Genomic DNA, 72,089 nt, shown 5'->3' on the forward strand with positions numbered 1-72,089 from the left:
AACACAATCTTCACAATACAGAGTTCCACAATAAAATGATTGGCTGGGTGGTTCTCTTTGATTTATGACATAAAATGTATTTGTGTGTGTGCACATAAAATGCACATGCTTTTTGATCCAAAAGTGATACAGTAACAACTACAAGCAAAGAAATTAAAAAGCCATGACCTTAAATCTAAATAGATCCAGTGGCCCTCCTAAAAAAGTAAGTAAAATGACTTTACGATCTCAGCGGACTCCTGAGGTTCTAATACCAGCATGGTGTCCAGAGTGAGGGTGGGGCCACAGAAACCACCCCTGAGACAGCTGCAGCACCATGTTCTAGTACCGTGTACACATGCCACCTCAATATGGTGTTTGAAGGCAGATTCCCCACCCCTGGTTAGAGATGCGGCAGGAAGAAGTCATTGCAGTGAGCATGCGCAAAGATAGATTGAAAAACCGTCCTACCCGCTCCGGTCCCTGAGTGTAGGTAAGACCAGAGGACATTGCAGCACGTGTACCATAAAGATCAACATGGTGGAAGGGAGAGGTACTGACCTGTCTGTCTAGACTGGAAAAGGATGGGATTGGCTGGGGGTGCCGGACACTTCCTGAGCATGCAGAAATTTGGGCCAGGGGATTTAAACGGAGGGAAGGGAGAAATGCGCTCTCTCCTTCTGGGACCCACCTCAAGTACATATGGATCAGAGCATTTGCGGGATTGGCTAGGCCCTAGAATCTGCATGGAGATGGCAGCACCAGCTCCACATGCAGATCCGGGGAGGCAGCCTGAAGCCATAGAGTCTCCTGCTTAGCAGCCTTAGGCTCCAAAGGACAGACAAGGATGGAGGGGGAAATCTGGGCAATTTCTGGTTCTGTGGATGGTTGCGCTTTGTCTGGATTTGGGAGAAGAGATGAGCCCGGAGCCAGAGTATCTTTGTCTTCCCAAATTGTACAGCCATTTAATGCAGTTATCTTTCCTTCTACACAACTTTTGCCTCTAGGATTTGTCTGTGGGTGGCAGTGGGCAGCCAAATCCCACTCTTGTTTGGTAACAGTTCTGTAGCAACGGAAACATTTATCAGCCCTGATTGACAGAAATGGGCTCCCTTGACTGAGGAGATTGTTCAACACACTACCTTGCAATGTCCTTATTAATGCCTCCAAATATGGCAGGGTTCTTGCCAATAATGTCTTTTAAAAAGTATAAGCAATAATAGAGATTAATTTTTATTTGTTTGTTTCAAAGCACCATTTTCCATGCTCTCCCATAAATCCATTCAAGGTAAGAAAATAAAAAATAAACCTGTACCAGAAGCCTCATTTACAGAGAGGATAAATCTCAGTTACTCCAATAATATTGAATTGCTTTGATTGCAATTATTAAAACTTGGTTGACAATGCAGAATTCCAAATGAGATTTTTTAAAATATCTTTTGATTTAGATAGCATCACAATGAAGAGAACCTCTAACACTGTGAAGAAAATGGCAAAACTAGATCCTATATACTTATAAACCTGAAATTTATAAATTATTGTCCAATCAGATTTTGAATTATATTTAACCAGCCACCATCAAGCCATTGTCCTGAATTCAAGGGTAAATTAGTTTCCCAAGGCTGCCATACAAATGCCCACAAATCAGATGGCTTAGAATGACAGAAGCATTGTCTCAGAGTTCTTAAGGTTAGGCGTCTGAACTTAAGGTTGTGACCTCCCTGATGATTCTAAGGTGGGGGGAGACATTGCCTTTCCTCTTTCTAGTGTTTGGTAATTTCTTGCAATCCAAGGCATTTCTTGGCTTGCAGGTGCTTCACTCAAATCTCTGCCTCTGTCTTCATATGACATTTGGCTCTACGTCTTTACATTGTTTTCCCTCTGTTTATGTCTCTATGTTCAAATCTCCCTCTTTAGAAAGGGACCTGTTTCTTGAATTAGGATTGACTCTAATCCAGTAAAACCACATTTTAACCTGATTATATCTGCAAAGATCTTATTTCTGGAAAAGGTCACATTCTGAGGTCAGGATAAATGTGAGTTTTGGGGAGACACTCTTCAACCCAGGGCACAGGCTAGATAGGAAGACACAGTAGAGCTACTAGGAATTTATTTTGGTTCAAGTGGCTCATTGGGAATCCTGGCTTCCTTAAGGAATTAGGGCATAAAATGGTCACAATGAAGCAGTGGTATGATGTGGAAAGTTTCTATATTGTACTACAAATAACTTTATTTTCTTGGAGGCAATGCAAAGCTATTAATATCTAATCAGTGAAGAAAAAGTTTGATGCTTGTGATAAGACAAAATCTTGAGATGTTTCAAAATAATTAACAGATGCTGGAGAGTGAGAGAAAAACTGTTAGCTTGCTAATGGCTGCTGACCAGCTAACTAAAGACTTCTCCCATTTCTGTTTTGCCTGTTAGAATTTTGACTGATGGCTGTTTTGGTAGAATATTTTATTCAAACACCCTCTAACTCCAGGTACCCCCACTCCAACCATTTCTGCGAAGGCTTTCTGCTCTGCTGCCCCCAGGCAATCTGTAAGAGCAGATTTTTTAATGCAGACTCTGCCATCCCAGAGCTGGCCTCCTTCACTTCCCCTCACCCTTTACCTGTACCTCATGTAAATTCTTTTAGATAATCTCTTCTCTATTACCTAGGCTTGAGGTATAAAGTGCTTGCAAAACTCTGGGGTGGTGGACTTGGTGGTTTAAATTTCATGCCCTAAGATGGGTCTTTTGGCTACAAAAGGATTAGTTACAAAAAGACTTTTGGCCATGCAAGTTAAAAATTTTTATTTTAACACTTGTTTTAGCAAATTTATTCTCTTTTAGTACTAAGTAGAAGGTAAGGAAGCATGAAGAAAGCAATTTTAAAAACTTTAATGGCAGGCTTCATTCTGAGGGAAAGGAGAGAGAGCTGCTCCTCAAAGAAAATAGAACCTAAAGGGTAGATATTTTTAATAAGCAAGACAATTTAAATCTAGTATGTATCAGAGAGATAAAGCTGAAAATACTCAAGATGAAGTGCATAGCCAATGCCCTAGTCAGAGCATTTCAGAACAAGAATACACATGTTTGACTTAGGCTGAGATATAAAAAGGATAGTCTGTCTTTTTGAGAATGAAGAAAATGACAGAGGGTTACTGCAGAATTGAATTATTATAGGTAACAGCTGAAGAGATTGAAAAAATTGTGTCTTTATAAATTAGGAAACAAGGGTGAATGTTTAAAAATAGTCACGTTTGATGTAGCCAGAGGCAGATCAAAATGAACAAAATAGACATAGCTCTTGACATGTAAGTATTTACAACCTAGTGGCAGATATAATGATAACACAGGTGATCAAAAAAAAAAGTGGGGTATGCTACAGCAATACACAGAAGGAAGGTCAGATGAAGCGTTGCATATCCAAGTGTTTTGAGTTCCTGGACTCAATTTCAATATGTGGGCCTGGGAGGTTATCCCCTCACCTTCGTTAGTTCTCCTGAATCCAGATGCATGTACTCCATTTCTGACACTCTCTATTCTGAAATAACGTCTGATTCCACAGGTAAGGGGTCAGTCCTACAAGACTTCTCCCATGCCACTTCAAAGGTCCGTCAAGAGCCCAGGTGGTTATCTGTACTTCTGACCAACTGGCTATGAATCAGAAGTCCACACGCCCCTCTTCATTGGTTTAATTCATTTGTTAGAGTGGCTCTTAGAACTCAGAGAAATGTTTTATTTACTGGATCACTGGTTTATTATGAAAGGGTATAACTCAGTGAAAACCAGATAAAAGAGATACATAGGATAAAGGGCATAAAGCTTGCATACCATCTCTAAGCATGCCACTTTCTCAGTTTTTATCAACCTGGAAGCTCTGCAAACCAAGTCCCTTTGGGTTTTTATGTAGGCTTCATTGTGTAGGCATGATTGATTAAATTATTGGCTGTTGGTGGTTAATTTAATCTATTGCCCCTTTTCTATTCCCCAAGGTGGAAGGGAGGGAGGTGAGACGAAAGTTCAACCCCTCTATTTATGGTTTGTTTCCTTGGCAACCAACTCCCTTTCATAGGTTATCAAAGGTCTTTTCAAAAGTCTTATTACCATAACAAATGACATCTTTATCACTCTTAACACCAGCAGTATTTTGGAAACTGTGAGCCAAGAACCCTTGGGGATGCACAAATACATATGAGAAATTTATTTAGGTCATTTAATGACCAAGTACCTTTTTTATATATCACAATATTGCACAATGAAGTGATTTAAACTGAGATCTAAAGAATGAACATAAATAACTGTTGAAGCAGTGTATATAGAAAAGTGTATTATAAACATAAGAAACAGCATGCCAAAACCCAGGAGAAAGATTATACAACAATTTCAAGGGATTGAAAGAAATTCAGTGTGGCTGAATTGCTATCTATATGGAGTATGTTGAGTATTAAATAATGGTAAAGTAAAAATATAACAACTGATGGTCATAGCAACTATTTTAAGTTTAAACTTGGTTCTAAGGAGAGGTTATGAACCATTGAGATGTTTTAAGTAGGAGAGTGACATAGTGAAATTAATATATTAAATGGTAGCTATTGTTGCTTATAAAAAAAAGAATTATAGCTAACCAAAAATGAAGAAAGGAAAGAAGTATAATTTAAAGCCCTAGGAAGTCATCCATTTGAAAGATAATAGTAGATGTAACTAGAACTGCATAACTGAGGTTAAGGATTGATAAATTTTGGGTACATTTAAGAACAATTGATATGATGGTGTGCTAGATTAGATGAGTGAAAGAATAGAGTGGGAAATAACACATTTGAATCCTGACTTACACGTGTGAATTATTGGAGTTCTTGTTGGCTGAAATCCACAGGGTCATGAGGAAAACATTCAAAGGATCCACATATAGGAGATTGTGGTATGATAAAATGGTTTATTCACGTAGAAGTCTGCCCCTGGGTTTCCAATGTCCCATCTCTGTCTGTGCCATTGTGGGAAAAGTCCAATGTCTTCTCCTCATTTTGGACTATGTCTTTTAACATTCTTGTCAAATTTGTTATTTCTAGAATACAACAAGAATGCCAGCTATCCAACATCATCATACACTAGATATTACATATGTCACCTCCTAGGGACAGCAGATTGACCTGAACTTTACAAACTCCCTCTCCTTGTATAAAGGCTCTCCTTTCCTTTTGTTCATTTCTTTCTTTGGCTCATCAGAAAAACCTCTGGGCCTGGGAATAGACAGGACTAAATCCTTTCACAACAAGAAGCAGCTATGGTACGAGAAATACAGCAAGGTGACACCTTTCATCCACTTACCCTTGTAAGATTACAAGGTTTAAGGTCTTCAGGGGGGAATGTTACCATTAGTAGTTAGCTAGATATTAATAAAGGGACCAGAGGGAATTAGAAATTAAATTTAATTAACTAGGGAGCATAAGTTCGTTTACTTCACCAGGAAGCTACAGCTTCAAGCCCCAGGGGATCACGGCATTGCTCCGCCAAGGGAATAAGCACTCCTCCCTTCTGCTGCTGGAGTGGTACTGAGTTGTTGGCAAGCACAGGGGGAGATGTTTGACAATAGAGTTCTGTCAGTCTAACTAGAGGGTGGACTCATCACAAAACTAGTGAAAATTTGGGAAGTTGATTGGTCATTTTCAAAAAACTTCCAGTTATAATCCCAGGAGAACAAGAAGCTCTCTCTCTCTTTTCTGCCCACCTAACACTTACCCCACGTGTTTGTGTGTTTTGTCTGGCCCAGGAACAAGCAGCCATGAGGGTCGGGCAGCTACTGGGGCCTACCGCAGCCTACATGGGCTCTAAAGGACTAAGCTTTAGTGTGAAGCAGAAACTCTGGACACTGACTCTGTGGCTTTGCTGAAGACAAGGGTGGACTTTTTCCATGGTGGGTCAGAGGAAGTTGGGAAATTAGAAACCTGGGAGAGGAAGCTTTTATTTCCACCTTAAAAAATCTTGTCACATCACAACCTTCCATGCATGGATCCTTGGAATACTTTCCTCACGATCCCATGGAAGAGTATGATTTCAACTAACAACAGAGTCACACACTGCTCTATGAAATTGGGGAGATTATAAATTCTTTGTGTGAAATGTGGCATTTGGAATACATGAGGAATATACGAGTGGAGTCTTCATAAGTTTTAGGAGACCAGTGTAGACTGTTAGCATTTTGACAGTCATCTGTGTAAAGCTGAAAACTTATGCCATAGAAGGGCATGGGATGAGTTTGTAGAGTGATAAATAAAAGGGGCTAAGAGCTGAATATTAATAAGTTAAATATTTAAAACAGACTAGGGAAAGAGCAGGAAGCAAATAAATGAAGAAAGATAAGACAGGGGAGTAAAAAACATTTTGGTAGGTGCAGTTTGATAGAAATAAAAAATAAAGATGTCTTCATAAAAAAGTGGTTAGCTGAGAGGTGAAATAAAATATCATATTTTGCCATGTATAATATGCACTCATGTTTTTGGCCAAAACTTTCAGGAAAAAATATTTTGTTTTAATTTTTAATTCAATTTTTTATTTACTTATATTTAGATACTTGTACTTTGTATTATAAAGAAATTTTAGCATTTATTTTTGAACATATTATGATACAATAAATTTTATGTAACAAATAATTACAAAATACAAGAGATATAAGATATTTCTGGTACTACCCATGTATAATGTGCATCGTTATTTTTCCCTCAAAAATTTGGGCTAAAAAGTCCACATTATACACAGCAAAATACTGTAACCTTCAGTAATGTACTTTTGGATTTTGAAACAGAAGAGGAATTTGATATCAATGGATAGTGAAACAGATTGATACAAAATTTTGGAAAGCTCATATAGGCAACTCTTTCAAAAGTTTGACATGTAGTTTGCTCTTTTTTCCTGTAGATTTATATATTTATTTGTTTCGGGTGATATCTTTTTTATTATGTATGTTAACTAGATATGGCTGATATGAATGAGTGCAATTGAATTTGGTATATTTTCATTACTTTTGACTATTTTGTTAAACTAAGTTATGTCTTTATTTTTTCACTTTTTCAAGTAAATATAAAGTCATCTAAAACTAACAATTTTATGCTCTCTTTCACTTTAATATTTACTCTTCTTAGTTTCATTTTATAAAGTACTGCATTGGTTATGGTTCAAAAACAATATGAAATGAGAGTGAGAGATGGTTTCCCCAAGATGATTGGCTCACTGGCTAATTGATTGCCTAATAAAGAAGGGATATTATTGAACTTCCCAATTGTAGTCATAAGCCCTATAAGCCTTTGATAATATAGTTCTTCCCATTCAGGACACTGTCTGATTACCTGCTCACTACATTGAGAAGTCACTGACAACCTTTTCCTTCAGGGGACTTTAACCAAACATTTGGACACTTTCTTAAGATAACAATTTTCCGTTACTTATTGAACCATTCTTTTTATTGTTGATATATTCTTATTGAATTATTGGGATGTTATTGATTAATACAAGTGTATAGGTTTCAGGAGTACAACTCTATAATGCATCATCAATATATTGTACTGTGTATTCACCACCCCAAGTCAAGTCTCCTTCTAAACCATTCAATTATTTTTCTCTGTTGTTCATTTTTACAAATCAATTAATTTGTTTAAAATAATAGTACTACTGAAGAAATAATAAGAAGAAGTTGTTTCTTACTCTAAACATCTTCAACCCTAGACTTTCTATTTCTGCTAAGCATTTCTGCTTTTGTAATTTTGTGCATTGGTTCATGTCTCTAAAAATATGATTTCACCATTATTTTTGATTTCTGAGTTTTAGGCTTTAAATTCCTGATATAAAAACAAATGGAAGCACAAGTTCACTCAGACATTATCACCTCAAATCCCTTCATTCACTCTATGTACTTCTTGCTATATTTTATTTTTTGTTTTTTATTGCTTATCATATATTAATATAATATATTCAACTTCCTTTTCCTTCAACTACAATACAGCTTTCATTCATTTTCATGCTATGATACAAGTTTCTCAATTTGTCTACTCTTCACTAACTTCTCTCCACCACCAATTCTGCTGCTCACTTCTAAGAGTTGTACCTGTACTTTTTTATTGTCAACTTGTCACGTTTACATCTTATCTTTTTCTAGCTGTATTTAAATAATAGTGTTTATTATTTTTTTGCTTTGGGTTCATTCTAATAACTGAAAATCAATTCAAATTTATGCTATGATAATTATAGTTTACTGTGGAGTCAATTAGGTTTTAACAATTATGTTTTCTTCTTCATTATTTTAATGGCACGATACCTGTTTCTCTTGAATAAAAACATTACAGGCTAAATGAATTATTGTCACTTAAGTTCCATAATTTACTCAAAAGTCATGCTATTTTATTAGCTTCATACAGAGTCCTCAACAGTTTTATCCTAGAGTTTATAATTACCTTTCATTGTTTTTGAGGCAGCTAAAAGTAAATCCCTAATTTCTATTTTCTATTTGATTTATCTCTGTTCTAACCTTTTATTATTTCCTTCTTTCTACCAGCTGTGTATTTAGTTTGCTCTTTGTTCATTTGCGATCTTCTTTATTAATGTACTTTGTATTTATTTAAAGTAATGTATTTAGTAGTAACATAATAATGTATTTATTTAATAAAATAAGTGTTTATAGCTATAATTGTTCATTGAGCCCTACTTTCACTGCATCCCACAAATTTTAGATTGTGGTGTTTATATTCATCTCAAGGTTTTTAAAATTTACCTCACAATATCTTCCTTGACTTACTCTTTAAAGAGTTTATTATTTTACTTCCACATATTTTCAGTTTTCTTCTTTTAATTCATTACTAGCTTTATTCTGTCATTGTGAGAAAAGAGTCATTGTGTGATTTCAATATTTTTAAATTTATTATGACTGTTTTGTGCTCTGACATATGGTCTATTCTGAAGAATGCTCCATGAGCTCTTGAAAAGGATGTATATTGTGATGTTGTTAGGAAGAATATTCAGTTTATTTCTGTGAGGTTCAATTGATTTATAGTATTGCTTAAATCTATTTCCTTATTGATCTTTTGTCTGGTTGTCCTAGTCTATTAACAGTGGAGTATTAATATCTCCAACTTTCATTGTAGAACCATTTTTCTTTTCATACATTTTGAGGGCACTATCGTTAGGTATGAATCTGCGAATTTCTTTAAATGTAATCCATTAGGGGAGTCTGTCCTGAACAAACACCTATTCACTCTCTGTTTCCCTGCTACTCAAAATGCAGGGAGCAGTCTGCAACATAAGCATACCCTTGGAGATTATTAGAAATGGGATCTCATTTTTTCACTCTAAAACTATTAAGTCAGATTATGGACATTCATGTTGGAGTAGTATTCAATCATTTGACTGTTTTTTATTACTTTTAATTGTACTTATGATTTCTTAATGTATATTATGTAGTAATTTGTAATTTTGTATGTAAACTATCTTTCTCTGAAAGAACATTAGCTTAATGCAAGAAAATCTTTGTTTTTGTTAACTATCTTATCTCAGTATGTAGTACAGTCTTACTTATAATAGGAATTAAATAATCATTGAGTAACTGGAAGAAAGAAAACATGGATGAAAACAACTCTGAATAACAACTTCAAGTGACACTGATTGTCCTTACTCTGTAGATCATAATTTTTCTGTCGAGTTTTTCTATCATACTCCATTCTTTTCTTATTTCTTTTTTTTTTTTAACACATTGGACTTTTATGTTTCTTGAATATACTGTAATCTTGTTTTTCTAAGATCTTTTGGAGGCGCTGGTCCCTTTCCCTAGTGTGCTCACCTTTCCCCTCTTCACAAAGCTTATTCTTATCCATCTTTTATCTTCTGGCATCTTTCTTTTTTTTTTTTTTGGATTTTTTTTTATTTACTTTTTAAATACATTTGTCTCTGCCTCCCCCCCACCTCTTTCCCTTGCCCCCTCCCACCTTCCCTCCCTCAGCTCTTCCCCTTTGGTTTTGTCCATGAGTCCTTGCTATATGTTCCTTGACTTTCCCCTTCCCTTCCCTTTCCCTGCCCGCCCCCCTTCTCTCTTGTCTCTGTTGATTTCTTTTCCTTTCAGTGTTGCTGCTCATATTTTCCTTGCATCTTTGCATTGTTGGTTAGGTTCCGCTTATAGGTGAGATCATATGGTATTTGTCTTTCGCCCCCTGGCTTATTTCGCTTAGCATGATGCTCTCCAGTTCCATCCATGCTGTCGCAAAGTTTAGTACTTCTTTTTTTCTTTCTGCTGCGTAGTACTCCATTGTGTATATGTACCATCACTTTTTAATCCAATCATCTACTAATGGGCATTTAGGTTGCTTCCAACACATGGCTATTGTAAATTGTGCTGCTATGAACATTGGGGTGCATAGGTTCTTTTGTATTGGCGTCTGGATGTTCTCAGGGTATAGTCCCAGCAGTGGAATCGCTGGATCAAAAGGCAGTTCCATTTTCAGCTTTCTGAGGAAATTCCACACTGCTTTCCATAGTGGCTGCACCAGTCTGCATTCCCACCAACAGTGGACTAGGGTTCCCTTTTCTCCACAGCCTCGCCAGCACCTGTTGTTTGTGGATCTGTTTATGATGGCCATTCTGACCGGTGTGAGGTGGTACCTCATGGTGGTTTTGATCTGCATTTCTCTGATGGCTAGTGATGCTGAGCATCCTTTCAAATGCCTCTGGGCCCTCTGTATCTCCTCCTTAGAAAAGCATCTGCCCAGGTCCTTTGCCCATTTTTTGATTGGATCGTTTGTCTTCTTGGAGTCAAGTCGAGTGAGTTCTTTGTATATCTTGGAGATCAAACCTCTATCTGATGTATCATTAGCAAATATATTTTCCCATACGGTTGGCTCCCTTTTCATTTTGCTGATGTTTTCCTTACCCGTGCAGAAGCTTCTTATTTTGATGAGGTCCCACTTGTTTATTCTTTCCTTTATGTCCCTTGCTTTAGGAGACATATCAGTGAAAAAATTGCTGCGTGGGATATCTGAGAGTTTCCTGCCAATGTTCTCCTCTAGGACTTTGATGGTGTTGTGACTTATATTTAAGTCTTTTATCCATCTTGAGTTTATTTTTGTGTATGGTGTCAGCTGATGATCCAATTTCAATTTTTTGCATGTAGCCGTCCAGCTCTCCCAACACCATTTGTTGAAGAGGCTGTTATTGCTCCATTTTATGCTTCTGCCCCCTTTGTTGAATATTAGATGTCCATAGAGACCTGGGCTTATTTCTGGGCTTTCTGTTCTGTTCCATTGGTTTATGGGTCTGTTCTTGTGCCAGTACCAGATTGTTTTGAGTATGGTGGCTTTGTAGTAGAGTTTGATGTCCGGTATTGTGATCCCTCCTACTTTGTGTTTCTTTCTCAAAATTGCTGCAGCTATTCGGGGTCGTTTATGGTTCCATATAAATTTTTGAAATGTCTGTTCTATTTCTGTGAAATACGTCATTGGTATCTTAATAGGGATTGCGTTGAACCTATAAATTGCTTTGGGTAGTATGGACATTTTGAGGATATTAATTCTTCCAATCCATGAGCACGGTATATGCTTCCATTTATTTGTGTCTTCCTTAATTTCTTTTTTCAATGTTGTATAGTTTTCTGCATACAGGTCTTTTGTGTCTTTGGTTAAATTTATCCCTAGGTACTTTATCTTTTTTTGTGCTATATTGAATGGTATATTTTTTCTGATTTCTTCTTCTTCTATTGCATTGCTGGTGTACAAAAACGCCTTTGATTTCTGAATGTTGACTTTGTATCCTGCTGTTTTGCCAAATTCATTTATTAGGTTGAGTAGTTTTTTGGTAGAGTCTACAGGGTTCTCTATGTACACTATCATGTCATCTGCAAACAATGATAGTTTTACTTCCTCCTTTCCTATTTGGATGCCTTTTATCTCTTTCTCTTGTCTGACCGCTGTGGCTAGGACTTCCAATACGATGTTGAAAAGAAGCGGTGAGAGCGGACATCCTTGTCGTGTTCCCGATCTTAGTGGGAAAGCTTTCAGTTTTTGCCCGTTGAGTATGATATTAGCTGTAGGTTTTTCATATATGGCCTTTATTACGTTGAGGAATGCCCCATTGATTCCCATTTTGCTGAGTGTTTTGATCATAAATGGGTGCTGTACCTTGTCAAATGCTTTTTCTGCATCTATCGAGATGATCATGTGGTTTTTGTCTTTTCTTTGATTTATGTGGTGTATCACGTTTACTGATTTGCGTATATTGAACCATCCCTGCATCCCTGGGATGAATCCCACTTGATCGTGGTGGATAATCTTTTGAATGTATTGCTGGATGCGATTTGCCAATATTTTGTTGAGGATTTTAGCATCTATGTTCATCAGCGAAATTGGCCTGTAGTTTTCTTTCTTTGTAGTGTCTTTATCGGGTTTTGGGATCAGGGTGATGCTGGCCTCATAGAAGGAGTCTGGGAGTCTTCCCTCCTCTTGGATTTTTTGGAATAGTCTGAGAAGGACAGGGGTTAGCTCTTCCTTAAATGTTCTGTAAAATTCTCCTGGGAAACTGTCTGGCCCTGGGCTTTTGTGTGCTGGGAGTTTCTTGATGACTGCTTCAATTTCCCCAGCTGTTATCGGTATGTTCAAGCTTTCTGTTTCTTCCTCCTTCAGTGTTGGAAGATTATACTTTTCTAAAAATTTGTCCATTTCATCCAGATTTTCAAATTTCTTGGCATATAATTGTTCATAATAGTTTCTGATGATCTTTTGTATTTCTGTGGTATCAGTTGTTATTTCTCCTCTTTCATTTCTGATATTATTAATTTGGGTCCTCTCCTTTTTTTTCTTGATGAGTCTGCTTGAAGGCTTGTCAACTTTATGAATCTTTTCAAAGAACCAGCTTCTGGATTGGTTGATCCTCTGAATTGTTCTTTTTGTCTCTATGTCATTCAGTTCTGCTCTAATCTTGACTATTTCCTTCCTTCTACTTGCTCTGGGATTTATTTGTTGTTGTTTCTCCAGTTCTTCAAGTTGTAGTGTTAGGTCTTTTATTTGAAATGTTTCTATCTTTTTAAGGTAAGCCTGTATTGCTATGAACTTCCCTCTCAGGACCGCCTTTGCTGTGTCCCATAGGTTTTGGACAGTTGTCTGTTCATTTTCATTTGTTTCCAGAAATTTTTTGATTTCTTCTCTTATCTCATTATTGACCCATTCATTGTTTAATAGTGTACTGTTCAGTCTCCATGAGTTTCCAAGTTTTTGAAGTTTCTCTTTGAGGTTGATTTCGAGTTTCAAGGCCTTGTGGTCTGAGAAAAAGTTTGGTATTATTTCAATTTTCCTGAATTTGCTGAGGCTTGCTTTGTGTCCTAGCATGTGGTCTATCTTTGAAAAACTGCCATGAGCATTTGAAAAGAATGTGTATTTTTCTTCTTTGGGATGTAAGGTTCTATATATGTCAGTTAAGTCTCTTTGATTCAGTGTGTCATTCAGCGCCACGATATGTTTATTAATGTTTTGTTTGGAAGAGCTGTCCATTTTTGAGAGTGGGGTGTTGAAATCCCCTACTATCAGTGTGTTGCTGTCTATATCTTTTTTGAAGTCATCCAACAATTTCCTTATAAACTTGGGGGCTCCTATATTGGGAGCATATAAGTTTACAATGTTGATGTCTTCTTGATAGATTCTTCCTTTAAGTATGATAAAGTGCCCCTCTGGGTCTCTCTTTATGGCCTTTGCTTTGAAATCGACTTTGTCTGATACAAGTATGGCAACGCCAGCCTTTTTCTCACGTCCATTTGCTTGGAATATTGTTTTCCATCCCTTTACTTTCAATCTGTGTAGGTCTTTTGCTCTGAGGTGGGTCTCTTGTAGGCAGCATATGTGTGGGTCATGTTTTCTTATCCATTCAGCTACCCTGTGTCTTTTGATTGGGGCATTTAGTCCATTCACATTGAGAGATATTACTGATAGAAACTTACTCATCTTTTCTCTTTGTACTTGTGTTCCTCTCTCTCATTCTTTTCCTTCATCGGCTTAAACCAGTCCCCTTAGCATATCTTGGAGTGCTGGTTTGGTAGAGATGTATTCTTTTAGCTTACTTTTGTCTGGGAAACTCCGTATTTCTCCTTCTATTTTAATGGAGAGCCTAGCTGGGTAGAGCAGCCTTGGCTGTAGGCCCTTGCTTTTCATGGCTTGGAATATTTGTTGCCATTCCCTTCTGGCTTGTAGTGTTTCTGTTGAGAAGTCAGCTCCTAGGCATATCGGGGCGCCCTTGTATGTTACTTTCTCCTTCTCCCTTGCTGCCTTGAGGATTCTCTCTTTGTCTTTGACATTTGCCATTTTAATGATGATGTGTCTTGGAGTGGACCTCCTTGGGTGCCTCTTGAGTGGGGTCCTCTGTGCCTCCTGGATCCATGAGAGCCTTTCTCTCCTCAAATTAGGGAAATTTTCCATCATTACTTTTTCGAGGAGGTTCTCTATTCCTTGCTCCTCTTCTTCTCCTTCTGGTATCCCTATTATACGGATATTATTGCGTTTCAGGTTGTCCTGCATTTCCCTAAATGCTTCTTTTTTCTTTTTGAGTCGTTTTTCCATTTCTTGTTCTTTCTGGGAGCTTTTTTCTACCTTGTCCTCCATCTCACTGATTCGATCCTCAGCTTCATCCAGCCTGCTTTGGATTCCTTCTACTGTGTTCTTCAATTCAGAAATGGTATTCTTCATATCCTCTTGTGTCTTCTTGATAGTTTCTATGTCCTTTTCCAGGCTGATGTAGTTTGCTCTAAGATCCTGATAGTTTCTCTGCAGTTTCTCATAGTTCTCTTTGAGCTGGCTGAGCTCATTGAGCTTCCTTAGAACCATTGTTTTGAATTCCATATCTGATAATTCCCTTGCCTCTATTTCATTTAGCTCTCTCTGTGGGGAGTTCCCTTTTCCAGTCATTTGGGGGGAACTTCTTTTTCTTCCCATTTTTGTGAGAGTCTGTTAAGTATTTTTGTCCTTTACTTTTCTTTCTGGGCTTGCCTCTGATGATGTCAGTTGTTGACCCTATAGGGCCTTGGGTTGTTTGTTTGAGTCTTTCAGGAGTCTAATGCCTGTGTCTGACTCCTGCTTGGAGCAGCTCTGTGACCCCTTCAGTCAGGGCTGGGCTATTTTTTGGGATCTCTCTGCGCTCTCACGCGGGCTCCTTGAGCGCGTTCCCAGCGCGGCAGGGTCCCCCACCTGCCTGGGCTCGCATGTGCTTGCCCCAGACCAGGGGGTTATTCGCGACCTCCCGTACTCATCTGGCCTCCCTGGCACGCAAGCTTCGCGGCACTGGTCAGTTTAGGGTCTTCTATTGTGTGTTTTCCCCGCTTTTGGCTCTTTGGGTGCGTTGCTTGCCCTCGCCAAATGGGGACTACGGAAATGGGAGGAAATCAGCTCTAGGACTCTCCAGTTAATCCTGTTTCTGGTCTCTCCTCCAGGGACTCTGGGCAGCTCTACTTATTTTGTGGGCTGCTCCGCAATCGCGGCGGGTAGGTCAATTTACGCCTGCCCTTGCCCCTCTGTGCAATCCCTCACAGGCCGTATGGGTGCCAGTCTGTGTGAGGCCTTGCCGGCAGGTGCAAGCGTTCGCCAGCCCGCGTGGGTCACACACACGCTCGCCAACCCTCGCCGGTCACTCGGCGCAAGTGTGCGCGCCTGCTCTGGGTGTTTTTGGGGGTGTCTATGTTTGCTTTTCGGCTTTTGGCTCTTTGGGGGTGTGGCCTCTTCCCGCGCAATGGAGACTTCGGCAAGGAGAAGGAGTCGGGACTCCCGGTTCCTCCTCCCGTTCTTTCCCCAATGCCTCTGTTTTTAGTCTCCCCTCAGGGGCCTCTGGGCAGTTCTGTGACCCCTTCGGCCAGGGATCCAACCCCTGTGTGGACTGCGTTTCAATCGCAGGCAGTCTGGTTCATGCGCGCCCCGCTTCTGCCTCTTTGGGGTCGCGCCTTTCCAGCCCACAATGTAGACTACCGAACGGGGAGGGAGTCGGGACTCCCCGGTTCCTCCTCCCGTTCTTTCCCCAACGCCTCTGTCTCCAGTCTCTGCTCAAGGCTCTCCCAGCCAGTCTGCACTCAGCCCCGTAGCTCACAGGTGTACAAGCTGTGTGCGGAGCGCACAGAAGGCAGGTTAATTGATTCCCTTATGCCTGGGCGAGATGGTAGCTGCAGAGTGGGAAGTGCGTTATCACCCGGGCTTCACTGGCCGCCTTGTCAGTTCTCTTCACAAAGTTTTCCTCACCAGTCTTTTCCCAGGCACCAGCCCACCCTGCTGCCGCCTGTACCCAGCGATCAAGGAGGGTGGCTGCCGCTGCAACTTTTGCGTTTGCCCTTTAAATGTCTTTTTGCATCCCCAGCCACCTGTCTCTGGCAGAGAGCGCCCCTAAGCTTTTTGGGGTTGCGTTTTGTCTGTATTTTCTCGGCTTTAGCTGCTGTAGTTTAGGGGTTCCTGTTTATGATTCAGACCCCGTTCTTCTCGGGGGGACGCTAACTGGCCGTTTCAATGTCCCTCTGGTGCCAGTGCCCATGCGCACCCAGCCCACCCTCTCGAGCCTCCACCGCACTTCTCACCCGTTGGGATGTGTGAGAGTCGAATCCACTGTCCGCGGCACCAAGGCTCCTCTCCCACTATCGCTCCACTGCTTTCCAGGTGATTACTCCATTATTTAGTTGCAATTCCAGTTTGGTTTTGGGAGGAGGTCAACGTGACTCCCTTTCACTCCTCCGCCATCTTTTTCCTTCTCTGGCATCTTTCTTGATCAGATCAAACCAGATCATGCTTCCAATGCATATATCCTTGAGTGTCTTTACTATAGAACTGATCTTAATTAAATTACATTTTAATGTTTGTTCCACTAGCTCCAAAAATCAGTGAATATATTTGCTAAAAATGCTAGACTTTACTATGTTAAGAATATATCTTTTAATCATACTTTTAATATCAGAGTTATAAATGGTTTATATTTAATCATATATTTTCTGTAACTACTGCGGGCATTCTTATTTTGATGTGATGTATATTTCTAATTTTTTAAAATATATTTTTCTTTACCTTCCTTTGGGGAGTAAACTATTGGATATGATGCTATAATTTCAAGGTACTTTTTGATTCTATCCCTGTGAATGTGATTTGATATACAAGGTCTGTCCAGAAAAGGTCCAGCCATTGTTAATATAAAAAGAATGGTTTGTGCAACATCATTGTAACTTGGACAGTGGGCTAGAATGCACATACATGAACAATGGTGACTTCACTGTACTACTCAGTGGGAATAGTAGATGCTGTCAAGTGAGCATGTGTACTGTGTGGTTGTTGCATTCAAAATGACTGAGTGAGTAGAGCAATGAATCTGCATAAGATTTTGTGTTAAAAATCTTTAACACAAAAGTTTGGATGATTTAGAAGGCCATAGCTATGGGCAACTGGTGATTGGCAGCTTCATTATGACAATATGCCCACCCATCTCCTGCTCATGCATTATGTCTTGTGCTGAGTTTTTTTGCAAAACATTATATCAGCCAGGTGACTCAGCCCCCCTAAATCCAAGAATTGGTGCCCTTCGACTTCTGGCTTTTCCCAAAACTAAAATCACATTTGAAAAGGAAGAGATTTCAGACCATCGATGAAATCCAGGAAAATATGATGGGGCATCTGATGGTAACTGGGAGAACTGTGTGAGTTCCTAAGGTGCCTACTTTGAAGGGGATGAGACATCTTTGTCCTGTGTACAATGTTTCTTGCACCTATCATCTTCTTCAGTAAATGTCTCTGTTTTCCATATTACATGACTGGATACCTTCTGGATAGACATAGGTTTTCTGTTATGAACACAGCTCTAATTACATTCGCATGTGTTTGTTATTCTTTTTTTTTCTATATATATTTTTCCTAAAATAGTAGATGTTTATACATGTACCTATTCTTCCTTCAAATAGATGTAAAGATAAGAATTGTTTTTTCCAGTGTGTTCAACTATTTCACTTAGTAGATTTCTGTTGGGAACCCTCCCGCCTGGTTTTAAGGACTGTAGCCTCGCTGAAAGGTGAGAGGGCTCCAAGGCTGGAGCTGAGTAAGGAGGCCTTGGGAAAATAGGCCACTGAGGAGACAAAACCTGTCATCCTGGCAGGGGTGCAGCCCCTGCCTCCCTCACGTCACCCTGTTTCGCCCTGGACGATGGCTGGTTAGTCAATGATGGATAAGACTCCTCAATGGCAGGGGCAACTTAAGACAGGCACAATCACATAGGGGCCATAAGGGAAGGACTTGGGGAACACAGAAAAGGGGCAAAAGACCTTCACCCCTAGCCTTTGATATGGCCAGAGTCCTCATTCTATCTGAAAGAAGTCTCCTTATCTCTTGGTTGCTCTGCCCGCAGCCTGACCGGGTCAGTGAAACAATACTAAAGGCAGGTATAGCCCTAAACTGGAGAGGGTGGTTCCTGGGGACAGTTAGGTCTGGAAAAGGAATGCATTAAATTCTATGAAACTTACTTTGCTAAGAATGACCTCAAGTTAATGAATATGGATGTTTGGGGTCAAGTATAGAACGTGATCAGTTTGCCAGGTTTCAGGGCCGAATAGGTGCCACCCTATCTACCAGACCCTAACCTGAGGCAAATCTTCGTGTTCCTTCAATCATAGTCTTTTGACATTGATTGATGAGCTTTGTATGCATGCTATATACCCCTGTGCATATTATTCTCAATAACAACCACTTCAAGAGAAGGGGTTGGGGCATTCTCCACTAGAGGAAATCATCACTTCCTTTTCCAGGCAGACTGAGAAGTGTCTGGAATGACTTATTTCATTTTCCTCCCTCTGCGGTGACCCCCAGGGGGGACTCTGTGGGAAGTGGTAACCCCCCATCAGATTTCTAAACTTCTATTTTCTCATTTTTGTGTGTGTGTGTGTTCAAAAAGTATTTTCATTTTTATTTATTTTTTTAATTTCTAAATCATGTTTATTCTATTACAATTGCCTCAATTTTTCCCCCTTTACCTCCCTCAACCCACCCCCCATCCCCCCTCCCACAGTCAATTCCCACTCTGTTGTCTATGTCCATGGGTCATTCATACATGTTCTTTGTCTAGTCCCTTCCCCTTCTTTCCACCATTTTCCTCTTTCCCCATCTCCTCTGGTCACTTTCAGTCTGCTACATGTTGCCATGCCTGTGGTTTATTTTGTTCATTAGTTTATGTTGTTTAATAGATTCCACTTATAGGTGAGATCATATGGTATTTGTCTTTCACCAACTGGCTTATTTCACTTAGCACAATATTCTCCAGTTCCATCCATGTCGTTGCAACAGGTAGGAGTTCCATCTTTCCATCCATGTTGTCACAATAAGTAGGAGTTTTCTTTCTTTCTTTTTCTTTCTTTCTTTCTTTCTTTCTTTCTTTCTTTCTTTCTTTCTTTCTTTCTTTCTTTCTTTCTTTCTTCCTTCCTTCCTTCCTTCCTTCCTTCCTTCCTTCCTTCCTTCCTTCCTTCCTTCCTTCTTTCTTTCTTTCTTTCTTTTCTTTCTTTCTTCCTTTCTTCCTTTCTTTCTTTCTTTTCTTTCTTCCTTTCTTCCTTCCTTCCTTTCTTTCTAAATGCAGATTGATTTTATTTTTTAAATGTCAAAATACATGATAAAGTACTAAAAAATTTAAAACCATTATAAAGTCTCAGCAACTAAACAACATGATACCAGTACAGAAATAATCACGTAGATCAATGAAATAAAATGAGCATTCTAGAAACAAATGTATATATCTGTCTAACAATGTAACATATGATTAAATTAACATTTCAAATCAATGGGGAAAATAAGGCTTATTCAACAAATAAGGTGCATGGACACTCTTACTTAAAATAAAACAAATATAGAGCCTGACTTCACATATTATACAAGAAATATTCAGGTGAGTTAAAAATCAATATGTAGAATCTAAGGAGTTTTAGGAGAAAATACAAACTAATAGTTTTCTTACCCTGAAGTAAAATATTCAAACCCAGAAGCTATAAAGTGAAATATTGACAATATGACTATATTAAACATTTAAGACTATGTAGTAATATACGTATAAAAAAATTAAAGGACAAGTAATAGGATGGGAAAATATTTTCCACACATCTGAAAAAGGGTTAATAGTTGTTTTTTGTTTTTTCTTAGGGAAAAACAATTCTACAAACCTTTAATCAATAAATGGATAAAGAATACCAAAAAGTCATTTAAAGCTTTTTTAAAACAATAGAAATAGGCAAGAAATATACAAAAACAGGTTTAGTTTCAACAAATAATAAAGAAACAAAAGAACACATCGTTGTCACAATCAGATTAATACATATTAAAAAATATTGGTAATATTAAGTATTGACAATTGTGAAAGAAACTAAGTACTCATAGACTCTTTTTCTTTATCTTAAAAGAGTCCCTTTAGTACATTTTGCAGTGCTGGTTTGGTGGAAGTGTATTCTTTTAGCTGTCTTTTGTCTGGGAAATTCCTTATTTTGCCTTCCATTTTAACCGAGAGCCTCCTGAGTAGATCAGTCTTGGTTGCAGGCCTTTTCTTTTCATTACTTGGAATATTTCTTGCCACTCCCTTCTGGCTTGCAGGGTTTCTGTTGAGAAGTCAGCTGCTAGCCAATTCGGAGCTCCTTTGTATATTACGACCTTTTTATCCCTTGCTGCCTTTAGGAATTCTCTGTCTTTGATAGTTGCCATTTTAATAGTGATGTGTCTTGGAGTAGGCTTCATTTGGTTCCTCTTGAATGGGACTCTCTGTGCTTCCTGGAATGGTGTGACTTTTTCTTTCCTCAAATTAGGGAAGTTTTCCATCGTGACTTTTTCTAACAGGTTCTCTATCCCTTCTCCTCCTCTTCTCCTTCTGGTATCCCTATTATACAGATATTATTATGTTTCAGGTTGTCCTGCATTTCCCTGAATGCCTGCCTCTTCATTCCTTTTGAGTCTTTTTTCATTTTCTTGCTCTTTCTGGGAGCTTTTTTCTACCTTATCCTCCAGCTCGCTGATTTGATCCCCAGCTTCATCTAGCCTGCTTTTGATTCCTTCTACTGTGTTCTTCAATTCCGAAATTGTATTTTTCATTTCCTCTTGCCTCTTATTGATAATTCCTATGTCCTTTTTCATGTTGATACAGTTTGCAGTAAGTTCCTCGTAGTTTCTCTGTAGTTTTTTGTAATTCTCTCTGAGCTCACTGAGCTCATTGAGCTTCTTTAGAACTGTTGTTTGGAACTCAATATCTGATAGTTTACTTGACTATTTCATTTAGTTCTCTTTCTGAGGATTCCTCCTTTCCCTGCAAGTGGCGGGTATTTCTTTGTCTTCCCATTGTTTGTGAGACTCTTCTTGTTTGCTTCTGCTTCTTAGATTGATCTGCCTTGATTTCCTAACATTGTGGTGTGAACTTCTATGGTAGGGGTATGCTGTTTTTACTTTCTGGGTCTTCCTCTGATGATGTCAGCTGTTGACCCTGTCTGACCTTAGACAGTCCGTTCACGACTTCCAGGAATCTACTGTTTGTGGCTGTGTCCTTCAGCTGTTATTCTAGTCACTCTGCACTCAGCAGGCTGGCTTAGACAGCACAGGGCAGGGCAGAATCCCACCTGGTGGCAGGGCTATTGGGTCCTCTGATGCTGCTGCCGCTCTGGGGGAGTCGTCTCTGCCTATGATGGCTGCTGCCACATGGGGGATGAGTCAGCACCGGGATCCCACCAGCTACTCTTTCTGCTCTCTCCCCAAAGCCTCCTTCCCCAGTCACTCCTCAGGCATCTCTAGCGCACTTTGCCCCAGTCTTTGCTGGTGTCCAGGGTAAGTAGCTACAAATAAAAATTTATGCCCTGGCCCTTTAAACGATTCCTTGCTTCTCCAGCTGCCAGTCTCTGGCAGAGAGCAACCCTGCCACTTTCACAGCTGATTGTTATCTGTTTACTTTTTGGACTCTGGTGCTGTAGGCTGGAGATCCCTCCTTTTGGTTCAGACCCCATTCTTCTCAGGGGGATCCAACTGGCCATTTCAATATCCTTCTCGTACTGCCTCCTTTGGGTGCCCCGTCCACCTTCTTGAGTCTCTACCACAATCCTTAGCATTAGGTTGTGCTAAAGCTGATTCTTCTGTCTCTGACATTATAAGACTCCTCTCTCACTATTGTTCAGTTGTTTGTTCCAGGTGATTTCTCCACAATTTAGCTGTAATTCCAGGTTGTTCCTAGGAGGTCAGTGTGACTTCTACTCACTCCTCTGCCATCTCGATTCCCTCCTATTTTGTTATTGATGGGGCAAATATTTCATTGAATAAGTGCATAAGTTCAAGTTAAAGAAAACTCAGTTTAAATCCTAAATCCAACAGTAGTAAGAAGTGTAACTATGAGTGATTACTTAATGACTATAAACTTTTGTTACCTTACCTGTAAATACTTATCCTGTTATGTAGCTTTCAGAAAATAAAGACATGATCCATGTAAGTTGCTCAGCATTCTTGGGAAAGAATGAGAAGGAATTCAATAAACAAAGTTGTTATATAGTTGTATTCCTTAATTGGCAATACCTTTTTTATGAGTTTCCCTAAAACTCTTTTGAATGTGCAATCTCTAATTGCATTGGATGGTCAAACAGCAGAATTCACACTTTTTTATTTTAAATAGGTCATCTTGAGCCATGGAGAGATCAGATAAACTTTACAAATACCTTGATTAGAATTTTCTTATGTTCCTTACAAATTTAGAGCTTGAATAGAAGTAAGTCTCAACATGATTCTTGGTATAATTTTTTAAACTAATAAATATATACATTGTAAAATGCACTTCTACTTTTGAATTATTTTCGAGAATGAGAAAGTGACAAATGCCCTGGAAATGAGATATGGGAGATGTCTTATTTTATCAGGTGGTCAGCTCCTGTCTCTCTCTCTCAATTTCACTCAACTCAGAATGATAATAATTATCATTTGATTAGAAAACTTCATCTTTTAGTGCTTATTAAGTGGTATTGAAAAATAAAGTGACATACCTGAATGTGCATCATAAAATATAGTATGTCTAAGCTGTTTGAAATAATTTAAAAATATTGCTTCTTAATGCACTTAAGTGTACATTACATAGTTCAGTGGTGTTGCCTTTCTGCTTGCTCCCTTACATAATTGAATTAGCATAGATATTGTAGAGAACTCATGAGTGAAAGGGATCAGAGGTATACATTTCTAGATTTTCTGAATAATTAACCAAAGTATCTTATCATGGAAGGAGACATTTCAATATGCCTCTATTTTTTTAAGGTTTCTTTTTTTTAGCTTGCAATTAATATTGGAGTTTTGTTGTTGTAGTTGTTTGATAGTTTCCTTCTGGAAGTTTGAGAAACCTAGAGATAGGGAGACAAGGTACGTTAAAACAGAATGTGACAAGAGCTATATGCTGAAATGTGTACACTGGGAATTGTAAGTTTTCCCTGGAACAAGAATGGTTTAACTTTTAGGCTAGTGAAAAGTATCTGGTTAAAAATTTACCATAGAAATAAGATTTAAATAAATAGGAAATCAGTCAGTACCTTACTGCCACTGTCTTGTCCAACTATAAATGATATATTTTTTTCCTTTGATGGGTATTTAGTCCCTAGATAAACAAGACCTGAACTTGACTATATAGTAGGAAATGCCATCCTGGTGACTAGGACCTGGAAATAGTCTTCTCTCTCTCATTGATATTTGATATTCTAAAAGTTAGTATATCACCAAAGGTGAGCCTGCACAAAGTCTTGATGAACAGTGTATTTGAAAACCTACCTCAATCTCTGGTTTTAACTTCTCCTTATATCAGTTATAATGCTTCAGCCACAAGAACAATAACTGAATCAAGCGCCCTTAAGCAGTAAGGATATTTATTATCTCAAATATTAGTAAGCCTGGAGGTACTAGTGTTTTAAATAAAACAGTCATTCTATTAAAGACTTTTTAGATAAGTGGTAATTCTATGTAATCATGTCCAGTTTATATTAAAAAAATGTTTTACATTATGGCAAAATATTATGTTGTGTCTAGAGTACACCAGAGGCTTTCCGTTAGTCCAATCTTAAATACAGATGGACTTTGTTAATCTTTGCACATTAAATAATGCCTGTGAATTGCTTTCATAAAATTCTATCAAAATTGCTTACTTACTATACTTAATATTGTGGTTAAATAATTATCTAGAAGAATATGCATTTTTTTATTAAAAAATAATACAAATTGCCTATATGCTAGCAACAACATTACAATGCTGATATTTTTGTCATTATCCTAAAGGTGCTTCAAGAAGTAAGTTATGAAGAGTGGTGCAGAGGTGGAAAATTTTAAGATCAGGAGGAATTTTCTTGCAAGATCTTTAAAGATTGGTTAAAATGTATATATATTGCATATAATCAGTAAATATATGTATATCATAACTTTTGAAACCTTAAGGAAAGTTTATAAAGTAGAATGCCAGGAAGGGGATAACCATTTCTAATGTAGCAAAAGCATTCTAAAGTAAACTTTTCATAATATTTTTCATAAATTGCATATTAAACCAAGAGACTCACTAGGGCTTAATTATCAAAGAAAGGACAAAAGGTGGAATAAGCTATTTAGACTCCAGAGGAAACTAGTCTTACTTTTTGCAAGGGAAGATGGACAGTTTACAAAGTAATTAAATAACAGAAGATGGGAAACAGCCAAATGTTTATTAGTTGGAACTGGCTAAGTAAGTTATGGCATTATGATACGTCCACCAATGAAGTACATACTGTGCAGCTGTTTAAAAGAAAATGCAAGAAGAATGAGAAAGCTTTTTCTGAATCAGCACATAAAGAAACTAAAACTCACAAAATAAATCAGTAAAAAAGATATGGTGCTATTAAAGTAAATAAGAGAAATTAACAAGGCCAGAATACAAAGGCAATATATAAAAATCAAATGTATTCTATACATTAGTAATAAGAAATTGGAAATTAATTTTTAAACAGTGCTTTTTCAATATAAATTAAAACAAGAAATTAAAAATAGATTTGAAATACTCATACACAGAAAATTATAGATCATTGCTGAGAAAATTTAAATAAGACCCAAGTAATTTGAGGAATATACTATGTTCATGGACTAGATGAGTGAATATTACCAAAATGTAAATTCCTTTTAAATTAATCTAAAAATTAAACCAATTCCAATCAAAATCCCAGAAGTCTTATAGTTGACACACTGATTTTAAACATAAAATCATAAAGAAGACCACGATATTTTTGGAATAGCCAAAACAGTCTTGAAAAATTAAAGAGAACATAATTGGAGAATTTATGGTACCTAATTTCAAGATAAAAACTACAAACTTTTCTTGTAACATGGGCCATGACTGACAAGTCATTGGACCTCAGTAAGTATAAAATGTCTGTCCTACCTCAAAGCATATAGAACATTGTGAGCAAATAAATATTGTGAGCAATTGGAAAAAGGAATTTTAAGGCATTGTGGTTTTAGAATAATTCTGAACATATAGATCAATAAAACAGAATGAAGAGGCCAGAAAATGGCACACACATATCAACGAAATGTATAGGAACAACTGGCTATCATCTTGAAAAAAAAAAATAAGTAAAACTGATGACCACGTCACACCAAACTCAAAAATTAACCATGAATGGAGTATATACCTATACTGATCCTAAAGAGAGTATAGACCTTAATTAAAACTTCATGAAAAATGTAGAGGAGAAATTCTTTGTTGGTATGGGGGCAAAATAAGATTTCTTAGGTAGGATTTAAAAGCACAACTTAAACTAAGTAATAAATTGATAACATGAACCTTAGCTACATTAAAACATTTTTTTCATTAAAGATACTATTAAGGGGATGAAAAACAAGCCACCGATTTAGAGAAATTATTTGCAAATCATAAGTCTGACATAGGTGAATGTACCTTAAGTTCAAACTGGAATACCATTACATAACTACACAACTATACTAGTGTTTACTTGAAGGAAATATCCCAGGACAACTTGATCAATAATGTGAGTGAGCCTTAGGGTGCAAGGAAACCTACCACGTAGTATGGAGATGAATTCCAGCTAAAAGACTGTGACAGAAGTAGGCCATAGCACACAAAAATGATTTACTTTTTTAAAAGAGAGAGAGGAATTTTTTTTTATTACAAAAACTCACATTCTTATGTTAATATATCTAAAATAAGTTTCTACTATAAAAATTAAAGCTTGGGAAATATTGCAGATCATATGTGAAGAGCAACATCTATCTTAATGTCTATGGCCTAATATCTGTTGACCCCTAGTTGATATCAGTGGGTTTTATCAGGTAGAAATTACAGTAGATTTCTGAATGCATAAAACTATTAAAATTATTCAAGCTAGAATAATTTGAAATAACATATGTAATAAGATATTGAAATAAAAGTTACTTCTAAATGAATAAAAACTAATATATGTTAGCAATATTAATATGTCACAGGATTTTCATGCTAGTAACTCCCAAATAAAACTTTTTTTTTTTTGCTGGTGTAATTAATTTTTTAAACATTTTTTCTAGTACCTACAGTTCAATGGGAAAAAATGCAGGTATCAGCTAAACTTTCTCCTGAAACTTCTTGCTTAATTTGATGCTTATCATCAGTATTGTCATTAGCTTTCCATTTTACTAATTTTAATTTAAGCCACCAATTGTTTTCTAAGTCCTATTGTTTTAATTTAACATGTTGTAACTTTCCTCTTTCTCTTTTTATCATCAGTAAGGCTCTCATTATAGTATCCCTACCTTCACATAATTAGCTCACAAAATTCTCCTTTGCTGGCCATTTCTTTCTAAAGTTTGCCCTTAACTTTCTTCACAATAATTCACTGTTTGGGCCCAATTATTTTTCTTCCTGAAATTCCATCAATGACACACTGCTTTCATTTAGATTAAATGCAATCTTCTGTCAGTAAATGTCAAGGACCTTCTGCACTTTTATATTTTATATCCTATTTCATATTTGACCTTTAAAAATCTTACTTTATACACAACTCAGCATGAAGCTTCCTTTCAAGGTGAGTACTCATGAGCTACCGCCTCATTTGAGTCACCTCCTTCAAGAAGTCATTCCTCATTAGGACTAATTCCTCATAATGTGGCCACAGTGAACTGACAGTGCTGATTTGTTCTGTTCAGGCTTTGGCTTTTCTTGGCAGCTTTGACAGAAAGCCATACTTTGAGTAGCCTGGAAAAGGTAGAAGCAGCAGTTGGCACTGTAATCTGGAAATAAATTGGAAGTTGATGAAAAAAGAATTCCTTCATTAAGACTTGCTCATATAAGACAATTAAATCACTTAATATTTTCAGTTCTGATTTTATTTTTTTATGTATGTTTATTTAGTTCTAAAGGCTCTGTTCCAATTATTGGGTATAATTTTCTTGTTTCCCATGTTTCCCTTTTCTCTCCCATTAGTCCTATCTCATCTTTATGCAACAGAACATGGGCTGAAAATCTACGCTTTTATGCTACTTCTGGATATATTTATGCTACATCTTAAGGAGCTGTAGGATTATTAAAGACATTGTATATAGTTGTATTCCTTTTCTCTCACAAATAGAATAGTGCCTATGATGGCATGAAGTTTGTATTCCTCCAAAATCCAGTGTGGATATATTTGGAGATACGTTTCTAAAAAGGTAAAGTTAAATTGATATCATAAGCGTAGGTCCCTGATCTTGCTACTGGTGGGCAGTCAGAGCCCAAGAGTCACCCCTGCCAGGATCGTAGCAGGAAGAGGTTCTTACCCTGAGCAGAAGGAAAAGCCCTTCTCCCTATTCCTCTAGTACCAGATTGGGGGTGAGACCAGGGGAAGGCGGGCAAGTGCTTCATAGAAGCCAAAATGGCAGCAGGGAAATTCTATACCAAAGAGGCCTGTCAGTCTAGCCTGGAGAAAAAAGAGATTGGAGGGGAGGTGGACCCACCTGAAGCACTCAATTCTGGGGCGTAGATTGGTAATTTTGAGAAAGCACCTGGTCTGTCCCACACCCAAACTAATATAAACCTAGGGGAACAAAAAAGGCTCCCTCTTTCTCTTGCCTGTGGCTCGCTGGCCTGTGACCTGTACTGGCTGTGACCCACGGTGTTCAGGAGGGAGTCCCTCTCTTTCTCTTGCCTGCGTGGTGACGGACTTCCTGGTGCATTTGGACAAACTTGCAGCCCTGACAGCTACATGGCCCATGCCCATGCCAGCTCCACACAGGTCCCAAGAGGGAGCCAGAAGCAGACAGCAGCCAGGGACAAGCTCAGCTACAAATCAGGGACAAGGGATGATCACTTAAAAGTCACCTATGGGTTTCAAAGGACTATAAATTGGAGCAGGAACTCTGGACACTGCCTTTTGTCTTGGTCTTGCTGAGGAGATGGCCTTTGAGACAAGAATCTGCCCTTCTCCCTGATCATGCAGCACCTGAATAAAACCCCTCTCCTTTTACACCAGCATCTACCTCACAAGTTTAGCTCTTTTGGTGACAGGCGGCCGTAGCGCGCTTTTTTGTTTGATAACAACTTGATATGATTAGTGCCCTTTTTACAAACACCAGAGAGCTTTCTCTACACCAGGGAAAGGCCATGTGAACATGCAGTTAAGAAGTGGCCATCTGCAAGCCAGAAGAAGAGGTCTCACCAGAAACCAACCATGCTGGCACACTAATCTCAGACTTTTGCCTCCAGAACTGTGAGAAAAAAAAATAAATACCATTTACACCACCTAATCTGTGATATTTTACTATGGAAGTCCAAGCAGACTACAATAATACTTAAATTCCTGTAGGTTATTTTTAAAAGCATAGCAGTTGGTTAGGACCTAGCATCCTCATATTATTCACTCATTCCATAGCCTGTACTTATCATTTAGGAATTTGTGCATGTGTGCATGTGTATGTGTGTATGTAAAATCAAGGACTTGATATTTCAAAAGTCATTGAAGTCTCTTGATTAAATGGGTTTGGCCACAGAGCATTCAACTTTGTCCATGGGTGGATCTAAGCAACCTGTAACATTAGAGCATGCTAAACAGACCCAAATACACACAGAAGTCTTGCCTGTGACAAGACCTGTGTGAGTAAAGGAAAGGTTAAAGGGGAAGAATTATGAGCTGAGAGAGTATATTTACTGCTGTGTAGTGAGGGTCACACTTTGATGATATGATTGATGCTAACTGGAGTTTCACTATGCCCTGAGCTACTCAACAATTAATTCAGCCCACTCCTTTAAAAAAATCTCCCATGAGGCAGGCCTGGACATTTATAAATCCTTGTTACTCATGTACTCTTCCAGTGCCCTAAAGTTTTCTGGAAACTCTTTATAGACAGCTAGGAATTACTAAACAGAAAATGAATTGGCCAAGGTCTATATATCCTTGTTCTTTTTTGAACATTAGCATAGGTTATTGCTCAAAGGAGCTCTCAATGGGTGTTTTCTGGTAACAAAATCCATGTTGTTTACATACAGGAAGGTAAGAGTAAATCATTTATTATGACAAAGATTAGGACTATTTAATTCAGTACATATGTGTAAGCTTGTTGAGAATCTTTGAAAGACTATAATGAAGTGCAGCTAACTTTGTACCCTGTAGGATCTCAGGAAAACTTTAAAGGCATTTGAATACTTTCCCCCGTTTCATCAGTTTCCTGTATGTTTCTATTGTAAGAGCCTAGTCCTATTTGCTTTAATTCAGTGCCCCTGTAGGTCAGAGCTTAGTTAGGGAATTTTTTCCTTTTATAAAGTTTTAGAGGCTGCTTTCTTATATGTGGCAACCCGGGGGCGGTGGGTTAGAACACTATACAGATGATCTCCTGAAACAAACAATACATTGAAAACACATAAAAATGTTGTGGAATTATTTACATTTTGATATGTATCTTCTTTTTAAAAAGGATTTCATTTATTTATTTTTAGTCAGAAGGGAAGGGAGAAAGAAAAGGATGAAAACATCAATGCGTTGTTGTCTCTTGCACGACCCCTACTGGGGACCTGGCCTGCAACCCAGGCATGTGCCCTGACTGGGAATTGAGCCAGTGACCCTTTGGTTCCCAGGCTGGTGCTCAATCCACTGAGCCACACCAGCCAGGGATCATACCTATATTCTTAAAATATATTAAACCTAATTTACTATCAAAGTAACTTAAATTAACTGGATACATTTCTTTGTGCATTTTTAGAACACAAACAAATTCTGATTAGCAGGTTACATGTTTTAAATTCAATAAGTGATAAAATTGTTTTTGTATTTAAGACATTTTATTCCTTATTTGGATTCACAATATACAAATAAATAGCAAAATGGTATACATTGACAATAAGAACGTTTAAGGGACTGGAAAATATATATGCTACAAAACTAAAGTATAAAAAATTCTTGATGCTAAGAATACTCACAATTATTTTATCAATGTTGGTAGTATGTAGAACTGTAGAACTGTAAATAATGATATGAATCAATTTTACTGCCATCTTAGGTCCTTGCTGGTAAATAGCTAGATGAAATATAAATTTTATCTAACTATACAAGGAAAACTAGAATATGTTTTAGCATAATTTTCCATTGTGAAAAAAGAACCTAAGATTGCAGTTTAATTCAAATTCAAAGATTACAAGTGATACAATGTTCAGAGGTTTTTTTAGCAAGCATCTCTTCTGGGCTGAGAGCAAAGCAGAGGACAAGGTAAAGAATATTAACATCTTTAATTATAGTTCACTGGATTAAGTGTTCATTTTATTTGAGGAAAACTGAGACCCATCATTTATGCTACACTCTTTTCTTTCATCTTCCTGGGGTAAAGATAAACGTAACCTCTGAACAGCATTATCAGTGAAGCCAGGTCTGAATGTGCACTCTCTGCTTAATATGGTCACACAAAATTAGAACCATTTCATGTGTCATTTCTTTACTAGATGAGATGGAAAATTAATTTAGAAACAAAATTGCATAAAAAGTTGGATTACCACTAGTTTATTCTATACATTAGTATTTTAAAAATTAATTTAATTTCTTCTATGAATAAACATTTTTTATCTGAATTGTACTGTTATTGGAAGACATTTAACTTATTTTTGTATTATAATTTTTATCAATCTTTAATTATATAATTATAATGATTTTAAAATATTTTCTGTAATAAGTTTTATAAAGCAAAGAATACAAAAAATATATCTTTGTAATAACCTTATACAATGCCTGTATGAATTTCCTCCTGTTGTTAAAAAATTTTACAAGGAAAATTAGTTTAAAAGGTGCAAAGTAGCAAAGATGACATACAAGAATGAACATTCTTAATTGCACTTGTCACTTGAAACTGGTATCCAAATAAATTCACTTATTCTGTAATACATCATAACTTATATGAGATTATATTGACAAAAGATATTTTCTGTAACTAGAGAAAGCTGAAAGTCCATAGGCCACAGTGAGATGAAAGAGATAAACTAATTTGTTATGACAAGGAAGATCATTATGGCATTAAAGCTGTTCTACAAAGGGTATATTGTTGTTTATGTTGAAATTGTCTCTCATAATTTAAATGATGATAAATGTGTCAATAATAACCAAGTAAAATTATAGAGAAATTACCAGGTATATATGACTAGGCTTAGAATATTTTCAAGTGGCACCCCATCGGCTATAGCTTATCTAAAACAAATGGCAAAATTTCAGAGAAATAAATATATATAAAACAGGCCTCTTTGAAAGTCTTTTTGACTTAAAATTTCTGTGTTAGTTTACTGCATTCTTGATTTTTTTTCTTTTTCTTTTCTTTTGTTCGCTAACTTAATTATATTCTCCTTTCAGTAATGAACTCTCTACAATGAACACTCAACACAGGACTCTAAGACAATTTTCTTTACTGTTACCTGCAACCTTAACCCTCACACATAACATATGCAACTCAAAGATCATGGAGGAAATGGCTGAGGGGAATGGTCACTTGTTAAAAACTTCAAGTGCCCCTGAAAGTTTAAAAAAGAAGTGTCTCACGAGCAAAAAGCTAGAAAAAAAATCTGCACCTCATTATTATGATCTAAATGAAGAAGCACTTAGGCTAAAAATTCAACTCTTGAGAGAAACAGCATCATGAAAAGTGAGTGTAAGGGTGGTGGCAAAATCTCACAACCTCTCATCTGAAGGTTGTAAGGCTGAAAAGAAATGTGAGCCGTGAGGCCAACAGCAAGCCCTAAACCTGGAATCCCTTTCCTGCTGAGGGTCAGAAAATAATGACAATTGTTGTAATGGGAAACCTTGAATTTCTGAGGCAACTGTAATAACAAAATCTTAGAATACTGTAACTTCTTTCTTCCTTGATGGGCAGACATTCACTGCAGCATCTGCATACAAAACAGAGAAAATAAAAACAGAGGAATTCCTGGCTCCATTTACCTCCAGATTAACTGGAGCCACTATGAAACTGTCTAAATTTATATCAAACACTGTCCAGATTAACCTTAAAAAAAAAGATGTTAAAAGTAGAGAAATGGACAGTAAAGGTAAACGATGAATGCTTATTTATAGAAATACATGGAACCTGAGTAAAACCTCCTTCAGTTAAATATTGGTAGTATTTGCAGCAGTTAAGAGTATAATTCTCAGATAAAATACATTCAAAATCAGGACTTCCAGTTACTGTGTAATCATGGAGAATAGACTCACAATTATTTTCCTCTTTTTCTTTGTATATTAATGTCATCATGCATCTCATCACTATTTTTCCAAAAACAAAATAAAACAAAAGAAATTAACCAGCAACACTGAAAGGAAAAGAAACCAACAGAGAAAGGGGGAAGGAGGGAGGCGGGGCGGGGGAAAAGGAAGGGAAGGGGAAAGTCAAGGAACAATAGCAAGGACTCGTGGACAAAACCAAAGGGGAAGAGTGGAGGGAGGTAGGGAGGTAGGGAGGGGGCAAGGGAAAGTGGTAGGGGGTAGGCAGAGACAAATGTATTTGAAAAAATAATTAATTTAAAAAAAGCTCAGATTGCCCTTCATTTGTAACTGATTTATAGTAATATACACAAGGTTTACACACACCTTTTTGTGTTTCCTTTCCAATTTTACCTCCAAGTCCTTAAGCCACTGCAATATGTTTTATGGAATGTGCATTCCACCAGAAGCACCATCCCTATTCCCCCCACCACTTCTCTGAAAATGATCGTCAGCATATTGCCCCAAGATAAGTCATTACTTGAAATAGATTCAAGTGGAAGTGACCATAGTTTTCCGGATAGCTATTTTGCTCTTGTTGTTGCTCTTCCCTAATGCAATGAAATGTCTTAAAAAGGTTATCTATATCAACTATGCCTAATTCTTCTCATTTTCTCATTGGTTCCCTCCCCTTTAATCAGATTTCCAAGGTATTATACCACTCACTAAAGCTGCGTTTCTCAAAATCTGAAATGACTCATTAACCAAATATGATGTTGATTATCACTCCACATCTCATTTGATCAGTAAGCAACATTTTAAATATTGTATTACTCCTTCCTTCTTGATACTGTTTTCAATTAGTTTTAAAAATATTAAACTCTTTCCTAATACACATTTTGTCTTTGTCTCTTTTCAAGCTTCTGCTTTTCTTCCATAGTCCTCTTACATTTTCTATACACACACTCTATCTTGATGATTTCATCTAATATACTAGCTTTAATTACGGGATGTCCAAATGCCCAGGCTAGAACTCCCTTCTGAAATCCAAACTAATATGTATAACTTTGAATTTTACAATACCTTTTATGTCAGTGATTTTCAACCTCATATAGTACTAAAAATCTGTGGCACACCAAAAAATATATTTTTTGCTGTTTTGACAAAAATAGATATAATTTTGATTTATAAAAAATAATAATAGTAATAATAATAATAGTAATAGTAAAAGCCTCTTTTCTCCAAAGTGGCTTTTTAAAAAGTCAGATACGTATATCTGTATATAAGGATTTCTGGTACCAACAATTAACCAATCAGGTACAACCTTTTTATGTGACATGATCAATAAGATGCAACTCTATTATATTACCTATATATTTATGGTTCAAGTCAGGGCATTCACACCTATGGCTATTGTTGTGTTGCCTGTTGTCATTTTTTGACAATCTAAGGAAATAGAGATCAGTGCCCCTGACTAAATAGTCAGATATTGCATGCTTTAAACCTTCTTGCAGCACACCAGTAGAAAATTGGTGCTTTAGATGACTGAGATATCTCAGACTCAAAAAGACCACATCAAAAATATTACCCCTTTCTATTCTTCTTAGCTTAGAGCCTGCCTTAGCAATTCATCATTCTACTTCCTTAGGACAAAACTTTTGTAATCTTCATTGACTTTTTCTTTTTCTCACAACATAAATCTAATCTATCAACAAATGCTATTGATGCTACCATCAAAATATGTCCAAAATCATACAACTTCTCACTATTTCCAGTACTACCACCTTGGTCCAAGCCATGTCTTGATTATCCAATTACCCAACTAAATGTATCGAGTAAGAAACAAAATAATGTCAACTTAACATCTCTTATCAACACAATAGCCAATATACTAATTTAAAAAAAATCATTCAGATCATGTCACCCTTCTATAAAACCCCTAAAATTGGGTCTCAGTTTCATTAAGAGTAAATGCTATTGTCCTGACAATGACATAATTGTCCTTATGTTTTTCTGGCTCTGTTACCTATTGAACTTCACTTCTTACTACTCAACATATTGCTCTTCTTTAATTAGTAAGAAATTAGAACTTACTTTGGTTTTATACAATTTCTATGGGGGAGATAGGGGAGAATGTAAATTTGGAAGTGGAGAACAGAAAATGTCGAATGTGGTTATGCCATGATCAAGCAATTTTACTTGCAAATAGCCCTTTGCCAAATAAGCAACATTGCCACCTGAGGAAATGTTAGCCTGATTCCTAGAGATATTTGAGTAACACATTAAAGTTATGTAATGTGACCCAGAACTCTATTTAAGCAATAAGTAAACTCAGGAGGTCATTCATTATTATCAATTAACATTAAATTTAAATTGTTGGTTTTAACATTATGATTCTAATGTTAAAAAGGCTTTTGCAAAAGTTTTCAGAATAATAAAGAAAACTTTTTTGAAATTATGAGGATTTATACTATTTTTTCCTTTGCATCTCTATAATATTGATTAGAAAAATGGTTCTAGAAATATTTATCTGCACTTCATTCTCAAACCAAATTGATGGGAAAACTCATAGATCTTATTTAATTTTCAAATCAAACTTGATTCTATAATTTTTGTTCAACATGATTAAGACTTGAGAAAACAGACACATTCTTTGAGAAAATCTAAAGCATGGCTCTTCTTTTACAGTGTCTAGAAATAAGTATGATGATTTTAAGAAAAGAAAGACAATACACATTTTTTTTCCTAGCTGAATGCTAAATCATTTTCTGGATAATCACAATTTTTGAGGGTAAGATACTTGAAGCTAAAGTTCAGTATCCTGTAAATAAGAGATAGCTGTATTAGAATGGATACTTTCAACTGTATTTAGCAGAAAGCCCAACATCCAGTGACTTATTTACTTGATAAATCACTTCCAGGATTGTCTACTTCAGAGGCTCAATAACATCATTAGTGTGCCAGGCTTTCTCTACCTTTCCACTTTGCCATCTTCAGCCCTCTGAGAATTTTGTCACCTTCCTAGTCTGAACCTAATCACCAGCAAATAGGGTAGTGTTAACTGCCCTTACCCCTGACTTAAGATTTTGTCTTCCTTGGTTTCAGTTACCTGTGGTCACTCAAGTCCAAAAATATGTTTTTTAAAAATTATAGAAATAAGCAAAATTATTTTATATTATACATCATTCTGAGTGACAAGATGAAATCTCATGTCTTCTTATGACCCCCTGCCTGGGGTGTGAATCATCCCTTGTAAAGTGATCTGTGCTGTATAAGCTACATGCCTATTAGATACTTAATAGACCTGTAGCCTGTCAGATCAACTGTTTTAGTATTGCAGTGCTTTTGTTCAACCAACCCTTATTTTACTTAATGACTTACTTTACATGAATGACTTAGACTAATCAAAGCTCATTCCCTAAGGTTTGAAAGGGGTCCATACTTCTTAGAGGTTATCAATCCTAAAGCCAAATGCAATAGAGATGCCATTAGGGAGGAGGGAAATGAATGACTATAATGTGGCAGCCAGCATTGCTTGCCAAGATCTATAATCGATATTGCCTGAGTAGATAATCTGGAAATTTGCAAGCTGCCAAGATCTTGTGTATTATAGTTTCTTCATTAATTTAGGTTTTCTTTTAAAGGAGAAATAAATATTCAAAAAACCCTTTGAATTGGGTTATGGATGATCATATCTGAATAAAACATTTGATCTCTCACTGAATTGATTCAGGAGTAGTCTAATTCAGAATAATTAAGAGATTTTTTTCATTTTTCCACATTATGAAATAGAATTCTTTAACACTGGTACTAGAAAGTTTAGAAAGAATATATATTATTAATATCCTCTCTAAGGATGTCTTCAGTGGACCTAATGATAGTTTAGCATCAGAAAAATGGTAATATAAATGTTAGAGAGTGTCTAGGACTAGTTTGAGTTGCTAAACACTGAGAATCAGTGAAAATTGTTGTAGCAGAGACTGCTAAATGCAGTTTTAGTTTTCATTCTCTTTTTTATACTTATAAGCAAACTGAAAAAAAAGAACTCATCTAAAATCTCAATCTCTTGCCTCTCTTATAGCAATCTGTGAAAAATTTTGGCTAATGATGTAAGGCAGAAGTTATTTGGTGGAACTTAACAGCTCCTCAAATTGTGAGATTGGGGCAGAAATCTTGTGTTTTATTTTTTTTAACTTTTCTTTTTTCTTGTGCCAAAGTCATACATGGTGATTGGAGCTCCCATTAGACAGAAGGGGCCTGTAAAGACAGAAGACTAAGATGATAGAGCAGAAAGCTATATGGGACCCAATGACAGTGGAATGCCCCAGAGCACCGGCTTGCCTATGTGAAGGCTTTGTTTAAAACACAGATAAATAAAGTAAACAAACAACTTTTATTTTCCTTGTTATTTTTGTCTCTGGTCATAACAGGTGAATGCACTTTCTACTTGTGTTTCCTGTAACTCTTTAGAAGGGTACCATAAGACATGTAATTATTATACTGATAGGAATAATAGCAACAAGGACAAAAGCAAATATTTCTGTGAATCACTTTACTTAAAGATAACAACAATAAGTTTTCATCTTGCAAATTAATGGGAGAGAAATAAAACTATGTATACTATTTATATTCCACATTTGAAGAGACTTCAGAACTGAACTTGAACATTAATGGTGTTATTCATTATTTGATTTGAATTATCCAATGTGATGCAAAATCAAAAAAAGAAAATGAAAATGCGGAAATATAAATTGTTTTCTCTAAGTTCTTCCACAAATAACATCCAATTGCTTTAAAATCCTTTATGAATAATTCAATGTTTTTTAACACCTCATCTTATTTTAATAATTTTTTATTTATTTTTTAACATTTATTTGCACTATCTTTCTAACTGGAGATCAAAGAAAATATCTTGTATTTTTATGTTTTAGTAATCACCATAATACTTAGCATAAGACACATCTCTTAAACACTCAATAAATATTTAACTCTGGCTAATAACTTCATTTATTGTTATTAAGCTTGCCTTGTTGATATTAGGTTACTTAGCCTAAATTCCCTATTACCGAACACTTATGTTTTGTTCTCATGCATAATATTAGGAAGTGTAACTTTGTTTATAAATATTTGATCACTGCTCTGATAATTTCTTTAAGATAGATTTCTAAAAGGATAATTGGATTAAAAACATGAATTATTTTACTCTTCATGATATATAGTGTGAACTTATTTTCTAGAAATGTGTATCATTTTGTAAATAGCTACTATACCCTGAAAACATACACAGACTGAAATGCCAAAAACATTTGGAAGAAATAATGTTTATAAAATTCTCAAATTAGTTAAAGATATAAACTTAAGATTCAAGAATGTAACTGAACCCCAAACAAAATGGAGTTAATGAAACCTATGCACAGGCACATCACAATAAAAATATTTGAAGATGGAAATCTTGAAGGCAGCCAGAGAAAAATGATTTATTACCTATAAGGGGATGATTTAAATGACAGTAGATTTCTCATCAGAAACAATGGAGGACAGAAAGAAGTGACATAATATTTTAAAGTGTTTAAAGACATAAATTGTCAATCCAGAAATAATAAACCGACATTGTCAAAGTGGAAACACAAAACAAAACAACCATGGCTGTCTACTAGAAACTCACTTTGAATATATTCATATAGATAGCTTAAAAGAAAGTTCTCAAATCACTAATCTAAGCTTTTCTCTGATGCCACAGTTTTATATAAGAAAATTAAAGATCAATATCCATTGTAAAAACAGACACAAAGTCTTTAGCAATATATTATCCAACAAATCCAGAAATATATATAAGAAAGAACAGTATACAGTATTATGATCAGCTGATGGTAGTGAAAAAGATAGTATGTCAAGATTAGGTTTATGTAGGAGTATAATTTTTGTCCAGTAATTAAAAATCAATGCATGCCATTCACCGATTAATCAAGGAAAAAAATTAAAAATCATATGATCATCTCAAAAAATAATAGTTGATAATATCATTTCTAATCTAAAAATTCATAATACATTAAGAAACAAAGGTAACTTCCTTAATGTGATACAAATACTTGTATATACCTGTACCTGGATTGTTGTGGGAGTGACTGCATTTGTTTTCCAAACTCTAGAACTGTATCACTGAATGAGAGTGAACTTTATTAAGTGGAAATTACATCTCCATTAATAAAACAAATAAAATATAGGTATAGACCCACTTATCAAGACATACACACATAAAATATTAATTTGTTTTTACCTTAGAATTATAAACAAAATTTATTGCAATTAATATAAAATATTTCAAATGTTCTTTGTTAACTTAAAATAATATGAAAATTTGTATTTATCTTGCTAAACTATTATTATTGTGATACTGACCTTCTAGTGATACCAGATTTCTTACCTAAATGTCAAAAATGAGGCAAATTCTAGTATACTTGCTTGCAATCTTTCTGCTATTTACAAAATTGACAAATGCCAAGGATTTTGGTCAGAAACCCAATTAAAAATTTATGGGAAATATGAAACAGTTATCCTAAGGCACAATGTAGTATGGAGAATAAGGCAGTGGTGTGGATATTTTTTTCAAATTATGGTATGCTCATCAAGTATTTCATCTCCAGTGATTCCTACCAAGAATACTACTACTCCAAAGTGCTGATATTCCAATGTTTCGAACTGACCTCACTAGAAGTCAGGGTAGTCATTGATATGACATTTACAAGTTTGGCAGTTAAAGAGAACAAATAAACTGTAAGATAGACTAAAATCACAGATCCCTCTATGTAGATAATGCATTCCTCTTCTACAACCAGAACAATTGCTTTAAAATATAATTTGCCCTGGCTGGTGTGGCTTGGTTGGTTAGAGCTTTGTCCCATATCGAAAGGTTGGAGGTTTCATTCCAGGCCAGTGCACATACCTAGCTGGTGGGTTCATCCCTGGTCTGGGATGAGTGTGAACTCTAGTCCAGCCATGAACATGAGACAACCAATCAATGCTTCTCTCTTGTATGAATGTTTCTCCCTCTCTCTCCCTCCCTCTCTCCTTTTCTCTCTTCTTAGAAGCAACGGAAAGAAAATGAGTGAGGATAAAATAAATAAATAAATAGATAGATTTTAAAAAAATAAATAAATAATACAATTCCATAATTTGATGTTGGACTTAATATTTTGTGTTTAATATTGTGGTTGATACTATAAGAAAGGATTTTAAAAATACGTTAGTTTTTTTCCTTCATTAAAATGCCTTAATTTTTTTCCATTTTCTTTTTTTTTAAAATTAGGCTTTATGTTTTGAGAGCAGTTTTAAGTTAACAGCAAAACTGAGGAATGATGCAGAAATTCCTCATATACCTTCTGCTTTTACATATACATAGCCTTCATCAATATCCACATGCCACACCAGAGGAATACATTTATTACAAATGATGAACCTACAATGATGCATCCAAAACCTATTTACCTAAGAGTTCAGTCTGAGGGTTTGGACAAATGTATGATACATATTCATCATTATATTATCATACAGAGTAACTTTACAACCCCCAAAAAGATATTATCTTTTGTAGAGCAGAAGGTTGTAATTTTAATAAAAAGTCCAGCTTATCAATTGTTTCTTTCATGGATCATGCTTTTGGTGCTGTATCTAATAATTCATCACTATACTCAAGGTCATTAAGGTTTTCTCCAATGCTATCTTCCAGGATGTTTAGTTTTGCATCTTACAGTTAGGTCTGTGGTTCACTTTGAATTATATTGCAAGGTCCTTTTTGGTTTATTAGTCTCTTCATTATTTAATTCCATGACTCCTTTCTCTACATCGTTCCCATTCCCCACCCCACCTCCAATATTCTTGAACTGTTTTTGATGGTCTAAAATGCATCATTTTCTTTGGGTAATTTCATATTTTAACATATTAGTCGGAAACCTAACTGGAATAGATGGGAAATTCAAATATTTGAGGAGTTTAACAAATAGAAGTGATAGCAGTGTGGGCAAATAAATGAAAAGATGATGAAGCCACTGGAAGCAGCAACAATGGGGAAGGAGCAGCTACGATGGGGAAGGATCATCAACCCGATGCCTGAAAGGGCAAGGGAAGGGGCATTTGCTGGAACACAATAAAGGCTGTTTTCTTGGGAGTGGGGCGTAGACAGAAGCTATGGCGTAGGCAGACGACACAGTGATTGTTGGACAGCAGCCTGAAAGGCAGGAAGCAAAGGGAATGAATACCCAATGTCTCTTTCCAGCCAGAGACTCCCATTAACTGAAGTGAAATGGAAGTCCCAGAGATCAGGTCTTCTTGTACACCGGGGAGGGCAGTGAAGGACAGAGAATAGATCAAAAGGTGCAGGCAGAGAGTATCAGTATTCTATACAAATTTTACCTCTTGGCAACTACTCTAGTCCTTCGTCTGGTTGAAGCAAACTTAGCCCTTGGTATAAGGAAATACAAGTCCTTAGTAGTCATGCCTTCATTGATGTTTCACAGTTTTGGTTGATAGAATTATCACACATGAGAATACTAAGTAGCAATATCTGATTTAGCCATTGTAACATATTGCCTCCATTTTGTACCACAACTGGTAGTTAGAATCACTATCTTTTACTCTTTAGTTCAGGACTATAAAGATCTGAAAAATTATCAGGTGGTTCTCTCAATTTTCAATTCACTGGAGCCAATTCTTTGCCATGATGAAGCATTTGTCTCTTAGATTATGAGGAAAAACCTTATGTGTATTATTATTGTCATTAACTATAATTGTGAGAGGGCCCTCCTTCTGTTATCCTTTGGCCCCTGGACCTGTGCAATATGGCTGCGTGAAAAATGGTATCACATATAGATCATTGCTTTAAGGCACAAAATGCTTCCTGTAGCACCATGCTCCAGCCTACTAAAACATTTTCTGTAGTTGAGCCCTTGCCATTCTGTCGCATCATTTTATCAAGCTACATGTTTTAGAGTAAAGGGCACCTAGCAAGACAGTGTAATACTTTGAGTATGAGCCCATAGATGAACTTCCTTTACTCAGCAACAGTATTGTGTGGTGAAGACTCGGGCATTCTGTAGGCCAACAAACGGTGCTGTCAGTGTGCGCACTGAGGCAGAAGAGGCAATTCATGTCCCAACTATATATTTCACTGAGTGTTACATTTTACCCTTCAAGACTGAAACCATTTTGTGTGTCTCTCCTCAAGTTCCTAACACAACCTGACTTTGTCGCATCTTGACAAAATATCTTTCTTATATCTGAAACTGTTCTCATATGAATAGCAAGATTATCTTCTTATTCTATTTTATAGTGTGAAGACATGATTAGCTCAATGAGAAAAAAATGTTAGTCACATTTTCATAAGATATTTTACCCAAATCTTCCTGCCATTAATTGCAGTGTCTCTTTGTCATGTAGCTGCATCTGCTATGTTCTGATCTCATGGTGGCAGTGAATGAAGTGTGGCAAAATTTGTATGTGTTTAGCTGATTAAAATTTGCTATAAAGATTCAGGCAATATGAGCTGTACACATTGATTTATGAATTTATCTGCACAAGGAAAATGTGACATTTACTGTGTAAACTCTAAGGGCTGGGAATCAGAATTTCCCAAGGATACACACGAATGCATAACTGTTGCCAGAGGAAAGCTGCTAAGTAAAAAGTATACCAAGTTATACTCACATAGAAAAATAAGAAAGTTTTGCTTTTTTTTCAGTTAATTATTATCTTTCAGTGAATAAATTAGAAAATATTTGAAATGAACTTTCACTATTACATGAAATATTCAGTAATATTCAATGTAGGTTAGAAATATAAATAGACATTTCTTTATATATGCTTATCTATAAACTATGGCCACACTAATTACTCTACAAGTTTTTGTTAAGGAAGTTAAGTGACCTTGTTAGATTTTTGTTGTCGTTGTTGTTGTTGTTGTTGTTGCTGCTATTAAACACATAGTTAGATTGATGGGACATCAAAATAGGTAAATAGTCATCTTGAAATTTGAACAGCTTGGAATGTGAAGTCTTAGCAGCAGTAAAATGTTAATTTAGTCTTTGATATGACATTGATATAACCGAAAACAGTTTTGGTATGTTAATTATGAAATAAAATGGATGAATCATATAAAACTACTAGATTCTGAAATGACAAAGATGATCAAAGCTGCCAAAATGGTAAGGCGATGCAATCCCTGTGTTAAGTGCATACTTAGTGTTATGCATTAAGTGATTTCAGGGAATTATAAATGAGACCTCTAATTGATAACATCTGAAGGCATGCACATTGTGCTGTTTTCCATGGGAATATCTGATTGTAAAACATTTTTAAAAGGATGGCAATGAATATTTTGAAATTTTCCTTGGGAAGATCTGATTGTAAAATATTTTTAAAACTATGACAATTGACAATGAATATTTTGAAATTTGTGTACCTAATATTGACTTCATATTGTAGGTGATAAGAAACAAAGCTTGATGAAAAGCATCAAATGTATTCAGGACTTGATGGTTAGAATCATACCAAAAAGTTTTCAAAATAGATTTTTGTAACAAAAAAAATGAGGATAACAGTACAATATTTTCTCTTCTTGTTAATTAGTAGGCTAAGAAATGTTTTTTAATATATATTTTTATTGCCATCAAATTGTTTAATAAAATATGTGTAGGAATAATCTAGTAGTAATCATGATTTTTTTTCTTTACCTACTCCTTATACTTACAGTATTTTTTCTTATTCAATATTATGCTTTTGGAACATAAAATTTATGTACATGTTTATAATTTGTTACTCAAAGTGTTTTCCAAACCTAGCCTATTTCCTGAAACGTAATCATCAATGATTGCTAGCTTTGTTTACTTTTAAATTCTACAGATGTGTCTTAAGTCTATACTTTAAAAAAAAAAACCAACTTTTCACTTTGGATATTTTGGATGAGTCAAAAATCTTTACATGCAATTTAAAATTTAGTGCTCTTGATACATTCTTTATCAGAGCTTTTCATTAAAATTTTACATTTATGTTAAAGAATTATCACCACATCAGCCACTACATTCAATTCTATAATGTCATATTTAATCTTCACACTACTCTTGGTAAGTGTATTCTAGTCATTTAAAGTATTATTCAATGTGATTGTCAATTGGATTCACTGTCAGAGACAGTTAAGATCTCATTTCTCTTGTCAACATCCTACTAAGAGGAACTTATCAGGTGACAATGATAACTGCATGCACTCAGATGATTGGGACCATGAGAAATGAATGGGATATCTAATTTGTGAAAGTTAAATCAATGAGCAAAACATATTTGAACAGGCGTTAAAGTTTGGTACGTGCATTCTTCTTTTCTGGTGTTTGAACATATAACATTAATAACATGCCTCTTTGGAGTTACTTTCTATCTTTTCCTGTATAGCTCAGAAATTTTAAATTTATTGTACTATTCACTATCTGCTTCATTATTCATTTATACCTCGCTCATAACATCTAATAGAATCGTATGTCCCACGTAATATTTTGTGTTAAATATAATTTTCTGTATGATTTTTAAACAGGATGATCTACTTTTAATTTTAAATATCAGCATTTAAGACCAAAAGAGTAGAAGACTATAAAATACTCTGGCTGTACAATTTTTTGCATTATTATTTTCAATTTCTCTACGTTGTGTCCACTCCTTTGGTAAAGACTATCTTTGTTCTGTAAATAGCTGTGATATCTCAATCCATCTGAAGATATTATCTTCAAAATATTAGCTCTTATAACTACATGGCAATGTAACATTCCCATATCTTATCAATGTTTATTAAACAGTAATCATAAATAGAAACTACATTGACAACTGAAAGGGGCATAAAGAAGATACCTTGTTCTTTAGCAGAAAAGCTGACTGTAAAAAGATATTAAAAAGTGTCTCATACTGTAGTTACACCAACATTAAAAGTAGCCTAGACATTTTCTGATATTAAAGAGGATGTACTGAGAAAGTCCTATGAGCACAGATTGCTCTCCACATTTTGACTAGACTTAGGCCAAAAAGAAAAATGAAATTTGTAGTAAATAAGCCATTAAAATGTCTTCCACTGATTCTGGAAATAACCTGCTAAATTCTTAGATAAAGTATGTTTGGACAAAACCAAGATATTAAAGATTAAATAGTATTTCTTCTCTTATCATCCCACAAGTTAGTCCCACTTCAGAAATGCTTTCCAGAAGTCTGTTGCCAATTTGAGATCAGACATTTCTCTATACACGCCAAAGGATACCACTTGCAATTGCCAGGGTCTATGGAAAGTTGCTTAGCAGCGTACTAGGTAGTACTGGCCGCCCAGTCTCAGGAGCATGTTGAATGTAGATGATGCTCTTGAGTTAAATAGCTGTACATTTGGGCACCACTTCATTTTGCCTCCACATCAGTAGGAAACATATGAACCAGGAGTTGCAGCATGTACAGTGGGTGTATTTTTTTGAAACCCTGTATAAAACAATTTCAAACTAAGTCTCAGTGTTATGCAGTTCAAGGGTATAAAAACAATACCAAGACCAACTGAGGTATCTAGACATTCTATGACAAGTTATATTCTGCTGAGTTTAAAGCTCAAGTGAGCCTCAATAATAAGTGATATAATGCACTTATGTTTATTAAGCCTTAAAAGCTACAGTAGAAAAATATTTAAGAACACAAAAATTGAATTTAAATTACAAATCTGAAATTAGACACTCATTACCTTTTTTCTTGTAAGTTTTAATATGTGTTTATAGGGGAGAGCCGAAAAATCTGAGTCATCTATGATTATGCCTTCCCACTGTCATTTATTGGAAGTTATTGCTGCATGGTAAAATGTATTCTAGATTCTATCTATCTAATCTATCATCTCTCTATCACCTATCTATCATCTATGATCATCATTTATCTTCTATCAATTATGCATGCATCCATTTATCTACAGCTTTATTAATGAATAATTGATATATAAAGAACTATACATGTTTAATAGGTAGAATTTGATGAGTTTTGAAATATGCAAGCACCCAGAATACCATCCCCACTATCAAGGTAATAGGCATATCCAGTACCTCCCAGAGTTCCCTCTTGTCACTTGGATGGTTTTGTTTTTGTTGTTTGTTTTGTGGTAATGACACAGCATGAGATCTACTCTCTTAAATTTTTAAGTGTAAAAAATAGTATTGTTAACTACATATACTATGTTGTACAGTAAATCTCTAGAATTTAGCCATCCAACATAACTAAAATGACAGCTTCCCATTTTATCCTCTCTTCAGCCCTTACAAGCACTACTGTACTCTGTACTGCAGTGAACATAAGAGTGCAGATATCTTTTTGAGATACTGATTTTATTTCCTTTGAGTATATACTCAAGAGTAGGATTGTTGGACTGCACATCTACCTAGATGGTGAGACTCCAGTTTTGGTCTCTGAAGCGTGGGTTCAAGTCCCACATCTGCCACTTACTAGCTGTGTAACCTTGGACAAGTCACTCCATTGTCTTTTTTTAGTAACAGCTATCAAAATAAAAGTGAGGTAATATCTAACTGTTGCTTTGATTTGCAATTTCCTGATAATTGTTGATGTTGAACAACTTTTCATATACTTGGCTGTTTGTATGTTTTATCAGGAGAAATATGTGTTCAAGTCCTTAGCCCAATTTCAATTGGATTATTTGATTTTTGTTTTGAGTAGTACAGGTTACTTATAAATTTTAGATATTAACCCCTTATCAGATATATGATTTACAAGTGTATTGTCTAATTTGGTAGGTTGCCTTTTCATTCTCTTGATTACTTCCTTTGATGTGCAGAAGCTTTTTAGTTTGATGTAGTCCCACTTCTCCCCACTTCTCTATTTTTGCTTTTGCTGCCCTTGCTTTTGGTGTCATAGCCAAGAATTATTGATGTGAGCAATGTCAAGAAGATGTTCCCTATGTTTTGTTCTAGGATTTTTACAGTTTCAGGTCTTACATTAAAGTCTTTAATCCATTTTGAGTTGATTTTAGTGTATGGTATATGGCAGGGATCTTTTTATTTGTACATGGATATTCAGCTTTTTGAACACCATTTGTTAAGAAGACTATCCTTTCCCCATTATGTGTTCTTGGAACACATCATAGATCAATTGACTGTGTATTGGGATTTTAAATGAGACTACCTGCTGATGCATATGGATGAGTTAAATTTCTGCCCTATCTTGTGACGCACTTAGCATTCAAGTATCAAAGGAGGGCAGACTAGAGCAGGTGGTTCAAGGACCTAGAAATAGATTCATCCCCTGAGGCAGTAAAGACATGGAGAGGGCAAACCTAACTGCACTGCTGGAGGGGAGCTTAGGGTGTCAATAGAGTACAGTATCTGACTCTTGTCAGAATGGAAGTTGGCAGCTGATATTGATAAATCTGTTAAGAGTTGAGGGAGGGATATTGATAAACAATAAGCGTATAAAGCTCTGTAGTGTAAAATCCTGGAGAAAGCAACACTAGACCATCAAAACAGACAGGCTTTTTCATGTTAGTTTATTAGTAAAGAGGAAGGCCTCATTCTGGGTAGAGATTCAGAGGAAATATTTTATGTATTGTTGGGAGTTTGGTAAAACAAAGACCAGGTTCTCGACCTTTGTGCATTTTTGTCCAAGAAAGAATGTTGAGGCAGAAATTCACACATAAGGAAATAAAACAAAACAGACTGCAAAGTCATAGCTGGATTAATTATCTGACAAGATAACTTTATGTCATAATTATCTGACAAGATAACTTTATGTAATAAGTTTCTTATGTTTACCAAGTTTGATTTTCTTTAGAAATTGTAACAAAGCTGTGTGAGAGAAAAGTGGAAAAAACTTGAAGAATTTGATAAAGATTACAAAATTTTCTTACCTATAAAAACAATATGATAATCATGCTACCCAACTTACCTTACATGAATGTGAGAATTTTTAAATTTTAACATTATCTACACATATGATTCTTCATTCAAATAGCCTTCTAGTGAAGACTGCCAGATGTTCATCAAAGTCTACTTTTCCCTCTTTTTCTGAGTTTCCAGTGCATTGAGTTTCCCATCCCTTCTCTGCAGTTAAATACATTGGCAGCAGATGCTGTGAAGGTGTGATATGGGCAATTAGTGGACCGTGAATTTAAGAAGCAGGTATTCCTTCTTAAAGATCTCTATTCTTTTCTGTTAGTTGCATGTGGATGGTAACCAGATTCTATAGGATGGTGCTTGAACAGAGTCTACAATCCTGAGTCTTTACGTATAAGTGTACCGCCCACCAACTTGCATATCGCAACTAGTGTGTGTATATGTGAACAAGAAATAAACTTCTCTGATGCAGTGCACATTTGGACTTGACTGTTAGAGTGATTTCAATGCAACTGCTTAAATGAGACCCTCAATGTTTTTCATTTAACCTTTAATAAAATTTTCTATAATTGCCTTTCTATTCAGTTTTTTAAAAATACTGTATCATCTATCATATATTCATTACATGGGCTTTCTCATTGCTAAATCACAGCCCTTTACTGCTCAGTCTCATAATAAAATTTAAGCATAACTTACAGGTTAATTTTATAGTTTAATTATTCCATTTATTATTTTATATTATTTCACTTATTTCTTTATTATTAATATTTTATTTTGTTGCTATAATGATTTATTTATATAAATGAAATACAATGGCAAAATCTTTAACCCCTCAAATCAAATACTCATTTGTTATGAGTTTCTTATCATGGGAGATATATAAATAGACATAAAAAAACTCTACCTATCATAGAAATAGATCTCAAGGAAGATAAATGTTAACATTAATAAAGGTCTTTTATCTAGCAATAAATTAAACTTCATTGGATGTGGCTAGAACTCCACCCACACCCTGGTAATAATGCAATTTTACATAGCATTCTTCTTCTACTGTCCTTATAAATAGAAAGATATGCACATGAATATAGCTATTTTTAATCAATTATTCTTCAGAATTATAATGGACAGTATTAATGACACATTTAAAATATTTATTTAGTTTTCTGGTGTCATCATTTAAAATTCACCTTTGCCAGTTAACAAGTTAAACAACTGAAAAAACCCAGCATTCTACAAGAAATTAACATTCTATAATGGCTTAAAATATAAAATACTAATTTGTGCCTACAAGGATTTTATTTCACAGGCTCTCCTTTAACTTCCCTTTATAAGGTTGGAAAATCCTCCAATTAGAAAACCATCTACTTTGATATTATCATGTCATGACATGAAGATATGCTACAAAAGGTTTATCTCCTCAGGACTCAACAAAAATATAACGTTGGGTAGAAACACAAGTTGTCAAATGACCACTTTATTTCTAATTAAAGATGCATGTAAATGTGGTGTCTGAGGTATTTACTCAATTTACTCACTGGTGATTTATCTCGTCAGGTGCCATAATCCTTGCCTTGTCAATGTGTATTATAAAACCTATGTAACTTGATTATATCCTTTTAACCCTAAAGAACAATGCTTCAACAGAAATATAACATTTTGCTTATGAACACTTTTATTTATTTGTATTGAATTTATTGGGGTGACATTTGTTATTAACATTATAAAGGTTTCATGTGTAAAATTCTACAATATATCACCTGTACATTGTATTGTGTGTTCACCACTTCAAGTCAAGTTTTCTTCCATCACAACCTTTACCTTCTACTACCTCTCGCTACCCCACTTTTTCTCTGGTAATAAACATACTGTTGTCTGTGCCTATAATTTTTTTTGCTTAATCCCCTCACTTTTTTCATCCAGCTCCCCTACTCCCACCTCTCTGACAGCTGTCAGTCTGTTTCTATTTTGTTGGTTAGTTTATTTTGTTCATTAGTTTCCACAAAGGAGTGAAATCATATGGTACTTGTCTTTCTCTTGCTGGCTTGTTTCACTTACCATAATACTCTCCAGGTTTATCTGTGCTGTTGCAAAGGATAAGAATTCCTTTTTTTATTTTAGAGTAGTATTCCTTTGTGCAGATGTATTGCAGCTTTTTTAGCCACTCATCTACTCATGGACATTTGGGCTGCTTCCAAAAATTAGCTATTTTAAATAATGCTGCAATGAACATAAGAATGCAAATATTCTTTAGAATTAGCGCTTTGGGTTTCTTCATACATATTCTGAGATATGTAATCACTGGGTCATAAGAAAGTTCTATTTTTCATTTTTTTCAGGTAACTACATACTACTTTCCATAGTGGCTGCACCCATCTACATCCCCACCAACAATGTACTAGAATTTCTTTTTTTCTACATCCTTCCCAACACTTGTTGTTTGTTGATTTATTATTGATAGACATTCTTACTGGTATAAAGTGATACCTCATTATGGGTTTTTCTTTTTTCTTTTGGCAAGGTAGCCTTTTTAAATTTTACTATTTATTTTTCTCTTAATTTGAACTTTTTGGTAAGGTAATCTTTTTATTTTATGTTTTACTTACTTGAATAATTTGCACTTAGCTGATGATAAGCATATTTTCATGTGCCTACTGGTCATCTCTATGTCTGTCCCCTTTGGAAATGTGTCTATTCAGGTCCTTGCCCATTTTTTAATTTTTATCTTTTTGGGCAAAGAATTGCTCCAGGTACCTTTAGCAATCCTCCAGGGAATTGAAATTTTTCCATTAAGAGAATTTTGTAAATACCGAAATAACTGGAAATATGAAGGTGAAATGCCTGCTGAATATGGCCGATGAATCAGAAATTCACAGACAAGCTATAACAGTTTTTGTCTGATCATCAAGGAAACGTGTAGCCTTGTGTTATCCTGGTGGAAGATTCTGTGTTTTCTGTAGATTAATTCTGGACATATTTCGTCTAACACTGCTTTCAGTTGGTCCAATTGGGAGCAGTACGTTTGGAATTAATTGTCTGGTTTTCCAGAAGGAGCTCAAAATAAAGGACTCCCTTCCAGTTCCACCATATACATATAGCCTTCTTTGGATGAAGACCAGATTTTGGTGTGGTTGGTGGTGGTTCATTTCACTTGCCCCATGATCTCTTCCACTCCACATTATTGTAAAGTATGTATTTTTCATTGCCCATCACAATTTGTTCTAAAAACTGAATGTTTTCATTACATTTAAGTAGAGAATCGTATGCAGAAATATGGTCAGAGAGACTTTTTTTTCTTTGTTTGTTTAACTTATGTGAAATCCAAACATCAAAGTGACTAACATAACCAAGCTGGTGCAATTTCCAATGCTTGATTACGATATTTTGAGTATGTCGGCTATCTCAATAAATGTCTTAGTTTGATTGTTCTTGATTAATGTCTTGATTTGATTCCTATTAATTTTAACTGGCCTATCTGACTGTGGAGCATTGGCCAGTGAGAAATCTCCAGCACAAAACTTCACAAACCACTTAACATGTTCTATCAGTCACAGCACCTTCTCCATACACTGTCCCAGTCTTTCTTTTCTTGTGTGTGTGTGTGTGTTTAGGTTGTATTTTTACCTTTATTGAAATAATAAAGCACAATAGGCTGAAAAGGTTGCGTCTTTTCTTCCATCTTCAATATGAGAATGGCTACACAAAAATTCACCAATTTTGATAAGTTTTTTTTTAAATGCATGCTAATAAGACAGCTGACACAATACAATCTAACAAAATTGTTTTGAATAAAGCTAAAGACAACTAAGCACTACTAGAGCCATCTTATGGAAAAATGAAATGAGCTTTTTGGACATCCCCATTGTATAGTTTGATATCAGGTAGTGTGATTCCTTCAACTTTGTTCTTATTCAGGTTTGCTGAACCTATTTTGGGTCTTTTTTAGTTCCATATAAATTTTTGTAATATTCATTCTAGTCCTATGAAATACATCATTGGTATCTTGATAAGAATTTCATTGAATCTATATATTGGTTTGGGTAGTATGGGCATTTTAATAATGTTAATTCTTCTTATCCATAAACATAGTTTTGTTTCTACTAATTTGTATTTTCTTCCATTTCTTCTTCAGTGTCTTATGATTTTTCAAGTACAAATCTTTTACCTCCTTGATTATATATATTCCTAGTTATTTTTTGCTGCAATTGTAAATAGGATTGTTTTCTTAGTTTTCTTTCTGATAGTTCATTATTGGTGTATAAAAATGCAACTAATTTCTGCATATTTATTTAGTATCCTGATACTTAACTGAATTCATTTGTTAGTTCTATTAGTTTTTTGGTGAAATCTTTTTTTTAAAATTAATTATTTTTTCAAATACATTTGTCTCTGCCTACCCCCTACCACTTTCCCTTGCCCCCTCCCTCTCTCCCTACCTCCACTCTTCCCCTTTGGTTTTGTCTATGAGTCCTTGCTATATGTCCCTTGACTTTCCCCTTCCCTTCCTTTTCCCCCACCCCCCTCCTTCCCTCTTGTCTCTGTTGGTTTCTTTTCCTTTCAGTGTTACTGATCTTATTTTCCTTGCATCTTTGTATTGTTGGTTAGGTTCCACTTATAGGTGAGATCATATGGTATTTGTCTTTCTCCCCTGGCTTATTTCGCTTAGCATAATGCTCTCCAGTTCCATCCATGCTGTCGCAAAGTTTAATAGTTCTTTTTTTCTTTCTGCTGCGTAGTATTCCATTGTGTAAATGTACCATAATTTTTTGATCCAATCATCTACTGATGGGCATTTAGGTTGCTTCCAACACTTGGCTATTATAAATTGTGCTGCTATGAACATTGGGGTGCATAGGTTCTTTTGAATTGGCGTTTTGGGATTCTTAGGGTATAGTCCCAGCAGGGGAATCACTGGATCAAAAAGCAGTTCCATTTTCAGCTTTTTAAGGAAATTGCACACTGCTTTCCACAGTGGCTGCACCAGTCTGCATTCCCACCAACAGTGGACTAGTGTTCCCTTTTCTCCACAAGAAGTAAAACTGTCATTATTTGCACATGACAGCAAAATATATTTTGTGAAATCTTTAGTGTTCTCTATACACTGTATCATGTCATGTGCAAATAATGACAGTTTTACTTCTTTTCCAATTTTGATGAATGAAATGTCTTTTTCCATCTTTTTAGTTTGTGTGTGTCTTTTGTTCTGAGCTGGGTCTCTTGAAGAAAGCATATACTCATTAATGGGTCTTGTTTTCTTATCCATTCAGCTACCCTATGTCTTTCGATTGGAACATTTAAAGCTTTTATATTTAAAGTGATTATTGATTGGTACATATTATTGAAATTTAATTATTTTCACTATATTCCCTTGTTTTTTTCCTACTTTCTGAAGAAAGCCTTTTAATATTTCTTGTAATACTTGTTTGGTGATAACAAACTTCTTTAGCTTTTTCTTATCTGGAAAGCTCTTTTTTATCCTTCATTTTTAAATGATAGCCTGCTGGGAAAAGCAGTCTTGGTTGCAGGTACTTGTTTTTCATCTCTTTTGATATTTCCTGCCAATTCCTTCTGGTCTGAAATGTTTCTGTTGAAAAATCGCTGACAGTCTTATAGAAACTCCCTTGTAGGTAACTAACTGATTTTTTTCTTACTGCTTTAAAGATTTTCTCTTTGTCTTTAACCATTGCCATTTTAATTATGATGTGTTTTGGAGTGGATTTCTTTGGGTTCAACTTGATTAGGACTCTTTGCATTTCCTGGACTTACATGTCTTTTTTCGTCTTCAGTTTAGGGAAGTTTTCTGTTATCATTTCTTCAAATAGCTTCTCTAACTCTTGTTCTCTTTCTTCCTCTTCTGGTACCCAAATTATGTGGATGTTGTTATGCTTCATGTTTTTCAAAAGCTCCCTTAAACTATCTTTATTTTTCTAAATTCTTTTTTCTTTCTTCTGCTCTGTTCGGGCATGTTCTGCTACATTTTCTTCCAAATCACTGACTTGATTCTTTGCTTCATTCAAGCTACTGCTTATTCTTTCTAGGGCATTGTTTATTTCAGATATTGTATTCTTTATTCCTGACTGGTTCTTTATTATGGTTTCTATGTCTTTTTCTTGACATTGTAGTTCTCACTAGGCTGCTTGCATATACTTATACTATTTTTTAACTCTATATCTAATAAATTGCTTTCCTATATATTTTTTTAGATTTCTTTTCGTCTTCCCATTTTGGCTGCTTCTTTGTGTTTGTTTCTATGTATTAGCTAGATTTGCTATGACGCTTATTCTTGGTAGGGTGACTTACGTTGTAGATTTCCTGTGGGACCCAGTGGTGCCGTCTCCTTGATCACCTGAGATGGATGCTCCAGGAATGACCTTGGTGTGGGTAATGTGAGTTCTCTTGTTGTGATTGAGTATCCACAAATATTTTTGACTATTTATACAAGAAATGATGACATAAAACCAATTTTATTCTTGATGTAATTGCTCTTGAGGATAGTGCAAAATATTCTTTACAGAGAAATCAAGGCTACAAATTCCCTTCACATTTAAGGGAAAAAAACTTTTTCCACCAGAAAAATAACTGTATCTGGCAAAGGCATGTTTCTCTTTTTCTTTTCTTGCCATTACTTTAAGGATGTATTAGTTCAAAATTACAATATTGTGAAATATGTTGAAATTTCTGATACATTGTTTTACTTCGTATTGTTACTATTGTTTTAATTATCCTGTTGGGATTTTGTCACTGTATATTGCTTTATTTCCCTTTATTTTATAGTATAGTATAGTATACTAATTTTATAGTACAGATTTTCAAATCATAAGATAGTATTGATTGATTCATTAATATTTTTAAAAGATTATATATCTATGTAAATATCTATCTTTATAGATGTAATTGAAAACATTTAGTAAAATAATTGTTTTAAGCAAGTAGGTTTATAAAATAAAATTTTATTTTACTGTTTTTATATAATTTTACCCCAAGAACACGTTTAATATATTCAATTTATTCCTACTAATTTCATTACATAAGTGAAATCATTTTATATGTAGTCATTTCCAGACCATTAAGAATTTAGCTGCTTTAATTTTGTGTTATATGAAATTTAATAATGTATATCTTCATAATTTTTATGCTGTTTATTTATTTAGATACATTATTATAAATAAAATTATTGGACCAAAATTTTTAACCTTTTTGAAGTTCTTGAAACACAATGACATATTATTTTATATAATAAATATCTGTTCATATTCCAAGGATTAACATTTGATAGTTACTACCTCACCACATAGCAATAGCTTGATTATTATAATTTGAAATATTCCTATTTTGATAGCTTAAAATAATTCAATGATTTTTTAACAATATTTTGTCAGCTACTAATAACATTGTACATGCTTTCAGATGTTGCTGGAGATCCTACATTTATTTCTGTAAATCTTTATGTATTATTTATCACTTTCTTTTGTGTTTTGCTCATATTTTTTCACTTGTATTGGGGAAATTACTTTTTCATAGTTATTATTAATATTTTCCAAGCCTGTTATTTGTGTATTGATGTTATATTATTTTTGGTGCAACAATGCACATTTAATTGTAGCAATTAAATTTATGCTGTTGTCTGTTCAAAAGTTTTCTGTGCCTTGAAGCTCTCTTAGGACATTCCAGCTTACAAGAATCTTGCAATATTTGAATTTATTATAAACAGATATCTCATTTTTACCTGCTTTAAAAATTTTGTTTTTTTATCCATCTTATTTCTCTTTCTCATATTTTGGATGTATATCTTTGTCTTTACAACTAAATATATAATTTTCTTTAGGGTATGAATTTTTTATCACTTAATTTTTATTATTATATTTTATGTCTCTCATAATGACTAGCTCATGACCCTGAACATAAAATTATTTAGCAAGAATTTCTTGCTTAAGAATTTATTTTATTTTTTATGTAGTAGGTAAAAATATATATTTTACACTGTTTCTTTTTTAACTATCTTGATTGTTTAAAGGTAATTCTTGTATGATATTATCTACTTTAATGTTTTTCTTTTTTTCTATAAATATATCTATAATTTTATTATTGATCAATTAGTACTCTATGCTTTAAGAATTCTTCAGTACTATTCTTCAGTACTATTCTTAAATGTGTGTTACACTTGCCTAGACAGTTATAGGAGCAATAAAAGAATAGTGGACTTCACCAAAATATAAAATGATCTTAAGCTGTATTCCAAATAAGAGAAATAAATGTAATAATTGAATTGGATCTTAGAATTTTAATCCTTTAGAGCCTTTAATAAATCTGTAGGATTAATTTTGTTTAGTAAACTTGTTGCTTTACACTGAATACAAAATTTGAAACTTGAAGGTTTAGTAACTATAAATCTTGAGAATAGTAACATATGAAGTCTATGTTTACTGTCCAATAGTATTATTTTTTTTCTTTTGCAGTATCTATTTCCCTGGGGTATTTTTTGATTGAGATATCTCTATGCTTGGGGGAAAAAAAAATACTTTCCTACTAAAGAAACAGCTCTTCACAACAATTTCTTCTTTGAAACCAAGAAGAGAAATTAGCTATTCAAATTGAATAATGTATTTCAAAGAAAATAAAAAGACTGATAATAGGAAATGATTGCCTTTATACAGATTCTCCAGTCTTGAGAAATAATATTTGGTAATATCCTAGTATATATTAATCAGTGTTCTTATTGATTAAGTTTGAAATGAACCCTCCTGATGACCAATAATTCTGTACTTGTTTCTTTCATTCTTGTATAAAAAGGATAAAAGTAAACATTTACAATTATTATACAAAAGAAAAAAGATGCGAACTGATAAAGTTGTTTTAAAGGTGAAACTGCAATCCTCAATATTTGGAACTTATTTTAGGATAAATATCATATTTTCAATGATAAAAAATAAACCATTCTTCAGCTGTGAGATTGAGAAGGCAGTCCTCTAGATTTATTTTTTCTTTAGAGTTTGCATGAAAAAAAATTTTTAAGGAATTTGCTTACACAATTATAGGATTTGAAAAATTTGAAATCTGAAACACCAACGTGCTGGAGACGCAGGCAAGAGCTGAGGTTACAGTCTTGAAGCCAAACACAGTATGGAGGCACAATTCCTTATTCAACTGGAAGTCTTAGTCTTTCCTCTTAAGTCCTTCAAAGGATTGGATGAGGCCCATCCACGTTATGAAGGGTGATGTGCTTCCTTCAGAGCATACTGTTTTTAATATTAATCAAATTTAAAAAATATCGTCACTGCAACATCCAGACTGGTGTTTGACAAAACAATTGGGAACCATAGCCTAGCCAAGTGGACAATAAATTAACCATTGCAATGACTCTTATTATTAAGCCAACTCAAGCTGGGATTTCTAATATTTTTAAAAACATCTTAACTAATAGCATGGACAAATGGGAGAGAAACTAAAGGAGCAAGCAAAAGTAAAAATGGATGAACAAATGTAAAACCAAAAGGAATGATTTGACTGGTGATTTGCAGGCTGTCACAATATAACCTATGTGTCAGTGAATTTCACAGTATAGATTTTCCTTCAAGTTGTTGTACAGCTATGCTAGTTCATATTTATCCAAGTATTAGAAAAGCAAGAGCTTCTTGATTCTTATTCGTATGTGCAGTTCTGTCAATTTAGAGAGCCGTTTCAATTGATCCTGAGCTTTAGCTCTCATATGAAAATTTTTCGTAAATTTTATTTCATGATCAATGTGGAAGATAAATATAGACAAGAATGATCATGTTGGGATTTAGTCCACTAGATACTTGTTCTGTATACTTCTTTGTTCAGACTAAAATTTTAAAATAAATGTATTCTGTGGGAGGACAAAATCCTGATGCAGTTTCCTGGAAAGTTACTATTATAAAACTTAATGCTACAAGATTAATGAAATCTAGTCTGTAATGAAATATCTGAACCATGTATCCTTTTTGAAACTATGACCTCAGAATAATTCAGGAGAAAAATAAGTTTATGCCTATCACATATGACTCTTCACTCTTGTCAACAATATCCTCCCTACAAATACAGATATAATTTGCTATAGAAAGCTGAGTTTTGTATATGTTATATAATTGAAGAAATAGTTTCTGAATATATTAGCATGTATATTTACCCTTGATTTTTTAATCACTAAATCAGTTTTTCTTTACCTTATACCTACTATAAATTTCTCTCCTTTTGATCAAAAATCCTGTAGAACATATGATACAATCGCTTTTTAAACAGAATAACATTTTTCCTTAAAATTTCATAAGCCTATATATCTAAGGACCTAAAATGTGAAGTTATTATTAAAGCTATCATGTAGCCCACTTTCAAATATTTCTCCTATGTGTCTTTGGTCCAGAATGTAACTATTTCTGGACAAAAACATAGAGACTTTCTACAAGCAACAGAAACAAGAATTTGGATTTTTCCTTGGAGCATTTTCTATGCCATTCATGAAAAGCAATGAATTGTACTTTTAAACTTATAATGCTTAAAATGTATCATTAAAAGCTACTAAGGTCTGTTTTGCTTCAAAAATAGATTCAATGTACCCTGGCCCACGTGGCTCAGTTGGTTCACATGGCTCAGTTCAGGTCACAGGCCTAGGTTGCAGGTATGGTCCTCGTCTGGGTATGTTGCATGCAAAAGGCAACCAAATAATGCTTCTCTCTCTCCCTCCCCCTCTCCCTAAAATATATATAAATAAATATGTGTGTATGTGTATATATGTATATGGATAAATAGAATCTATGTATTAAGTCCCCTATTTGAATGGGTACTCAAGGATACTTTTATCAAATGGGGTCTTGTAAAGATAGGAAGGATAAACGTCTCCTATGACAGATTGAACACATAAAAAACTTTACTCATGTTTGACATAACAGGTCAAAGTAAAAATAGGATAGCTTCTTTCTGTCAGTGGGTTTTATATTAAGGCACCTTTATTGTTCCTGGAAATTTTTTAATTAAGAAATCTGAATAGCTCCTTAACTCTTTTTAAAATAACATGATATTGGCATAATGAAGAAAATTATACACCAATTATCTTTACTTAGCATTTCCTGAGCTAAATATTTTATAGAGAAGAAAGGCTCTTATTTATAAGGGAGGTCCTTGTCTAATATACAAATTCTATGCTATAAGTTTCCCACAAGTGCTGACTACTTAGTCTTTTACTGTACAGATATTCACTATACATATATTCATTAGAATTATTCTTAGTATATAATATAATCAGTCCTCTCTTCACAGTTAAGTAACTTCAAGCTAAATGTCTTGTCCTAGATGAAACATCAACTTGACAAAGATCTAAAATTCAATGTTGGTGTGCCTGAGGTAATGAGTTTAGAATATATTGTTATTTTCAAAGGCTTTTTTTGTATTTACTTTAGTGCCACGCATGCTATAAAATTTTACATTTCCAATGCAATCTAAGCCAGAGGTTCTTAACCTTGATATATGGGCTTCTAATGATATTGAAATAATATACTTCATAACACACATGTCTCTGATTATAAAATATAAATTGTTACTTTTGAATGTTTAGGTAGCCTGGGTCCCTCACTATGTGAGAAAACAAACTGCATTCAGCACAGTAGTTCTAAGGCACTAAAATCAGGTCAGTTTTATAATGGGCAAAATGGAAGTCTCTTTCTAAATGATATTGGAGAAAGTGTCATAATGCCCAAACATTCTTCTGGTTAAAACATCACTTTAATAACTTCCATTAAAAATAAGCATAACAATATTAGGGAATGATAATTCTCCCATATCAATTCTCACTGCATGGAAGTTTGAGAAGTCAGTTACTCAGCCTTCCTCTCCCCTCTTCTGGCATAAAATCATATGGGGATTAAACATTGTTACCAATGGTTCAATATGCCCCATGAAAGGGAACTCCCTGTATTCTGGACAGAAGTAAAGAAACTAAAGTAAAAAATTACCTCTGTTAAAAGATCAGTGTGTAAACACATGGGATATATGCATAGAATGGAATATTATTCAGCTTCAAAAGGAAAAGAAATTCTGACATGTTTTACAAGATGGATGAATCCTGAAGACACTATGCTAAATAAGAAAATCCAGTCACAAAAAGACAAATACTTTATGACTCCACTTATGAGAAGTACCTAGAGTAGTCAAATTCAGAGAGACAGAGAGTAGAATGGTGATTGTCAAGGGCTTGGGGAGGAAGAAATGGGGAGTTACTGTTTAATGGGGCAGAGTTTCAGCTTTGGAACATGAAGAAAGTTCTGGAGTTAGATCGTGGTGATGGTTGCACAGTAATGTGAATCTATTTAATACCCCTGAACTGCATACTTTAAAATCATTAAATAGTGTTTTCTGTTATGTATATTTTACTATAAATTTTAAATTATTAAAAATGATTTCTATATTAAAAGAGTGAAAGAAAGAAGGAAAGAAAGAAAGAAAGAAAGAAAGAAAGAAAGAAAGAAAGAAAGAAAGAAAGAAAGAAAAAAGAAAGAAAGACAGAAAACAGAAGGAAGGAAGGAAGGAAGGAAGGAAGGAAGGAAGGAAGGGAGGGAGGGAGGAGAAAAAGAAAGAAAGGAAGAAAGTAAGTCTAGACATGTGGTCTAGATTTCAGAATCTTATTGTGGAGAGAGGTGAACCTGTGAAGTAGATTCCGCATTTACATGCACATGCTGTGTGCATCAGAAATTCAGGTGCCAGCAACACTGATGGTACCAGAACAAAACAGCCAGAAACAGGCTTTATAGTTGTGTAGCAGTGATTTTCAACCTTTTTCATCTCATGGCACACAAAAACTAATTACTAAAATTCTGTAGCACACCAAAATATATATATATATATATATATTTTTTGCCAAGTTGACAAAAAATAAAGGTATAATTTGATTCATTCATACTGGACAGCTATTATTGTGTTGTGTGTTATTATTTTTATTTGACAGTCTAAGGGAAAAGAAGTTAATGCCTCTGACTAGATACTCAGGTAGTGTATGTTTTAAAAATTCTTTTGGCACACCAGTGTACCTCCCAAGGCACACCATTGAAAATTGTTGTATAAGGTAATGTGGAAAACATATCTCAGAGGACATCAGAGTTCCTCAATCAAATTAGAATAGCTGCCCTGGCTGGTGAGGCTCAGTGGACTGAGTGCCAGCTTACAAATCAGAGGGACAGTGGTTCACTTCCCAGTCAGGGCGCATGCCTGGATTGTGGACCAGGTCCCCAGTAGGAGGTGCGAGAGAGGCAACCACACATTGATGTTTCTTTCCCTCTCTTTCTCCTTCCTTTCCCCTCTCTCTAAAAATAAATAAAATCTTTTAGAGAAATTAGAATAGCTGCTTAGGAAGGAATGGGTGAGCAGAGACAAACCATAAAGGCTTATTCCTATATTCCCTATAAAATAACTGATAAAGATCATGTATATACAAAGTCTGTCCAGAAGAAGTTCAGCCATTGTTAATATAATAAGAACGGTTTGTGTGACATCTATGTAACCTGGCAGCCAAGGAGAGTGGACTGGAATGTGTATGTGTTAATAATGACAACTTCACTGTACTAGTCAGTGGGGGCAGTAGATGCCATTGAGTGAGCATGGTACTGTGTGACCATCACATTCAAAATGACTGAGCTAGTAGAGCAATGAATCTGCATCAAATTTTGCATTAAGCTTGAAGATTCCTCTGCAGACACTATTCAGATGATTCATAAGGCTGCAGCTATGGACAACTGGTGATCATCAGCTTCATCTTCACAATGCAGCCACTCATGCATCACATCTTGTGAACAGGTTTTTGGTGAAACATCAAATCACCCAGGTAGCTCAGCCCCCCTACTGTCTAGATTTAGCACCCTGTAACTTCTGGTTTTTCCCAAAACTAAAATCACCTTTGACAAGGAAGAGATTTCAGACCATCCATGAGATTCAGGAAAATACAACGGGGAAGCTGATGATAATTGAGGGAAACTGTGAGGTTCCAAGGTGCCTACTTTTAAGGGGACTGAAGAATCATTATCCTGTATACAATATTTCTTGTATCTTGCATCTTGCATCTTCTTCAATAAATATCTCTCTTTTTCATATTACAAGGCTGGATACCTTCTGGACAGACCTCGTCTTATCAACAGCAATCTCCACATTGTCAGATGAAAGTATCCTAAAAACAATAAAATAATAATGAAAATAATATTTATTATTGTTTTTATTATTTTTTGGTACCTAATAAGAAGCTAATAATCAGACCTTCCAAAAAATCAAAATAAACTACAATTTTAACATAGATGTCCTGAGAAATAAAGTTGGCTACCCACATATATTAAAAACAGAGCACAATTTTAGACTAAAATAAATTTCATCTCTGAGCTCTGCACTTAAAAGTTACTAAAATAACTACAATCTAAAGTAGGTTCTATAACTAGAACTGACAAGGCACAAAGACAAACAAGTAATGTGGAGAAAAAATTTGAAACTTTTATCCAAGATTCAAAGGAACAAGGTTATATAGTTGAAAGTATGAGAAAGAAAATAATAGAAAAAAATAATGAACTAGATGTGTTTAAAGTGGAACTGAAAATGTGGAGCAGCTGCAGAATGAATTAAATGAAACCCACTGCTCTGTGTACGTTGACATGATTTTGAAATTAAAATTCTACACAAGTTATCCTGCAACAATTCATATTGAAAAACATAATTAGGAATAACCGACTTTTTACATTTTAACAATAAATATCAGAAGAAAATAATGCAATTTTTATAGGGAAAACTTTCGGACACATTTCATTTATAAAAGCAAGAGAAAGATATCCTCAGATATTTTACTTCTCTAATAACTATTGATGTTGAATGTCTTTTCACATGCTTATTGGGAATTCATGTATCTTCTTTTTCAGTGTTTCTTTATGTTTCTGGAGGATTTTTATTATGTTACTGATGTTTTTGTCATTGATTTGTCAAAAAAGAAAAACATGTCTTTTTTAGATATATGTATTGCAGCTATGTCCTCCTTGTACTCCATGAATTACATTTCATTTTCTGACAATACCTTTTGTAAATTTTTAATTTTGATAAAGTGCAACTAATCTATTATTTTTTTGTGTGTGATTTTTTGTTTTTGCCCTGACCATAAAAACCTCTGCTTACCAAATAGTCATGAAAATGTTGTCAGATACTCTCTTCCAGAACTTTACAGTTTAAAGTTTTACATTCAGCCCTGGATGGTGTGGCTCAGTGAATTGAGCGGTGGCCTTCGAACCAAAGGGTCATCTGGTTGATTCCCAGTCTAGGGCACATTCCTGGGTTGCAGGCCAAGTCCCCAGTAGAGGGTGCATGAGAGGCAACCACATAGTAATGTTTCTTTCCTCTTCTTCTCCCTCCTTTCCCCTCTCTAAAAGTAAATAAATAAAATCTTTTAAAAATTTACATTTATGTCTTAATTAGTTATTAAGGTCATTTTTTTATATATTTACTCACATGTTAAAGATAATGTTGTTAAAAAGACCATACTTTCCTACTTTGCACTTCTCTGATCCATTTGTTAAAAATTATTTGGCCATGCATGTGTAGTGTAGGTCTTTTCTGGATGATTTATTTGGTTCCATTTTCTTTTTTGTCAATGCTTACATCAACTTATATCAACACACTGTTTTAATACTGTAGCTTTCTAGAATGTCTTGGAATCAAAAAAGGTGATGCAATTTCTGTAACTATGTGTGTTACATTTTGGCAAAAAGAACTTTGGACATTTGATAGACATTATCTTGAATCTACAGACCAATCTGTGTAGAATTGACATATTAACAGCATTGTTTCTTCCAATTCATGAACTTGTTCTATCTTGTATATTTATTTTGACTTTCTTTAGTTTCCTTTGTCAATGTCTTGTAGTGTTTTCTGTGTGTTTTTGCGTGTAGAGGTAGACATAAAGAAGTAAACATATTTTGTGTTTCTTATTAAATTTAGTCATATGTATTTTTTATTTTTGAAGATCTTGTAAACATACAACATTCTAACCTTTTATTTTTGATTGATTGATTCTTAAAATATAGAAATACAATTGACCCTTGATAATTTCACTTCTTTTTTGTAGTTTCATCAGGATCTTCTGGGTATATACACATCCAACTTGTAAAAACAGATCATTTCAATTTTATTCCCAACATGTTCACTTTTTAAACTCTTTATCTTGCCACATTGAGCTAGCTAAAACCTCCAATACAATGCCAAATATAAGTAGTGAGAGCAGACATCTCAATTTTGTCCACTTTTTTAAGAAAACATAATTATTTTTAATAACAGCTGCAGTTTTTTGTCCATCTCCCTTTTAGATTGATGGACTTCAGTTTTTTAAAAATTTTTATTATTGCTGAAGTTAATTTTTATCAGAAATACTTGCTAGATTTTGTTAAAGGCTTCTGTATCTGGTGATATGGTCAGGTCTTTTATTCTGTTAATCTTGTGAATAACACTGCTTAATTTTTGAATTAAACAAAATCTATACTGTGAATAAAACTGGCTTGATTGTTATATACTATGAATGGGACTAGATTCCTGGTTTATCTCTATATTGTGAGCTACTTCTCCCTAACGTTCAAAAAGTAACTTTTTCAGATTAATGACTTAGAAATGGAAATGAGTTGAGTTGCTCAACATTTTTGCTCCCAAGCAAGTAAACGGTGTTCAGAAAGCATATATTGGTCTTAGCACTTTGTTGTTCTAACTATGAGGACAGAAACTGTATGAAGATCACTTTCCTACAGATATAAGCCATGTTCTCCACATATGTTTATTGATAATAAAGATGACACTTTAACTCATAACTATTTACTCTATCTTATTTCTCAATTGATTTAGCTCTTAAAAGAAGGAATATGCTACTCACTGAAGTCCCTCAAACACTCCCATGGAACACTGCTTTAAATAATTCAGAATCTAGTGGGACCAAAAAGGGAATCTGTAGCCAAATTAGCCAGATAATATTGGGCATGATGGGATGATCCTGATGAACTGGGTATAAACACAGATTCAATCTGGCAGCAGAAGAAAAAAGGGCCCTTACCAGACCCTGTTTTAAATTTATACAGGGGCAGGAATGTCATCTAGCTATTCACTGATTGTTTTTCATGTGAAATATAAGAAAATAGAAATGTCTTTGGCTTAAAAAGAGACTCTATTCTGTAGTTTGCACCATAATACTTGTCTAAAATCAAACAAAGAATACTTATGCAGTTATTTTGGAAATTTTGCTTATACCTTGACTTTAACTCACATCTTTTTAAAAAAAAAACATGTAAGCATTACTGTTTTAATTCATTTAAATTTCATTTTAACTGCAGTGCAATAAATCTGAACACATTCTTAAAATGAAAACATGGATACAAATTGAATACAAAGAGGGAGGGAAACTCAGCTCCTTGCTCTGGTTGGTTTTTTTTTGTTTTTGTTTTTTTTTTTAGGCTTTATGGAATGTAGGATATTTAGGCACTAATTTCATTTTAATTCTACATAATAAGTTTTCCTGACTGCTTTATGTTCTAAAATCATAAACGAGAGAATACTCAAAATTAAAAACAAAGACAAACCTTGTGTCTGTTTGGTTGGTATAGGTGTTTTTTCTTTAGAAAATGAGAATTGGGTGTATGTTTTAGAAACTGCACGTATGAGAAGTAGATATCTCATTTTTATACTCTAAATGCTGTATCACAAACTGTCCCAACCATTTTTCAGTTGCCTAGGAGGGTTTTGTCCTTGATGTAGTCCTCAGAATCAACTAGATCTTCAGCATCATGAGAGAGGCATGATCAACACCACCCTCAGCTGCACTAAGTTAGGAAGTGAGTCTTGTTTCTAATGTGTCCCATCCCTTAAGAAAATTACTCACACAAAGTAGTTGTTCAATTAGTGTTTCCAATGATTAAATGAATTGTTACTGTTGATTGGCTTTGACCAAAGTCTTTTAGAATAGAAAACCAGGATCATTCACAAAGGTTTATGAAGTTACCATAATCCTTTATCAACACCTGGCCAATACAGTATTGAAAAAGAAATTTAAAAAGCCCAATCTCATGCCTGAATATGTATGTAAAAAATTATAAAATATCATAGGGATGAAACATTGATGTCAAATGAGAAATTCAATAAAACAAAATCACCATAAGTGTTAAAAAGAAAAAAAATCATATGATAACCTTCATATATATAATAAAAGGACATTTAATGAAATTCAATATCCATGAAGATTAAATAACAACTCATAGTAAATGAGAATAGAAAAACACCTTTTTAGTCTGATAAATCTCATCTACATTTATATAAGGTGGGGCAAAAGTAAGTTTAGAGTTGTTCATACGGAAAAGGATACAATAATAAACAACAGAAGACTAAGTTCTTCTTAGTCTTCACAAACTCACAACTGTAAACCTACCTTTGCCCCACCTTGTACCTGCAGCAAACATAATTTTTAATTTTGGATCTTCGAAAATATTCTCTTTGAGATATGGTACAAGACAAAATTTCTCTTGATCATTATCGTCATTTTACTCTATGTTATGTCCAGTATGTATAAATCCAGAAAAATGCACATAATATATATGGATCAAATACATATATATTAAGAAATACAGTGTCATTGTTTTGAGATTATATGTCTGTTTATGGAGAATATATGATAAAATATTAAATTATAAAGTCTTACAAATCAGTATAGAATTAATTTATAATTCTATAGGTCTAGCAACAAAAACCTCAAAGTCTACTGGCATAAAAACTAACATGTGTCTAAAAATAAATCTAACACCAAGTTACAAGGTCTCTATGTGGTAAAGTAAATATCTTTATTAGGCTTATTTGAAAATTCATACATAAATAATTTTAATTTATATATAAATATTGATGTGTTATAGACTACATCATCAATATATCATCTCTACCACAATTGATGTACAAATTCACTGCAATCTTAATCAAAATGCAATAATTTTTTGTAAAATTTGTCAAGCTGTTTTAAAAATTGTATGAAAATGCAAATGTTAAGTGGAATCAGGATGCTTCTAGAGAAGAATAAGAAAAATAGGAGACTTGCTCTACTAGTTAACAAGAAATTTCATTTTTATAGTAAATAAGACATTAATGGTACGTTCCATGGATTGACAATCAGATCAGTGAAACAGAGCAACTCTCTCAAAAGCAGATCTACATATCACAGAGGTTGTATTGTAAAGCTATGGACAAAGGACATTCTTTTCAATATACAGTGCTGGGACAATTAGATATCATACAGAAAAAACAAAGAAAAAAATGGACTAATACAAATTTGTAAGACAAAGACAAGCAAATCTGTAATTTTTGCAAATATAAATATTTATAAGATAGAAGCCCAATAAATATTGTGAAAAAAATGTTAATTTTTATTAGTCACTAAAATATATGGTTTAAAATCACAGTGATTTAAATTTATATTCAATAAGATAAAATTTTAAATTCTGACAAAACGTACTCTTGGTAAGTAGGAGAACAGGAATTTTTATATACAGTTACCCAGAATCTGTGTGAACATGTTGAAAACCAGTATGGCATTATCGAGTAAAAAAGGTGACCACCCTTTGACCTAACAATTCTATTCCTGAATGTGCATGCATGAGCTCTCCAGTGTACATGGAGAAAAGTATACATAACTTAAGTACTTATAAGAGCTTCAAATAGAAATAATGCAAAGTTCCATTAATATTTAACAGATGCATTATGGAATAATTATATAATAGGATATTATACAGTAAAGAAATGAATAAACTACAGTGATATGCATTAACATCATCACATTATATAAACATAATGTTGAGTAAAATGAAACATCATAAAAGAACTTACACTAAATGTTTCTATTTTATAAAGTTTAAATTGTTTAGGAATGCAGTTGTCATAGTAAAACTGTCTTAAAATTTTAGTTACTATAACCATGAAATATAGGAAAGTGATTACCTGTAGGGAAGGGACAGAGAAGGTTGTGAGCAGGAAGGGCTATGAAGGGGTTTTGGAGTAGCTTTCAATGTTCTACCTTTGGCCAGTCTGGTGTTTACACAGAAGGTCACTTTATAACTTTTTGTTAATCTGTACATAGATACTTTAAGCACATGTTTTTTTCTGTGTGTTGCATTTCACAATAATATTAAAAACGAAGCAGAAAAATAAAACGAATTTGTCAAATTAGCTAACTTGCTATTAAATTTTAATAATATGAAAGTGTTTATAATATTATTTCATTAAAAAACAGAATGTGTAGATAATAGTAATTAATCCAGAGGTATTAAAGAATAACAAGTGGTATTTTCTATGGAATCTGTTTTATTTCCACTATATTCTAAATTGGTGGCTTTTCCAGATTCTGTTTCATCCCCTGCTGTCTTTTCGCTAACCACTTTTTATCAGAAATCCTAGCCTGGCCCCACCTCATTCGTTTTTTTGGCTCTCATCCTTTTTTGCATATGGAGTGGCTATTTCAAACTTCATCATTTTCCTCTTTCTAATCAACCTCTGTCATTTTCTCTCTGCTTTCAGGCATTTCCAGTGATCCTTGAAATGCTCTTGTTTGACTTATACACCCTGCTCACATACTGTTCTCATTTTGATTCTAAATACTTAGAGTGTATATTCTTTTCTCATTATTTGCCTTACTTTTTTCCTAGGCTTACTTTTTTCTTTATTTTATTTTTTAATAGTTTATTTTTCCATTACCATTTATTTCCTTTATAGTGTGTGTCTGTCACATTCAAAATGACTGAGCTAGAAGAGTAATGAATCTGCATCAAAGTTAGCATTAAACTTGACCATTCCCCTGCAGCAACTCTTCAGGGGATTCAGAAGGCCTCATCACAATAATGGGCCCATTCATGCATCACATCTCATGCAGAGGTTTTTGACGAAACATTAAATCACCCAAGTAACTCCTCAATAGCCTGGATTTGGCACCCTGCAACTGCTGGCTTTTCCCAAAACTAAAATCACCTTTGAAAGGGAAGAGATTTCAGACCATCCATGAGATTTTGGAAAATACAATGGGGAAGCTGGTGGTGACTGGGAGAACTGTGTGAGGTCTCAAGGTACCTTCTTGGAAGGGGACTGAGTCATCATTGCCCTATGTGTAATGCTTCTTGTATCTTGTATATTCTTCAATAAATGCCTCTATTTTTCACATCTCATGGCTGGATACTTTATGGACAGACCCAGCTATACAGCTTGATTACATCATGACATGGCTGAGGGGGATTGTATCAACCAAGGTTCAGGTTAACTTTCTTAAGTGATCTGAGAAGTGGTACAATACGCTAGAGTAACACACGGCCTCCACATCTCAGGGGCTTATAACAGCAAAGGTTTATTCCTTGCTTACACACTAAGTATCCATAACCAATGGCTTAGGTGCTCCAAGTTGTCTTTGGTCCAGAAACTAATTTGACAGATAAACCTCTACCTGGAACATTAATATTCATGTGACATAGAAAATGTGATCAATAAACTGGCTTGTAAATCATTTTTCTTGAAAGTATTTTATGCCCTCTCACTTTTCATTGGCCAGAGCAAGTCACACCAACTTCAATGGACAAAGGAAGTTACAATCCATGCTAACATAACACAGTCATCTAAAGCACAAATAACTTTTAAAAAGAGGATTTTTAACATAATAGTTTCATGTTAAGTAATTCTTATATGCAGGATGGCTCTGTAACTCGTGGGTAATCAGGGCTCCAGACTGATTGTATGTTGTTGTCTAACAAGAGTATTGCCAATTGTCTACATAATTGAAACTGAATCACATGTCCAGATACCAGTTAGTAGAAAGTGGGCTGGGAGGAAAACAGTCTTAAGACCAAGCCTAGAAATGGCTTAAATCATACCTGTACACATTTCATAAATGTGAAGTTTGTCCCAAAATTTTCACAAGAAAATATGTGAATTTTGGACTTTGATTATAATTTCATTGAATCTATACATAAATTTTTTGCAGACATAATATATTTATGATATTGAATCATCCAAGCATTAGTATGGCATATCTCTCCATTTACGTATATTTGTTTTCAATAACCATCAAGTAAGTTAGGCCACACTTAACTCCCACAGTCAATGGGAAGTGCCAGTCCTTAGCTTTGAAAAGGGGAAGAATAAATTTTTAAGCCTTTAACATCTCCATCTTAGTGATGCCATGATTAAATGAGGCAAAATTTTAAAGTAAGCTTTATTTCACTGAAATGTACAATTTCTTGACCTTTTAAAGTTTTAAATATTGAGTTTTCAACACTGTAGACCAAGAAACCTGAATGTTTTAAAGTACATAAAACATTAAGGTATTATAGCTAACCCATCGTTTTAATTTATACCTTTAGATGTTCTTCTCATTAAATATTATGAATACTTCATGATATAAACCTTCACTCATAACTTTAAAATACATTTGCTTATTTTTTAGTAAAAAAGATAAAATATTTAAAACATATATTGAATTATATTAACTCTTTTCCAAAGTTTTGACTTTGTTTTAATATTTGGATAATAAAAACAAATATATAATGAACAAGAGATGAACATGATTAAAACTGACTACTGTATATGTCTATGTCATTGTCTTTTTTCCTTTGCTTTTTCCCCCTCAAGTACAAATGACTTCAAAGTTTTATGCAACTATAATAATGTAAAATCTTTTTTCTTGTTACTATTTTTGCTAATTTCCTCATTGTTCTCATAATTTTTAAATTGCACTCTGACTTCTTATACACTTGAAATAATTGCTCCTTCTAGAGTTCAAATGTTCTTGTTCTTGAAGACTTTAAGTCTAATCTCACAAGTTATTACTTTTTATGACATGTAAATGTTAGTACTGAAACTTTTTTTACTCCTTTGTGCTTTTCAAAACAACACTGTGACATAATATTTACTGCATTTATCATTTTGCCTACACTTACAAACTTGGGAATTGTGTCTTTTCATATTAACGACAAATGTCCTACAAAATCAATATTTTGATCCTTTTATTAGTGTTTTTATGGCCCACTGCCATAAACAGTTTCCAGACAATGCAGAGTGGGCTATGAAATACAATTGTACACCGGAGCACAAATTAGCATAATACATTTAGACTTTATCATAAAAGTGTTTAGTGATACATTATTTCATAAACCACTCCTCTAAATGCAGCTCTATGAAATATGAAAACGACAGAGAATATTGTTTAAGGACTTTGGTCCCCGTCATACTTATTTACTCTGAAAACAAATTGCCAAGTGATGACATTAAGGCAACTCATTTACATTTAATAAGAAATAAAATGTCCATTAAAAATAATAAGTCCATGGGTTTCTCTATTTTAATTGCCATCACAGTGTGGAATTTTTCTGAAAGGGAAAATTATTTAATAACGGTTTATATGTAGCTGAGAAGGAGCAATGAAAGTTGTCAAGTAACATTGGAATAGTTCTTATGGTGAATATTTTTGGAAGTACTCTCATTATATAAACCAATGTAAATACAGTGGTTGCTCTGCGGAAGCATCTCAATTCTGGAGAGATTAGTATCATAGATATTGCCTTCCCTGTGAAAAGCAGTCCATTTCAGGAATAATTAATGAACATCCACTGTTTGCTGACCTCTGTAGAAAGCTTGAGAAAAGGATGGAATGGAGATAATAAACAAATCTAAGATATACTATTTTCTTCTATCCATCACTTTTTTATTTGCCAAATATATGAGAAAGCCTAAATTAAAGAAATATATTAAACATTAATATAGAACAAACATTTCAAAAATGTATATAGAACAATGAAAGACCCCAAGTAGCCACAGCAATTTTGAGAAAGAAGAACAAAGTAGGAGGGATCACAACACCTGACACCAAACTATATTACAAGGCCACTTTAATCAAAACAGTCTGGTACTGGCATAAGAACAGACACATAGATAAATGGAACAGAATAGAGAGCTTAGAAATAAACCCATGTCTCTATGGTCAATTAATATTTGACAAGAGGGGCAGAAGCATAAAATGGAATAAAAATAGCCTCTTCAACAAATTATGTTGGAAAATATGGACAGGTACATGCAAAAATAAGAAACTCGACCAACTTACACCATACACAAAAATAAACTCAAGATGGATAAAAGATTTAAATACAAGTTGCAACACCATAAAAGTCCTAGAGGAAAACATAGGCAGGAAAATCTCAGATATCCCATGCAACAATATTTTCACCTCTATGTCCTCTAGAGCATGAGACAGAAAGGAAAGAAAAACAAATGGGACTTCGTCAAAATAAAAAGCTTCTGCACGGCTAAAGAAAATATCGGCAAAATGAAAAGGGAACTAACCATATGGGAAAATATATTTGCTAATGATACATAAGACAAGTATTTGATCAACAACATATATAAAGAGCTTACATGACTTTACCCTAGGAAGACAAACAATCCAATTAAAAAGTAGGCAAAGACCTAAACAGACACTCCTCCAAAGAGACCATACAGAGGGCCCAGAGACATTTGAAGGATATTTAGTATCACTAGCCATCAGAGAGATGCAAATTAAAACTAT

This window comes from Pteronotus mesoamericanus, unplaced genomic scaffold, assembly GCF_021234165.1.
Source record: "Pteronotus mesoamericanus isolate MK-2021 breed Mesoamerican mustached bat unplaced genomic scaffold, CSHL_Meso_final contig_20, whole genome shotgun sequence".
In the NCBI taxonomy this organism is placed as follows: Eukaryota; Metazoa; Chordata; class Mammalia; order Chiroptera; family Mormoopidae; genus Pteronotus; species Pteronotus mesoamericanus.